The sequence below is a fragment of the Aquarana catesbeiana genome, linkage group LG09 (assembly GCF_042186555.1).
Source record: "Aquarana catesbeiana isolate 2022-GZ linkage group LG09, ASM4218655v1, whole genome shotgun sequence".
NCBI lineage: Eukaryota > Metazoa > Chordata > Amphibia > Anura > Ranidae > Aquarana > Aquarana catesbeiana.
The window spans coordinates 99,368,910-99,436,943 of NC_133332.1; the positions used below are offsets into that span (position 1 = coordinate 99,368,910).

At 42.7% G+C, this 68,034-nt stretch overlaps 1 protein-coding gene across 3 annotated transcripts; it reads left to right on the plus strand.

Annotated features, from left to right (window-relative positions):
* Positions 1-614: 614 nt before the first annotated feature.
* Positions 615-50,564, plus strand: LOC141107966 (uncharacterized). 3 transcript variants are annotated; one of them, XM_073599071.1, is made up of 8 exons: positions 615-687; positions 17,018-17,128; positions 19,590-19,649; positions 20,675-20,822; positions 24,341-24,439; positions 28,882-28,989; positions 36,186-36,281; positions 47,641-50,564. In XM_073599071.1, the coding sequence occupies exons 2-8, from the start codon at positions 17,051-17,053 to the stop codon at positions 48,507-48,509; spliced, it is 1,458 nt and encodes a 485-aa protein (XP_073455172.1). In that variant the 5' UTR covers positions 615-687; positions 17,018-17,050; the 3' UTR covers positions 48,510-50,564. The 3 variants fall into 3 exon arrangements, with proteins under 3 accessions (XP_073455172.1, XP_073455173.1, XP_073455174.1); XM_073599072.1 differs by having other exon boundaries at positions 36,189-36,281; XM_073599073.1 differs by lacking the exon at positions 24,341-24,439.
* The last annotated feature ends 17,470 nt before the right edge of the window (positions 50,565-68,034 follow it).

A 68,034-nucleotide genomic window follows, 5' to 3' on the forward strand; every position in this document is an offset into this window, starting at 1 on the left:
CACTGAAAGTGTAGTCGCTGTAAATCTGAGGGGTAGATCTGAAATATGGGGAAGCTCTGCTGATTTTATCATCCAATCATGTGCAAGCCAAAAAGCTGTTTTTCATTTTCCTTGCATGTCCCCCTCAGATCTACAGGGATTGCACTTCCAAGTGCACTTTCAGTGTAGTTTCAAGTGCACTTTGCACTTGTAGTTTGCACTTGTAGTGCAAAGTGGATTTGCCTTTCGTAAATAACCCCCATTATGCCAAATAGATGGTTGTTCGTTTTGATTTTTTTGATCGAATCGCGCAATGATCGCATAATAGCATTGAGGCATGTATTTCCATCATTACACGTAGTCTTTCATTTCCTTACCTGCCAAATATTCTGCTTACATGCTATATGACAAAGAAAATTAAATGCATGTTTATTCTTTATAGCAAAATAATATAAAAGACCTATCCAGTACAATAAATGGCTACAGAGTCATCAGCATGTGAAGTTACAAAGGATGCCTGATTCTGCTCCAAGCCATGATTGGTCCCCTCCTTGCTAAGAGACACACTGTTCAGGGGATACTGGGAATTGCAGTCCGGTTGGTGCATCTCTGACCTAGCTACAGGAGCCTAGACTACTACACATCCCAGAATCCCAGGGAACATTGCACACAACATCACTTCCTTTTAAAACCCTATTTGACTGCAAGGTATGGGCTGAACTGCTTTGTTAGAAGAGCCTTATGTACTGTATAGTTTATGTATTTGTATGTGTGCTCCTACAAAGTAATGCATCAAATATTGTGCTTAGACATCTGATGTTCCAAATATTGCTCACTAGTACTTTTCAGGGACAATCTAGCAGCTTTCATTCCTGCATGCACTGCATCATGCTACCTAGAAGTTTTTTTTATTCCATTCTTTAATATTCTTGTCATAGCCATAACCTTTATTAGAACCTTGAATGAATTTAACGTAATGAATACGTCATTTTAATTAAATTGCCAAAAATAAAAGGAGAAATTTGTGTTTCTGTAAATCTTTAGCGAGCATACAGGGTGTTTAAATTGTATTTTGTGTTCTTTTTAACATGTTGAGTTATCCAGTACTGTGTTTTACTGTGTTTTATGTTGTGCATTTGTAGTGTTGCGAAAATGTTTTTTTTTTTTTTTTTTTTGCGATACATAGATATTTTTATATTACAGGACAATTAAAATAATAAAATACAGATAGATTGCTTTAAAGCACATGTTGCGCATTTGTAATTGCCCCTCACTGTAATATAATTGTTTTTTTTTTACACCAAATATATGTATTTTCAACATGTTACAGGTGATATGAAGAAGCCTAAAAAAAAAAAAAATTTTAATACATGTAATTATCATATAATCATAACCAGAATGTACCAGGATATCTAGCGCAGTGTTATTTTATCATTCCAGCCACGCACACATTTGTATCATTATTTTTATACTTTCTCATAATTCTTATTTCCAATACGTACGTAATATTTTTTATTATAAAGAAATTATTCTTTCAATGGGAAGGGGGAGGGAGTTGAAATGGGGGCAAGACGTAAAAAGTATGTATTTTTTGTTTATAGTTTATAAGTCATCAACCTCAATTCAGACACAATATATTTTATATATATATATATATATATATATATATATATATATATATATATATATATATATATATTTTTTTTTTTTTTTTTTTCTTAACTTGATCTTAAAGATTATTTTTTTCCTTCCTTTTAAAGATGTTATACTTACCTGCCCTGTGCAATGATCATGCACAGAGCGATCCCTTACCTCCTCTTTGGGATTTACCTCACCCATGCTGTCTTCTCCCTCTTCCAAGTCCCCCCTCAGCAAGCCTGAGCCTGCATGCGTTCCTAAGCCAGGCTGTGTGCATACATAGATACACACAGCATAGGCAAACCACGTCCTCGTCCCCTCCTCAAAGGAGTTTCACTGACAGCAACAGGATCCTATAGCTCCTGCTGATGCCTGTGAGACCAGAAAGAGAGGAGAGCAGGGCTGCAGCCAGTACAACGCTGAAGCAGTGAGAGGTATCAGGTGGGTGTTTCTTTTTTTTGGGGGGGGGGGGGGGGCAGTTAGTTGTGTATTTTTGACCTTAATGCAGGGAATGCATTGAAGTGCAAAAGCGTTTAGAACCACTTTAAATGTCATTTGGCCCAGAAATCTATAAATGTAATATATTTGGAATTAAAGTGTATGTTAACCCAACTTTTATTTGTTCTTTTCTGGTCCGGTAAACATACCATTGTATGATTTTGTTTTGTAAGTGCAAATAAAAAAAACAAAAAAAAAACATGTTGATCGTATTACAAATTCAGAGCTTCCCTATGTTCTGTGCTCACTGCCTGTGTTATCTCAAATATGTTGTTATCTTGAGACAACAAGGGATTTGGTACCCATGCTTTTGGAGCTAAAGACAGTGGCAGTGTTTGAGTGGATTATCAAAAGAAAACTGGGCAGGGCTGACACCACCAATCCACAAATGCTGTGTGTTGTCAGCCCACAATAGGAAATGAAGAGCTGAGTGCGTTTTTGGCAGATCTTGTTTTTTTCTGTATTTGCAGGGTCTTTAAAAAGATAAAATGTGAAGAAATGTTCATGTATTGCAGAGATGTACTGCATCAGTGGATATAAAAACAGTGGAGATAAAAAGTCTACACACCCCTGTTAAAATGTCAGGTTTCTGTGATGTAAAAAAAATGAGACAAAGATAAATCATTTCAGAACTTTTTTCCACCTTTAATGTGATCTATAAACTGTACAACTCGATTGAAAAACAAACTTAAATCTTTTGGGGGGGGGGGGGGAGTAAAAATAAAATAATGTGGTTGCATAAGTGTGCACACTCTCTTATAACTGGAGATGTTGCGGTGTTTAGAATTAAGCAATCCCATTCAAACTCATGTTAAATAGGAGTCAGTACACACCTGCCATCATTTAAAGTGCCTCTGATTAACCCCAAATAAAGTTCAGCTGTTCTAGTAGGTCTTTCCTGACATTTTCTTAGTCGCATCCTACAGCAAAAGCCGTGGTCCGCAAAGAGCTTCCAAAGCATCAGAGGGATCTCATTGTTAAAAGGTATCAGTCAGGAGAAGGGTACTAAAGAATTTCCAAGGCATTAGATATACCATGGAACACAATGAAGACAGTCATAAAGTGGAGAAAATATGGCACAACAGAGACATTACCAAGAACTGGACGTCCCTCCAAAATTGATGAAAAGACGAGAAGAAAACAATCTCCCATGTTCTTCATATGTCTGGGCTATGGGGCAGAGTGGCAAGACGGAAGCGTTTTCTTACGAAGAAAAACATCCAAGCCTGACTAAATTTTGCAAAAACACATCTGAAGTCTCCCAAAAACATGTGGGAAAATGTGTTAAGGTCTGATGAAACCACGGTTGAACTTTTTGGTCATAATTCCAAATGTTTGGCGCAAAAACAACACTGCACATCACCAAAAGAACACCATACCCACAGTGAAGCATGGTGGTGGCAGCATCATGCTTTGGGACTGTTTTTCTTCAGCTGGATCAGGGGCCTTAGTCAAGGTAGAGGGAATTATGAACAGTTCCAAATACCAGTCAATATTGGCACAAAACCTTCAGGCTTCTGCTAGAAAGCTGAACATGAAGAGGAACTTCATCTTTCAGCATGACAACGAACTGACTGAAGTATACATCCAAATCAACATAGGAATGTTCTTCGTCAGAAGAAGATTAATGTTTTGAAATGGCCCAGCCCAGACCTGAATCCGATTGAGAATCTGTGGGGTGATCCAGACATCCCAACCTGCAAAAACTCATTTCAGGGATGTGGGCGTGGCTTAAACCATGCTACATATTGGGCGTGGCTTAAATGGGTGTGGTTTAATAGAGCCTGAGATGACTTACATAGTGCAGAATGTAGTAATGTTAAATAGAGAATATACAGTGCGGAGTGTATGGCAGTGGGTAGTATGTGCATGTGTGGAGTGTACAGCGGTGAGTAGTATGTGCAGGATGGTGTCAGTAAGGCAGTGGATGGTGTCAGTAGTTCTTTATTTTTATTAATATTTTTTTACAATTGTATTTTTTCAATTATTTTACAATTTACTTCTTTATTTTTTGTTTTTCACAATGATTGAGGTGGGGTAGTAGACGGTGTCAGTAGTTTTTTTTTTTTTTATTTTCTCTATTTTTTTTACAATTTTGTTGTTCATTATTTTCTTTAAAAAAATGTTTTAAATATTTTTTTCACAGTGCTTCTGGGGAAGGGGTGGAGAGTATGTGGCGGTGATGGTGGCAGTAGGGCAGTGGATGTTGTTTTTTTACAATTTAATCTTTTATTTTTTTGTTCACAATGCTTTTTGGGGGGAGGGGGTTGGGGCAGTGGACAGTGTTGGTAGGGCAGGGGGGTGGTGTCAGTAGTTTTTTTATTTTATATATTTTTTTATAATTTAATTTTTTTCTAATATTTGTTTACAATTTAATTTATTATAAAGATTTTTTTTTTTTTTTTAAATCAACCCTGTTGGGAGAGGGGCTTTGGTGAGATATCAGGTGTCTAAAGACCCCTGACATCTCCTCTTTGAGACAGGGAAAGGAACTGAGGACACAGATGCCCCAGTCCCTTTTTCAGCATTGAAGATGAATGGACAGAAGACAGTGGCTCCTGTCCATTCATAAACTGAGCAGAGTAACACACAGGTTACACTGCTCAGTAATCACAGGACACAGAAGCGATCTCACTCACTGTGTCCAATTCAGAAAAGAAAGGGGTCGGTAAATGACTGGTCCCTTCCTCCGCTCTCCATCCTGACAGATCCCCACAGCTGGCGGGAGAGGAGAGGAGGGAAGCCGGCTGTGGGGGGAGGAGGGGGGGCAAAGGAGGAGGACAGGGACCCAGAGAAGAAAGGGGGGAGAAGGACACGGAGGGGAGCTGAAGAAGAACGGGGGGAGAAGGACACGGAGGGGAGCTGGAGAAGAACGGGGGGAGAAGGACACGGAGGGGGGCTGGAGGCGGAGGATACAGGGAGCATGTTGGGGATGATCGGTGCAGCAGGAATGACAGCTGTGAACACCGATCTCCCTGTATAGCTTTTTAGCTGACACCCGCGGGAGGGAGAGAAGGAGAAGCGACTGTCAGCTATACAGGGAGATCGGTGTTCACAGCTGTCTCTCCTGCTACACCGATCATCCTGACTGTGAACCAGGGGACCATCTACACACCCCTGTTAAAATGTCAGGTTTCTGTGATGTAAAAAATGAGACAAAGATAAATAATTTCAGAACTTTTTCCACCTTTAATGTGACCTAGAAGCTGGGATATTGGGCAGCACTTGCGGGTGTCCGGGAGCCGCCCCTGAAATGCGGGAGGCCCCCGCACCTCGCGGGAGACTTGGGATGTCTGGGTGATCTGAAGAGGACTGTGCACAGGAGATGCCTTCGCAATCTGACAGATTTTGAGTGTTCAGATGTTCAAGTCCAGTTCAAGTCCAGATGTGCCATGCTGATAGACTCATACCCAAAAAGACTGAGTGCTGTAATAAAATCAAAAGGTGCTTCAACAAAGTATTAGTTTAACCACTTGCCGACCATCCGCCGTCATTATACTGCGGCAGGTCGGCATGATCCCGCGAGCCATCTCAGCTATACGTCAGCTCTTTTAAGCGGGATAGCAGGCGCACGCGTGCCACCGCACTGCGGGGGTGCCGATGCTCGTGACCGGCAGTTGCGAGCGATCGCGGGCACGAGAGGCAGAAGAGGTACATGTGTGTGTGTAAACACACAAATCCCTGTTCTGTTCTGAGAAGAGATGCAGATTGTGAGTTCCTAATAGCTAGAAACCATGATCTGTCATCTCCTATAGTCAGTCCCCCTCTCCCTACAGTTAGAACACACAGTCTGGGAACACAGTTAACTCCTTGATCGCCCCCTAGTGTTTAACCCTTCCCTGTCAGTGACATTTATACAGTAATCAGTACATTTTTATAGCACTGATCGCTGTATAATTGTCAATCGTCTCAAAAATGTGTCAAATGTGTCCGCCATAATGTTGCAGTGATGATAAAAATCGCCGCCATTACTAGTAAAAAAAAATAAAATAATAAAAATGCCATAAATCTATCCGCTATTTTGTAGAAGCTATACCTTTTGCGCAGACCAATCAATATACGCTTATTGCAATTTTTATTACCAAAAATATGTAGAGGAATACATATTGGCCTAAACTGAGAAAAAAATTGCTTTTTTTAAAAAACAAATTGGGGATATTTATTATAACAAAAAGTACAAAATATTGTGTTTTTTTCAAAATTGTCACTCTTTTTTTGTTTATAGCGCAAAAAATAAAAACCGCAGAGATGATCAAATACCACCAAAAGAAAGCTCTATTTGTGGGGGGAAAAAAAGGACATCAATTTTGTTAAGGTACAACATCGCACGACCGCGCAATTGTCAGCTAAAGTGACGCAGGGCCGTATCGCAAAAAGTGCTGTGGTCATTGAGCAGCAAAATCTTCCGGGGCTGAAGTGGTTAGGGGTGTGCACACTTATGCAACCATATTATTTTAGTTTTTTTTAATTTTTACTTCCCTCCACCTAAAAGATTTCAGTTTGTTTTTCAATTGAGTTCTACAATTTATAGGTCACATTAAAGGTGGAAAAAGTTCTGAAATGATTTAGCTTTGTCTCATTTTTTACAGAAACCTGACATTTTAACAGGGGTGTGTAGACTTTTTATATCCACTGTATGTACATTCTCGGATGCTAGGAGGTTCATTTTGTTTCTAGTATCTCAGGATAAGCTTAGCAGCTGCCAGGAAATAAGTAGTTAGATTATATTAGGCTGGAATGGGAATGTAAATTCATACAAAAATTCAAAACGCTGGACTGTGATTGAAATAGTGACAGGAATGTTATGTACGACTATAAGGGTCCTTTCACACAGGCTTTCTGGTCAGGTTCGCCTGTCAATGTTTCTGATTGGACCCTCCAGTCTCCCCTATGGAGTGGAAGAGGTCAGTGGACACATGTCCTCCGACACCTGCTGCCATTCGATCCGATCCTGCCCACAAAATCCAGACGGATGGCGGTACTATTTTCCACCTGTCTGGCAGATTGGATAGAATCGCATGAAAACGGGCAGGTGGTCTGTTTCCACCCGATTTCCCCATAGAGAAGAGCAGGACTGTGTCTGTGCCTGCTCAGCACAGCAGAGCGGACAGGACCTGTCATCTGCCTGCTCAGCGGGGATCAGCGGAGCGATCCCCAGCTGAGCAAGCGGAATCTGCAAGATGGAGGTGCCCCTGTAAAAGGGGCCTGAATGTACATTTCTGACCTCTGACAGTAAAGACTAAGGACATTGCAAAAGGTCTTTCGGTTTTACTGAAGTGTGCCTGGAGTTCTTACCCCAATAAGACTCTTATATTGACACTGAACTGGTTAAAAAAAAAATCTATTCACGTTAGAGCTGCACGATTCTGGATAAAATGAGAATCACTATTTTTTTGCTTAGAATAAAGATCACGATTCTCGTGGCGTAACATCATCTTTCACATTATACAAAAAAAAAAAATTGAGCTAACTTTACTGTTTATTATTATTTATTTATTTTATTAATTGAAGTTTATTTTTTCTAGGGCTGCAGCTAACGATTATTTTCATAATTGATTAGTTGGCCGATTATTGTTTCGATTAATCGGATAATAACCTTAAAAAAAATGTGGTGTATAATTTAGTTATTATGTAAACTTTAAATTAAAAGGCAATTTATCCTTAAATATCTCTATGCAGTGGTAACCATAAATAACCAACTATATGGTTAGGGAGCAAAATCTCTAATCCACTCTGAGAATAATGTCGTGTACACACGAGCGGACTTTCGACAGACTGAACTCCGAAGGACTTTTTGACGGACTTTCGGTGGAGTTCTGATGCAATGGACTTACACACGATCACACCAAAGTCGGACTGATTCGAACGTGATGACGTACGACCGGACTAGAATGAGGAAGTTCATAGCCAGTAGCCAATAGCTGCCCTTGTGTCGTTGTTCGTCCGTCGGACTAGTATACAGACGAATGGGGTTTTTCCGACCGGACTCGAGTCCGTCGGAAAGATTTGAAACATGTTCTATTTCTAAAGTCGACAGCAAAGGTCTGATGAAGCCCACACACGATCGAATTCTCCGGTCGGATTCGTTCCGTCGGACCTTTGCTGTCGAAAAGTCCGGTCGTGTGTACACAGCATTACAGACAGAAGAGATATATTGTATATTAGAGGTCGACCGATATGGGTTTTTCTCTGGCCGATGCCGATATTTAGAAATCGCGATGGCCGATATATGATGCCGATTTTTTTGGGCCGATATATTAGGCGATTTTTTTTTTTTTCCCTTCATCTCATAAAATCTAACAGTTAGACCCCTTTCACACTGGGGCGTTTTTCAGGCGCTTTTGGGCTAAAAATAGCGCCTGTAAAGTGCCTGTAAAACGTCTCCACTGCAGTCTCAGTGTGAAAGCTCGAGTGCTTTCACACTGAGGCGATGCGCTGGCAGGATGTTAAAAAAAAGTCCTGCAAGCAGCATCTTTGGAGCGGTGTATACCCCTCCTCCACCAATCCTGCCCATTGAAATGAATGTGCACTGCTGCCGAAGCACCTGCAAAGCGTTTCGGCAGCAGCGCTTCATGGGTGCATTTAACCCCTTCCTCGGCCGCTAGCTGGGTTATAAGCGCCACGCTAGCAGCCGAATAGCGCCGCTAAAATGATGGTAAAGCGCCGCTAAAACTAACAGCGTTTTACCGTCAACGCATGCCCGCTGCAGTGTGATAGCAACCTTAAGTAATAAGTGATACAGAAATTTTTTTACATTTAAACATTTATTAAACAAAACAAACCTCCAATCAGTTCACTTGTATGTATAATTTAGATAAAAAAAAATAACTATATCTTAAATATTAAATACACAAAAACAGGTAATCAAAACTTTTGGACGAAAAAAAATGGGCTAACTTTACTGCTTATTTTTTTTTTTTTTTTATTTCATTAGTGTATTTTTTTTTTTTTTTTAATGTGTTTGAAAGACCGCTGCGCAAATACCGTGTGACATAAAATATTGCAACAACCGCTATTTTATTCCCTAGGGTCTCTGCTAAAAAAAATATACATATAATGTTTGGGGGTTCTAAGTGATTTTCTATCAGAAAATACAGGATTTTTACTTGTAAGCAACAAATGTCAGAAAAGATTTATTCTTTAAATATTTAAACTGAGAGCTTCTACACAAGGAGTTCAGCTCATTGATAAAAGAACCTGAAGAGATACAATGTATCTTCTAATCAGACTTGGCAGGCTGCCCAGGGAGGAGAGAAGTCTTTTCACAGATAACTGAAGGCAACTTGCATTGACTTCTATTACAGAAGTCATTTGCAAGTTATAATCGGCTTTTTTTATCAGCACAATCGGCTGATGCCGATTAAGTAAAAAAAGCTAAATATCGGCCGATCTATCAGCCGGCTGATCTATCAGCCGGCCGATATATCGGTCGACCTCTATTGTATATACTATTAGAGGTGAAATTTGGTAAATATCTTCAGACTCAGAGATCAAATTTTTTATTTAAAGAGAAAAAAAAATCAAGACTGTTTTGCAGATTTTCAGAGAGAACATAATATACCGTATATACTCGAGTATAAGCCGAGTTTTTCAGCACCTTTTTTTGTGCTGAAAAAGCCCCCCTCGGCTTATACCCGCGTCTCCCTTCCTCACTGTGCCCATCTGCAGCCTCATGCACCTGATCTCCCGGCGCTGTGACATGTAGTCTAGTCGGCGGCCGTCCAGTGTAACAAAGCCCCGCCTTCTCCTCGTCCTTGTCCGTGATAGGCGGAACACTGACTCACTGCTGGGAAACTGAATCAGTGTTCCGTCACAGACGAGGAGGAGGCGGGGCTTTGTTACACTGGACGGCTGCCATTAAAAAAAGAAAACAAATAAAATTAGACATGCTATCTGCCAATAGAACTTAACCAAAAAGTGCATTCTATGTATCCGAAAATATAACAAATCATTATTCAACCAAAAAAAAAAAAAAAATTAGTAAGTGGGGAAGGGGTGAAAATCCCCTTGTTGGGGGTCTTGGGGCTGGTATTGCCATTGATCGCCATGCTGCTGTGGTGGGTGGGGTGGCTGAGGTGGGTGTGTTGGCTGCGGAGGTTGTGTATGTGGACCCACAAAATCACACAGGTGGGTGGTGGTATAGATATTGCCCGTCGCCCCCCTGTTGAGGAGCTGCAGGACGAGCTCCTCGCACCTTCTCCTCTGGTCACCGGCCACCCCCCTTAACCTATTGGCTGTCACCACGCCAAATCCCTCGCACTCATCTGGGTCAGTACAGATGGCAGTAGTGGCCTGGCTGAGAAAGGAAGCTATGGCCTCGTCCAGATTTCTGCACTTCCTGGCCCTTTTAGCAGGAGGGCGTAGGGGAGGGATCTGGGACTCCGTCTGGCTGCTGGCCACGGGCTCCTCCGGACTGACACTTTCCTGTGTATAAAAATGAAACTTAATTTGATTTTTTTTTTAGGGTTTGGTCATCAATCACACACAATTTTGATCTCCTCACTGTTGCAAATTGAATGTGGACAGATAGGTAAACGTAAGGTCCTGGAGACTTCTCCCCGTTGCCAAGTACTGGACATTTCCAAAAAATCATCCGGATTATTCTCCTGGAGCTCCCACAGCAAAGGCATATGACATAAGTGGTCACGATTAAAGCGAGTTCCACACAAAAATGGAACTTCCGCTTTTTGGAACCCTTCCCCCCTCCGGTGTCACATTTGGCACCTTTCAGGGGGGAGGGGGGGTGCAGATACCTGTCTAAGACAGGTATTTGCACCCACTTCCTGGCATAGACTCCCACAGGAGTCTACGCCTCTTCCCGTCCCTCCGCACTGTCTCCTGGGAAACACACAGGTCCCAGGAGAAAGCGGGGACCAGTTACGACGCACAGCGCGTCTCGCGCATGCGCAGTAGGGAACCGGGAAGTGAAGCTGCAATGCTTCGCTTCCTGATTCCCTCAACTGGGATGGCGGCGGCAGCTGCCCAGAGTCGAGCGAGTGATCCGCGGCGGCTGCCGACATCGCTGGACCTTGGGACAGGTAAGTGTACATTTATTAAAAGTCAGCAGCTGCAGTAATTGTTGCTGCTGGCTTTTAATATTTTTTTTTTTAGGTGGACTCCCGCTTTAAGCAACCAATTTTTGGTCCAAGAAATCCTCCTCCTCCTGTTCCTGGACTAGACTTGGGTCAAAGCAATAACTCCAAGGCCAATAATAGCACGTTCTCTCCTCTGATTCCACAACATGGCTGGTTGATGAACGGCCGTTCAGAAACGAACTGAAAAGCGTGAATCAACACTCACCTAACTTTTACTAACACGAAATTAGCAGAAGGAGCCCAAAGGGTGGCGCCTGACAACCAAACTTCTTTATCGGCTCGTAGAACGTCTGGTACGTCAATATGTTCGTGTTTGTTGGCCGACAATTGTGTACCATTTGTATGCAAGACAAGTTCCTGGCACACGCCCTTCGGACAAAAGTCTGATGCTTTGTCTGCAGAAAATTCGATTGTGTGTACGAGGCTTAAGGCTGTGTTCACACGGGGTTGATCCGTTGGATTGACTCTGCTAGCTCAGCAGGGGATTGCTCTGTTGATCCCCGCTGAGCAGGCAGATGACAGGTCCATTTCTGCTCACTGTGCAGGGATGAACCTGTCAAAGCCCTGCTGTTCTCTATGTCCGTTTTCATCCGATCTGATCCGCTGAACGGATGGCGAACGTATCACCATCCGTCTGTTTTGAGCGGATTTCGTGGGATCGGATGGCAGGAGGGTGTCAGCGGACACATAGAAGTCAATGGGTGGCATGCTCGTGTCTGCCTGAAAAACAAACAGGCAGATCCGAGCGGGCCGATTGTGTGAAAGGGGCCACAAAGAACTAAAAGATACATTGTATCTCTTCTCTATTTCTCAGTGCTGAGAAATGTTGACAAACATTTGTCGGCTTTTTTTTTTTTTTTTTGATAGCTCGGCTCTGCACTGTTTACATAGCTGATTAGGTTCGGGAGGGGGGTTGAATCCAGATCAGGATTTTTTAACGATTAATCATGCAGCTCTAATTCACGGATGTATTCCTTATTCAAAAAGTCCCTTCTTTTGCTCTCAGCCTCCTCCAAATCTACAGATTATTATTTTTTTTTGTTGCTGTGATCTGACCTCCTGTTGGAGGATGGTTTGTTATCCATGGTTCCACTGTATGTAGGAATGTAGCCACCCTCTCTTGTTCATGCCTGAGATGGACTAGAGACTATGGACTATGGGATTTGTAGTGTGCATAGGGCAGTGCACATGACCACAAATGAGGAGGAAAAGGAGAGGCCTGGGAGCACATGGAGGTTATTACAAGGAGGTACAAAAACACATTAAGAAATTATTTCACGAAAAAAAAAATGATCACATGGCTATTAAAGTGGAGGTCCAGCCTGTATTAAAAAAAAAATTAAAAGCCAGCAGCTGCAAATACTGTAGCTGCTGACTTTTAATATAAGGACACTTACCTGTCCAGGTATCCCGTGATTTCGGCACCCCTAGCCAATTCGTTCATCATCTTTGGGTGCAGGCGCCGGCATCCTTACTAAGGGAAACAGGAAATGAAGCCATGTGGCTTCACAGACTGTTTCCTACTGAGCATGTGCGAATTGCCCTGTACTCTCTGAATGGTCCTGCTGTCTTCTGGGAAATGTGTGTTTCCCAGAAGTCAGCAGGGAGAAGGAGGAGGGGCTGGAAATTCTATGAATCGCCGGGAGCGAAGTGCGCCGATCTTACCTTGAAGTGGGAGTGGGTACCTGGTTTTGACAGGTATCCGCTCCCTCCCAAAAAGTGGCAAATATAGCAGTGGAGGGGGGCGAATAAGCAGAGCTTCCACTTTTGGGTGGAGCTCCGCTTTAAGTAGTGGATGTGTATGGATTTTTTTTTTTTGGAGACTAAGGATATTGTTTAGTGTCAATTTCAGTTTTGATTATTATAAATATATCTTAAATATTTACAATAGCCATTACTATTGAAGTATGTCGGGGAAAAATAGTTGTATTATATTAGTGGTTGTATTTCATTGCTTGTCTGGTATAAGATCATTTCCAAAGGACTTTGAAGTGAGGAGTGTGCCTTGACTTTTTATCCCCAGGTCAGTTACCCCAATCACACTCCTAAGTTCTGATCTTTCTTCATAGCCTGACTGTTAAGCCGTTACTCTGCATGAGTGTCAAGAAATTAGTTGTATTTGTAAAAAAAGTCATGTTTTATTGCTCCTCCTTGTAGCTCTGTGTATAAATATCTGGGTTTCAGAACCATTTTCCAGAATTGTACAAAGCCCGAAAAAGGCATCTAAGGGGTTCTTGAAAGCTTTTATCTTTACTGTGATACTAAACAATGTCCTTATTCTCTAAAAATAGTCCATACACATTCACAACTTAATGGCCCTGTAGTTTATTTTTTATGAAATCTTTACTGTTTTTTTTGCCTCCATGAGCTCCCAAACCTCTCCTTTTCCCCCTTCATTTCTGTTTGCTTCAAACAAGCAGTGCACTTTAGTTGGGGGTCATTTGTACTGCTCTGTACACACTACAAATCCCAAAGTCCATAGCCCATCTCGGGACCATGTAGAATGAACGTAGCCACCCTTAAACAGGAAGTCAGATGACAGCAACAACAAAAAAAATGGAATTAGGAGGAAGCTGAGAGCATAAGAAGGTTTTTGATTTAAGAAAACTAGAATAGAATTTTCTATTTTGAAACCAGAGTTTAGTGTCACTTTAATGACTTAAAGGGAACCCCAATTTCATGGGAAATAAATATAACAAATAAAAAAAAATATATAATATGGCATATACAATTGTTACTCAAGTTTTTTTGTAATTGGATGTTATTAAAAATTACCTTTCCAAACCAAAAACCGTCAGCCGTGACTAGACAACAGTTCAAACTTCTGCAGGTCACTACCGCTGCCAAACAAACTATAGTCATGGCATGGAAACCCCCTTACCTTAGCATTGCGGAAACTAAGAATAGAATTACTAGAGCCATGATCCATGCCAAGGTCGAAGCAATTCTGATCGATAAGGTCAAGAAATATGAAAATCTATGGAAATCCTGGGTAGAGCTCTACCTTCCAGCTGATTTTGATGCTTCCCTACTATCCCCCCGATTGTTCTCATTATTACAAGCCAGAACCCTCATTTCAGGGCTCCCCTTACTCCACCCTCCCTTCAGGATTGGCCTATCACCTCCCTTATCTCACTGACAAACTCTTTCCTCTTCCCCTCATACCCCCCTTTCTCTCTTCTAACCTCCGGACCTTTACTATTCTGTTCATAGTAGGGACCTACCCCACTAGTATAGGCTCGCTAGCTCATCTAAGTCTGCTTGGCCGCCATCTGCAACCACTCCTAAAAGCCACTGTCCCTCCACAGGGTGAAAAACCGCCTTCCCATCTTTATTGTTTCTAGCATGGAGCCCCCAATCTCTTCCCCTCCTACCCCCCTTTTTCCTTAGCACCACACTGGGTTTGCAGAGAACCCCAAACCACCGGAAGTTACACGGGGTTCCCATCACCTCTCTTATTTACCATCGTGCTATGTTGTTCACTTTTTCCTCACCGCAACTGTATGTTATAGGATGTTTTAAAGAGCTGCACGATTCTGGAAAAAATTAGAATCACAATTTTTTTGCTTAAAATAAAGATTTGGATTCTCTCACGATTCTCAGCGTAACATCATCTATTACATTATACAAACAAATTGGGCTAACTTTACTGTTTCGTTTTTTAAAATTCATTGAAGTGTATTTTTTTCAAAAAAATTGCGTTTGAAAGACTGCTGCACAAATACAGTGTGACATAAAATATTGCAACAACCGCCATTTTATTCTCTAGGGTCTGTGCTAAAAAAATATATATAATGTTTGGGGGTTCTAAGTAATTTTCTAGCAAAAAATACTGATTATTAAATGTAAGCAACAAGTGTCAGAAAAAGGCCTAGTCTTTAAGTGGTTAAACTGACCTCATTTACAGACCAAAGTTCATCCCTTTGATCTAAAAGAACCAAATTATACATTGTTTCTTTTTATCTCAGCACTGAGCAATGTTGTGATAAACTTTGCTGGCTTTTTTTTTCTTTGACAGCTGTAAGCAGAGAACGGCTCTGCACTTGTTACATTACATGAATCGTGGAAATGCCGGTGTTCTGACATATAGTGTCCTCCTATCAGATAGTGTCCGCCCCGTACTGCGCAGGCGCAGCGCCTGCGCAGTACGGAGCAGCAGGAGATGCCGAAAATGTCCGAAGTTGATCAGCTGACCATCAGCTGTACACGGCGCTCGGGCACCTGTTAGCGATGGCTGTGTAAGAGGGCCCCTCGCGGGCTCGCTTCGCTCGCCACGCTTCGGGCACGGCCTCGCTGCCCTCGGCAACTATTTATTCTAACTCTATGTCCACTTGGATAGTAGGGAATGATCCTGGACATAGGGTAAGAATAAATGCGCAGGCGCCGTGTACAGCTGACGATCAGCTGTTGAACTTCGGAGACTTTCGGCGTCTCGTTTGTCCTCCGTACTGCGCCTGCGCAGTACAGGGCGGACACTTCTGGATAGGGGACTGTATTCGACAAGACACCGGATTAAGATCATGAGGGGGGTTGAATCGAGATTGTGATTTCTTAACTATTAACTGTGCAGCTCTAATGTTTAATGATCCCTTTTTCAGCTTCACCTTTCAAGCCTGCATTCTATAAGGGCTGCGTTCCTATCTTCATATTGTGTTATTGTATGCTCTGTTTCACCATTTTTATTGTTGAGACTCTTCCCTTTTGTTCTTGGTCTTTGTAAACCAATTCTATTCTTCAATAAAATGTCTGAACAAGTAAAAATGACCTTTTCTTTTCAATCTGCAGCTCTGTAATTTTCTGTAACTTGCAATACAATATGGCTACCTGGAAGTGTTCTGTACACAGATAGTGTATGGAACGCCCCCCCCCCCCAAGAAACATCATTTCCTGCTTTGTGATTGGCTCACAGATTTTCCCAGAAGTCTGCAGTGAGATACAAGTCAGATTTTGGGCATCCCCTGAAACAAAATTTTTTTGTGTGACACTCCCAAAGGGAAATCATGTCTAATGCAGACCCTGTCACTTTCCCCATTAGAGCCCTGCAGGTGCAGCAGCTGATTGATAAGTACAAAACCACTCCCATACATAGTCACTAAGCACATGGACGCATGGACAAAAAAACAATTATTCCTTCAGAGCAACAAAACATAGGAATCTGCTAGAAAGTTTCCCAGAGGGGAATGTTTTTTTTCTCAATAAAAGAGGAGTTATGCCCTGTACACACGGTCGGACTTTGTTCGGACATTCCGACAACAAAATCCATGGATTTTTTCCGATGGATGTTGGCTCAAACTTGTCTTGCATACACACGGTCACACAAAGTTGTCGGAAAATTCGATCGTTTTAAACGCGGTGACGTAAAACATGTACATCGGGACTATAAACGGGGCAGTGGCCAATAGCTTTCATCTCTTTATTTATTCTGAGCATGTGTGGCACTTTGTGCATCGGATTTGTGTACACACGATCGGAATTTCCGACAACGGATTTTGTTGTCGGAAAATTTTATCTCCTGCTCTCAAACTTTGTGTGTCGGAAAATCCGATGGAAAATGTCCGATGGAGCCCACACACGGTCGGAATATCCGACAACACGCTCCGATCGGACATTTTCCATCGGAAAATCCGACCGTGTGTACGGGGCATAACTCTTTAAGGTAGCCAGGGAAGGGTATCACCTTAAAGCCAAACCTAATGCCTGAATTTACTGAATGCAATTTACTGAATGTCAGTAAAATGATTTGTGTGTGTGCCCTGTATCTGAGTGAAGGTCTGGCTTCACCTAACGCTCTCACATTTTTCGTTTAGAATTCTGTGCTTGCAGCATTTACTTACAGCAAAATGAAAAAGGAAAAGAGGCGCCTGACTGAGAGAATCCTGAACCATGCCCTGGGGATAATCTACTTGCTTACAGGAGAGGTAAATACATACAGCTCTCATCAAGGCCACCAAATATTTCCATGAATCATTGATAGAAATCAATAGTACTAATAGGAAAGAGAGATACAGTAGCTCACATAAGTGAGTACACCCTTCACATTTTTGTAAATATTTTATTATATCTTTTTATATGACAACACTGAGGAAATGACACTTTGCTACAATGTAAAGTACTGAGTGTACAGCTTGTATAACAGTGTAAATTTGCTGTCCCCTCAAAATAACTCAACACACAGACATTAATGTCTAAACCGCTGGCAACAAAAGTGAGTACACCCCTAAGTAAAAATGTCCAAATTGGACCCAATTAGTTATTTTCCCTCCCCGGTGTCATGTGACTTGATAGTGTTGCAAGGTCAAAGGTGTGAATGGGGAGCAGGTGTGTTAAATTAGGTGTTATCGCTCTCGCACTCTCATACTGGTCACTGGAAGTTCAACATGGCACCTCATGGCAAAGAACTCTCTGAGGATCTGAAAAAAAGAATTTTTGCTCTACATAAAGATGGCCTAGGCTATAAGAAGATTGCCAAGACCCTGAAACTGAGCTGCAGCACAGTGGCCAAGACCATACAGCAGTTTAACAGGACAGGTTCCACTCAGAACAGGTCTCGCCATGGTCGACCAAAGAAGTTGAGTGCACGTGCTCAGCGTCATATCCAGAGGTTGTCTTTGGGAAATAGACGTATGAGTGCTGCCAGCATTGCTGCAGAGGTTGAAGGGGTGGGGGGTCAGCCTGTCAGTGCTCAGACCATACGCCGCACACTGCATCAAATTGGTCTGTATGGCTGTCGTCCCAGAAGGAAATCTCTTCTAAAGATGATGCACATGAAAGCCTGCAAACAGTTTGCTGAAGACAAGCAAACTAAGGACATGGATTATTGGAACCATGTCCTGTGGTCTGATGAGACCAAGATAAACTTATTTGGTTTAGATGGTGTCAAGCGTGTGTGGCGGCAACCAGGTGAGGAGTACAAAGACAAGTGTGTCTTGCCTACAGTAAAGCATGGTGGTAGGAGAGTCATGGTCTGGGGCTGCATGAGTGCTGCCGACACTGGGGAGCTACAGTTCATTGAGGGAACCATGAATGCCAACATGTACTGTGACATGCTGAAGCAGAGCATGATCCCTTCCCTTCAGAGACTGAGCCGCAGGGCAGTATTCCAACATGATAACGACCCCAAACACACCTCCAAGACCACCACTGCCTTGCTAAAGAAGCTGAGGGTAAAGGTGATGGACTGGCCAAGCATGTCTTGAGACCTAAACCCCATTGAGCATCTGTGGGGCATCCTCAAACGGAAGGTGGAGGAGCGCAAAGTCTCTAACATCCACCAGCTCTGTGATGTCATCATGGAGGAGTGGAAGAGGACTCCAGTGGCAACCTGTGAAGCTCTGGTGAACTCCATGCCCAAGAGGGTTAAGGCAGTGCTGGAAAATAAATGGTGGCCAAACAAAATATTGACACTTTTGGCCCAATTTGGACATTTTCACTTAGGGGTGTACTCACTTTTGTTGTCAGCGGTTTAGACATTAATGGCTGTGTGTTCAGTTATTTTGAGGGGACAGCAAATGTACACTGTTATACAAGCTGTACACTCACTACTTTACATTGTAGCAAAGTGTCATTTCTTCAGTGTTGTCACATGAAAAGATATAATAAAATATTTACAAAAATGTGAGGGGTGTACTGACTTTTATGAGATACTGTATATGTGTGTAAATTAATATTTAAATACAGCACCATCAAAGCATTGCTTAGAATATTGAGACAATCAACAGAAAGGAAACTTAAACTAAACCAGCTTGGGACAAAAAAAAAAGGTGAAATAAAAAACAAAACAAAAAAAGGAAGACTCCATGGACCATTAGATCTTTTTCTGCAGTCACACTTCTATGTTTCTATGTTAGAGCTCCCTCTAGTGGTAATCTTAATTTCCCTATTTTTATAGGGAAGATATTTAATATTTTATTCAATGAAAAACATATACAAACAAATTCACACTGACTGACAGCCTTGTTTTTCCCCCAAACGAAAAAAACGGTATATTTGACTTTGTTACCTTAGGTAATGACCATATTATCACCCATGCAGCACTAGGGTCGTTGGTTCAAAGCCCTGAACACATTATTGTTCAATTTATTGTCACCCAAGGCAAAACCTTTATATATATATATATATATATATATATATATATATATATATATATATATATATATATATATATATATATATATATATATATATATATATATACTGTATATGTGTGCCACCCATTGCTGTGTTCTCCTGTTTGTACAAACTTTGATCTGCAAGCTTCATAGTGCAGGGAGCATGTTGGAAAATCTGTCAAATGAATTATGAAGCTTTCTTCATTTTATAATGTGCAACTAAGTAAAATGATTGGTAACATCTGGCAAAATATTGTTTGCTGTTCTTTAGGAATATGTCATAGTGAAGAAGAATTCTCCTCATAGTGCCACCCACCTGTTGTCTGGAGAGGTGAGTACTGCCAGAATATAAGATTTTATATGGTGCAGACATCACTTTGTCACTGTTCACTATAGGACAAGAGTAATGGCTTTGTCAATGGTAATGATTGTGAAGGTGTGTAATGCCACGTACACGCGATCGGAAATGCGGCCAGCAAAACTCCGATGAGAGCTTTTTGTTGGAAAATGCGACCGTGTGTATGCTCCATCGGTCTTTTGCTGGCGGAATTCCAGCCAGCAAAAGATTGTGAGCATGTTCTATTTTTCAGTGGGGAAAAGTTCCTATCCGAAAATGCGTTCGCCTGTATGCAATTTGGACACGCAAAAAATCACGCATGCTCGGAAACAATTTGACGCATGCTCGGAAGCATTGAACTTCATTCGCTCATTGTAGTGTTGTACGTCTCTGCGTTCTTGATGGTCGAAAGTTTCAGAGAACTTTTGTGTGACCGTGTGTATGCAAGGAAAGCTTGAGCGGAAATTCCATGGGAAAAAACATCCAAGTTTTCTCTGACGGAATTTCTGATCATGTGTATGGGGCATTAGACTCCTTACCACAACTCTTTAGGGTTGAAGCATTTTATATAGTTGAAGTTAGAAAGGGGTCCTTTATTTCTACAATTTGAGAGTTCCTTATCTTTTCTCTTTAAGACCAGTAGAGGATAGGGTATTGGGGATTCTTAATCTAGATCTCTGCTGTGAACATGTGGCAGTCACTACCAACTTTGGTTTGATACCCATAACTTTGTTGATTTGCTTTTGGGGGAAAAATAGGTCCACCAACTGTCAATTTAGTGTTGGTGTCAGTTTGTATCTATGACATTACATTTTTCCATTTTGAAATGGCCCATCACTTTTTGTACCAGTGACAGTGGTCCCCAGGACAAATAGGGAGGATAAATCTTCCCATCAGGGAGACATTACCATAAACTTCTGACAAATGCTCTAATCCTCCCCTGCTTAGAGAAAAAGTTTTGGGTAGAGATGCAATGGTCAAGGATCCTTTTTAAGAGACTTTCATTTTTTGTATTTCAGGTGCCTATAAAATGTGGGGATGTCTCAATCTATTTTTCCATGGATGAGTGGGACTTTATAGAGGAACATAAACAACTTTACCATGAGGTTACACTGCAGAACCCAAAGACAGTTCATCCTTCTGAAATCCTAGCAACTATCAGCCAAGGTGGGTTAGGCCCCTTTCACACATGCGAACCGTTCGTTTTGTCAGTTCAAAGAAAAAACGGATGAAGTTTACATCCATTTTTCATTCGTTTTTTAAGATTTTTTTACAAATTTGTCTGTTTACATCCGGTTTTTATCTGATCTGTTTTTTCTTAAAATGAGAAGAAAAATAGGACTTTGATCTGTTTCAAAAACTGGATGTCGATGGAAGCGGATGTAAACAGATGTAAATGAATGATCATCCGTTTACATCAGTTTTTTCTATAGAGATGCATTGATGTCCGTTTTTATCCATCATTGGATGGATGAAAAACAGACAAACGGTCCGCATGTCTGAAAGGGGCCCTGAAGTCAAAGAAGGTTTAAGCCTCTTGCACACAGGTGTGGAATTTTACATAGGATCTTGCTGGCAGAAAACTGGCTGCAGAACCCTGTGTAAAAAGCGGTCCATAGTGCATCTCAGCTCATTCTGACATACAAGTGTATATGTCCATTTGAGTTAAGGTGCAAAATATTTGCAAAGTCATTCATACTGAATGGTGAGGTCATTCTGTGCCTGCTCCACCGCAGCTCCCCGCTTATTGTTTATGCTTCTATCTCTTCCCTGGTCCTGAATATTTAGAGGTGGCACCACACATGCCCGTGCCCATTTACTTAAAGTGTTTCTAAACCCACAACAGTCTGTATATGCAGTAAATCATGCTTGTTATACTCGCTGTTGAACCTAAGAGGTTAATCCTCTGCATTGTGTAAAAAGGCTGTTTGATCCTGTCTCCTCTGATCCTCCCCTTCTTCCACTGTCCCCAAACCATCTCCTGATAGAATAGAGCCTTGGGTGCACTCTGCACATGCTCAGTATTGCTAGAACTTTTTTTTTCCCTTGGGAGAGTGCATGTGATCAGCATAGGGCCAATCAGCATTGTCCAGAGGGTCAGGGGTCCTGCAGCCTCAAAGGACAATCAGGGGAGAATGACAACTCATTCAAGCTTTAACCAGACACTGACAGAAGTCACAAAACTGCTATATACTTCTGATGAGAAAAGGTATTTAGCAGTATTTAGCTGTGTACTGCGGGAGACCAGATATAGTGAATGCAGGGTCCTGGGTTTAGTAACACTTTAATGAGCATGTAATGGTATTTTATATGGGGACACTTGTAAATGTTTGTGCATGCGTATCACATGAAATACAGTCAAAATCAAACCATGAACGCCGATTGTTCTTGTTTGATTCACACAGACATAATGTGACTGTGTTCAGATCCATATAATACTGTAAAGATCTCAATGCAGTATGGATCTAAATGTAGCATATTATAAGCCCTAAATCAATTCACCAGTAGATTGATTTTTTCCTATTATGCTGCTCTGGGATGGGCATAGCTGAGGCAATGCAGGAAAAAGGCCCTTCTTTAGTTAAAAAAAGTGATCTTGAGTTTGTTTAAAGGGCCTCTTCATGCAGCGACCTGTGTTTTTTCTGCAGAAGAACAACGCAAACTACTGCTAAGGAATATAGTACACAGTTGTTTTCTATGTGCTCTGGTCCCACTAAAACTAAGCAGAAAGGTGTGGAGTGGTGAGGTGTGCAAAAATGCAGCATGTTTGCATTTTCTGCATCTCATCAGAGCTAACCTAAAGTCTCCACCTGTCCATCCATTTCTATGCACCATGTCTTAAAGTAGAACTACACTGAATCTGAGCACCACAAACCAAAAACACTTTTTCATTATTTTTTAATACTCACCCATCCATCTGCGTCTCTATGCTTTATTTTGTTGAGAAATCACTTTGATGTTTCATATAGCATTTATTTCCTGGAATCCATCTGCCCTTAGCTCAGGCTTGCAGACAGGAGGGTGTGCTTAGCTGAGAAAACCTCTCCTTCCCTTTCTGAAGACTCCTGAGATGTATGACATTATTTGCCTAGGCCTGGAAACCAGAAAGTAATTGAAGAAATTAAAAAAAAAAGAAAAAAAAGTGTAAAACAAGTAAATATAATGTACTTTCCTATCTGTTTACTAATGCTAGCATCATAAATATTAAAAACAGTCAATGTTGATTGTGAGAGTGAAGTTCTGCTTTAACCACTTGCCGACCACCTCACCTACATGTACGGCGGCAGCCTGACCTCTCTGCACTGGAACACGTATCTGATACGTGATTTGGTACTTCCGGGTAGCCCAAGCTGACCACAACACAAGCTGATCAACAGGTGCCGGTCAATGATTGACTGCAAGCACCTGCTGATCGGCTCCATCATTCAGGGAAAGAGAGCTCTGTGTAGTAAACAACACAGAGCTCCAAATAGTGACAGTAGATCTTGCTGTTTTTTTAATTCCCTGCAAAGTATGGGGAAAAAAAAGCAGCAAAATCGCTTAGTAAAAGCACCACATAACACACACTTTACACATAGTTAGGCACATATTTAACCCCTTGATCGCCTCAAGATGTTAACCCAGGGGTCTTCAAACTACGGCCCAGTTGTTCAAGAACTACAATTCCCATCATGCCTAGCCATGTCTGTGAATGTTAGAGTTTTACAATGCCTCATGGGATGTGTAGTTCCGCAACAGCTGGAGGGCCGTAGTTTGAGGATCCCTGTGTTAACCCCTTCCCAGCCATTGTCATTAGTACTGTCATTGTTTAGTATTAGCACGGATCACTGTATTAGTGCCACTATTGATGTCAGTGTCAGTTAGTGTACCCACCAGCCAGCGATAGCTATTGTCAGATTGCCCACTATACTATCACAGCCCCACTATAAGTTGCTGATTACCGCCATTACTAGTATAAAAAAAAAAATCCAAATTCCAGTATCTATACCAGTCGCTATAACTTTCACGCAAACCAATAATATACGTTTATTGGGATTTTTTTTTACCAAAGACATAAAGCAGAATACATTTTGGCCTAAATTCATGAAGAAATTAGATTTTTTACATTTTTAGTGGAAATTTTAAAAAAGTAAAAAAAAAAAATTGTCTTTTTTAAATTTATATAGCAAAAATTAAAAAAAAAACAGTGGTGATCAAATACCACCAAAAGAAAGCTCTATTTGTGTTAAAAAAAAATGACAAAAATGTCATTTGTGTATAGTGCTGCATGACCGCACAATTTTTAGCTAAAGTAGCAAAAAATGCTCTGGTCATGAAGGAGGTAAAATCTCCCAGAGGTCAAGTGGTTAAACATCCCTGCAGACCCAGATTCTCACTGCGGACCCTCAAACATCTGGTCTTGTAAAGAGTAAACTTTTGTTTTTTCCCTCAGTGACTGGATATGTCATGTGTACACAGGATGACATCATTTACATTTTAGTAAATACTGTAAGGCTCAGGTTCACCTAACTTCAATGGTTCGGGTACTTTGAAGTATATTTGAATGACAGCGGCAGGGCACAGGATCATGGAAACTCAGTCAGGTTTACTCTAATGTCTGAAATAATTAGAGAACTTATTTTAGAGATATTATTTTTTTATCATGGATGTACATTTGTGAATAAGTATTTTGTTAATATTACCAGAATGTCATGAGAATGATGACCCTCTATGTATGAAGGACATAATGGGTGGAGGATTAAGGAATGTTCAACAAGTAGAAATTCTTTCGGGCAACTGTGCAGGTCAGTAATGTTCATTTGATTTGTAAATTAGATACAGTATCTCACAAAAGTGAGTACACCCCTCTTATTTTTGTAAATATTTTATTATATCTTTTCATGTGACAACACTGAAAAAATTACACTTTGCTACAATGTAAAGTAGTGAGTGTACAGCTTGTATAACAGTGTGACTTTGCTGTCCCCTCCAAATAACTCAACACACAGCCATTAATGTCTAAACCGCTGGCAACAAAAGTGAGTACACCCCTAAGTGAAAATGTCCAGATTGGGCCCAAGGTGTCAATATTTTGTGTGGCCACCATTATTTTCCAGCACTACCTTAACCCTCTTGGGCATGGAGTCACCAAAGCTTCACAGGTTGCCACTGGAGTCCTCTTCCACTCCTTCATGACAACATCACGGAGCTGGTGGATGTTAGAGACCTTGCGCTCCTCCACCTTCCGTTTGAGGATGCCCCACAGATGCTCAATAGATTTTAGGTCTTGGGACATGCTTGGCCAGTCCATCACCTTTACCCTCAGCTTCTTTAGCAAGGCAGTGGTCATCTTGGAGGTGTGTTTGGGGCCGTTATGTTGGAATACTGCCCTGCGGCCCAGTCTGAGAAGGGAGGGGATCATGCTCTGCTTCAGTATGTCACAGTACATGTTGGCATTCATGGTTCCCTCAATGAACTGTAGCTTCCAAGTGCCGGCAGCACTCATGCAGCCCCAGACCATGACAATCCCACCACCATGCTTGACTGTAGGCAAGACACACTTGTGTTTGTACTCCTCACCTGGTTGTTGACCACACATGCTTGACACCATCTGAACCAAATAAGTTTATCTTCTCATCAGACCACAGGACATGGTTCCAATAATCCATGTCCTTAGTCTGCTTGTCTTCAGCAAACTGTTTGCGGGCTTTCTTGTGCATCATCTTTAGAAGAGGCTTCCTTCTGGGACGACAGCCATGCTGACCAATTTGATGCAGTGTGCGGCGTATGGTCTGAACCCTGACAGGCTGACCCCCCACCCCATCAACCTCTGCAGCAATGCTGGCATCACTCTTAAGTCTATTTCCCAAAGACAACGTCTGGATATGACCCTGGGCACGTGCGCTCAACTTCTTTGGTCAACATGTCCTTAGTCTGCTTGTCTTCAGCAAACTGTTTGCGTGCTTTCATGTGCATCATCTTTATAAGAGGCTTCCTTCTGGGATGACAGCCATGCTGATCAATTTGATGCAGTGTGAGGCATATGGTCTGAGCACTGACAGGCTGACCCCCCACCCCTTCAACCTCTGTAGCAATGCTGGCAGCACTCATACGTCTATTTCCCAAAGACAACCTCTGGATATGACGCTGAGAACGTGCACTCAACTTCTTTGGTTGACCATGGTGAGGCCTGTTCTGAGTGGAACCTGTCCTGATAAACCACTGTATGGTCTAGACCACTGTACTGCAGCTCAGTTTCAGAATCTTGGCAATCTTCTTATAGCCTAGGCCATCTTTATGTAGAGCAACAATTCTTTTTTTCAGATCCTCAGAGAGTTCTTTGCCATGAGGTGCCATGTTGAACTTCCAGTGACCAGTATGAGAGAATGAGAGCGATAACACCAAATTTAACACACCTGCTCCCAATTCACACCTGAGACCTTGTAACACTAATAAGTCACATGACACTGGGGAGGGAAAATGGCTAATTGGGCCCAATTTTGACATTTTCACTTAGGGGTGAACTCACTTTTGTTGCCAGCAGTTTAGACATCAATGGTTGTGTGTTGAGTTGTTGAGTTATTTTGAGGGGGCAGCAAATTGACCCTGTTATACAAGCTGTACACTGACTACATTACATTGTAGCAAAGTGTAATTTCTTCAGTGTTGTCACATTAAAAAGATATAATAAAATATTTACAAAAATGTGAGGGGTGTACTCACTTTTGTGAGATACTGTACATACCACACAACTAGTATTAAAGCCAAAGTCCACGTTTCCTTTCACTTTAAAGAGGTGTTCCGCCCCCTCACGAACAAAATTTAAAGTCAGCAGCTACAAAGTCAGATGCTAACTTTTATTATTAGGACACTTACCTGTCCAGGGTTCCCGCAATGTCGGCACCCCAGCTGATTTTTGGATCGGTTCTCAGGTGCTGCCGCTGCCATTCATGTTAGGGGAGACCGGCAGTGAAGCCTGTCGCCCGGAAGTGAGGAAGGGGGACCTGTCAAACCGGTACCCGTTTCCCTGTCCCCCTGAAAGGTGCAAAACGTGGCACTGGGTGGGGGCGGGGAAGCATATAAGCAGGGGTTCCACTTCTGGGCGGAACTCCGCTTTAAGGCCTTGTTCACACATGTGCGAATTGGATGTGGTTCTTCACATCCAATTCATATAACATGCGAGTGTGACAGGCTCTGAATGGAGCCAGTTCACACAGGTCCGGGACGGTCGTGGTCCGCATTCCAAAAGGGTCCTATGTGTGTTTGGGTCTGGTTCAGGTGCAAATTCAGGCAAAAATTCAGTCCTGATTCGCACCTGAACCGGTGAACAGGACTGCGCCGGACCCCATGCTAGGAACCGCGGCCACACATATGTGAACATGGCCTAAATCATTTGTTTGGTCCAAGCTGACCCAAAGTTATTATGCTGCTGTCAGCACTGTATTATACGGAATAAGCATTAGCTACATACAGTATGCATCGTTTTGTTTTGGCAGCATCATGAGTGACTTCACATCTGCTGCCAGAAAAGTCGATGAGAAGAAGCCTTGTATTTTTATCCATCCACGTCTCCACCTCAGCCAATCAGAGGAAGCTTTCTGCCACTGCACACCAATGGGGATGAGAGTATTTATTCCTGCCATGGCATGAAAATAGGGAGATGATATTTTTTGCTGGCCCTGCACACAAATAGTGAGGACATATTTATTGCTGCCACGGCACATCATTGGGAAGTGGAATGATATTTATTGTAGCCCTTGCACACCAGTCGGAGGGAGTATTTACTTCTGCCACTGACTCCAGTGAAGGGGGGTATTTATAGCTGCCACTGACCACCAATGAAGGGGATATTAATAGCTGTCACTGCACACCAATGGGGAGGGGAATATTTAAAGCAGAACTAAACCCATCAATGTAACAGTTTAAAAAAACAGTTACATTCTCAGTCCATGTCATGAATGTAACTGTCACATTGGTTGTGCTCTCAGCCAAACTGTCAAACCAACAAATAGCTGCTGTCATAACTGATCACATGTGCAGCATCGTGGCAGTTGAAGATCAAACAGGGATCAAGATGGCAGATTCTTTGAGTGAAATGGATAGGAGGGTCAACTTCCGCTTTAATGCTGCCACTAACTCCAGTGAAGAGGGGTGGGTTAATTATTGTTGTCACTGGATACCAATAAATGGGAGATATTGATTGCGGACACTGACACTGAACACCAATAAGGGTGGAATATTTATTGCTGGCAGTGCCACTGACACCAATAAAGGGGGTTTACTATTGCTTTTACTGCCACTGACACCATTGAAAGGGGATGTTAATATTGCTGCCACTTTTAGCAATAAAGGAAGAGGGTTTAAAGAGGAGCTCCAGGCTCCTGCAGAAAAAAAATGAAAAGTCTGCAGCTACAAATACTGTAGCTGCTGACCTTTTAATATTAGGACACTTACCTGTCCAGGAATCCAGCGATGTCTTCACCCCAGCCCATTTTTCAATCAGCTGTCAGGTGCTGCCACCGCCATCTTCACTAAGGGAAACTGTCAGTGGAGCTGTGCAGCTTCATAGCCGGTTCCCTACTGTGTATGCGTGAAGCGCGCTCTAATTGGGCTGGCTGCAGGGGAAGGAGGAGGGGGGGGCCAAACTTCCAGCTGAGTTTGCCGTGCCAAACTCAAGCAGAAGTGGGAGCGGGCACCTGTCAAAACCAAGTACCCACTCCCCCCTCCCCTCCACAAGGTGTTAAATGTGGCAGCGGAGAGGGGGTGGGAGGCAGATAAGTGGAGCTTCCCCTTTTGGGTGGAACTCCGCTTTAATATTGCTGATGCTATTGAAGAGGGCGTACTATTGCTGTCTTTGCTCTGAGCTGAACCCCACTACCCAGAAACCCTTGCATGGTCATGTCTGTGGCAGTCTGTAGATTCTATACAGGCTGGTGTGAGAGAGGGGTGCAGTGGCAGTATGAAGGTGAGCAGCAGGGCCCCTGAGAATGAAGCTTCCTAGAAGGGGGATATAACTGTCTTTTCTTGGTTTTAAGATATGTTTGGCCTTTGATTGATATTTGTGAATTAGAAATTGTACATGTCTGCAGTATTAGCACTGGACTCTTCTGTTACTGAATAGTTGTGTGGTTATTAAACACTGCACAGTAAATTGTGGGTCTGGGGACATTTATACAATGTGTTGTATGAAAACATTTTGTATTAGGATTTGTATGACAGATAAAGTTGAATTTATTTACTTTACCAGACAATTTTATGGACGAGCAGGAGAGTGCCTTAAACAATGAAAAAGACGACTGCGAAACAAATGAAAACGACATTCTTCAGGTGGAAATTGACTCACAAACATATTCTGGTAAGACCTGAACTGACCAATCACAGCAATGTGTTCTAAGATTAAAACCTAATTTACCTAAAGTTTAACTTCAGTCAAAATGTTTTTTTTTAAATTTGGATAGAGTGATGAATAGATTTTTTTTTAGTGCTGTCCGATGCCTCATTTCCCCCCCACTTCTTCTCCGATGATAACACTGTCACCTGAAGAGGAAGTGAGGATAAAATCCCAACAGCAACAACATATTTTTGGATTCAGAATCTTGCCTTATTCTAAAGTAGAGCAGTAAAACTGCACAGGGGTTCAAATTCTTCCCCACTCTTTCCAAAACAAATCTAAAACATTTTGGCTGGTGGTACACTGAATTAATTAAAAAAAAAAAAAAATTACTTTAAAAAGTAAAAAGTACACAGGCGGCAGTAAAAACAGGCAGTTGATCCACGTTTTTACTGCAGCTCAAATGCCCACCTACAAGTGGACGTGGTACCGCTCTGGTGCTTTGCAGCAACTTTAACACTACATTTAGCATTTGACAGGTGGCAATGCCTGTCAAACTCTCCGATGTAAGTGAATGGGGCCATGCCGCAACTGCAAGCATGCAAACTCTTGGCTCACAGTTGCCTGCACATTCCCACAATGCAAAATTTCTGTTCAGCAATTAAATAATAATAATAAAAAAGGCATTAAAAAAAAAACAGTTATTAAGAGATGTCAGAATCACCTCCCGAATGCCTGCAAACCTCCTTTCATCACCCTCTGAGAAGCAATCCACTGTGAAATGCTTTTCAGGAGTGAAAACACTAATGCTAGTTTGAAAGGAACCTCAAGTAAAACAAAACAAATAACCAGTTTTAATTAAATGCTAAAATGTATCTATAGCCAATTGGATTGAATGGGGAAAGGTTAGAACTTCTGTCAGGTTTTACATATGTCAGAGGCTAAGTTGGAGAGATTCCTTCACTTCCTGTCTGTTAAAAATGCTGTTTCTCGGACAGGAAGTGAAGGGAACTTTCTGTAACAGAGACAGAAGTAAACATGCTTTAAGTTAAAGCAGAGGTCTGCCCATCTCTACAAAAATTAAAAGCCAGCATCTACACATACTGCAGCTGCTGACTTTTAGGCCACTTACCTGTCCTAGAGTCCAGCGATGTCGGCACCACAGCTGATGTTTCCATCAGCTGTCGGGTGCTGCCACCGCCACTGCGGGTAAGGGAACCCGGCAGTGTAGCATTACGGCTTCACGCTGGGTCGCTACTGCGCATTCGTGAGGCACCGCTGCGCTCTCCTAGTAGCCCGGGGCGGGGGAGGAGCAGGAGGGAGCCGAGCTGTGACGTAATTCGCCGCGGCCCGGACTCCCGGAAGTAGGGACAGGATGCTTGTCAAAGACAGGTATGCGATCCCCCCCCCCCGAAAGGTGTCAAATGTGGCACCGGGGGGGAGACAAATGAGTGTAAGTTCCACTTTTGGGTGGAACTCCGCTTTAAGTAGGGGTATGCTAGAACCCCTGTCAGTTTTTAAACAAGCTAGACTGTTACAGAAAGGAAAAAAGCATGTGTACAAGAAGGCGCCTTTTCCTATTTTAACAAAAAACTTAAATAAAAGTTGCGGGTATCTATTAATTACAATGTAGTCTAGGTATGTTCATTGTTACTTTGTAGTTCATCTTCATTAAACTTTATACCTGTTGATGTACTGTATGCCCCATGCGCAGGAGAACATGTTAGGCTGGTGAGCATGTGTCAAATAATTTAACCATAACTCTATGACTAATTTGCATAAATAAAAAATGTTTCTATTTTTACTGAAATACTGTGTGAGGCTTTTATATTGGCATACTGTTTAATAAAAACCCAATCAGGGATTGTACACTGCTCAAAAAAATTAAAGGAACACTTTGTAAACACAGTAGATCTTAATGGGGAAAAATATCATGCTGGATATCTATACTGATACGGACTGGGTAATGTGTTAGAAACAAAAGGATGCCACATTGTTTGATGTATCGTATATACTCGAGTATAAGCCGACCCGAATATAAGCCTAATTTTACCACAAAATACTGGCAAAACTTATTGACTCGAGTATAAGCCTAGGGTGGGAAATGCAGCAGAGGGGGCAGCAAAGAGCCCGATGTCAGCTCAATAAAAACTCACACACATTCCAAAAGCCAGCGCAGTCACGGAGCTCTCCTGCACCCGCCCCTGCCTTCTCCCACCCCCCCTGACAGCCGGGCCCTTCTGCCTCACTCAAGCATAAGCCGAGGGGGGCTATTTCAGCATAAAAAATGTGCTGAAAAACTCGGCTTATACACGGTAAATGAAAATTATCAACCTACCGAGGGCTGGCTTCAAATACACCCGAAAATCAAAGCGAAAAAATTATGTAGCAGGTTAGTCCATTTTGCTAAAATTTAATTGCAGCAACGGGTGCATGCTTGACAACATTGGGGCATGCTCCTAATGAGGCTATGGATGGTATCCTGGGGTAGATCTGGACCAGCGCATCACTGAGCTCCTGAACAGACTGAGGTGCAACCTGGCGGCATTGGATGGACCAACACATAATGTCCCAGAGGTGCTCTATTGGATTTAGGTCAGGCGAGCGTGGGGGGGGGTCATTCAATGGTATCAAGTCCTTTATCCTCCAGGAACTGGCTGCATACTCTCACCACATGAGGCCGGGCATTGTCGTGCACCAGGAGGTACCCAGGACCCACTGCAACAGGGTAGGGTCTGACAATGGGTCCAAGCAGGGCCAGATTAAGAGCATCATGGAGCATCATACCATTGAATGTAAATTTCAATCTGGTAGGTTGGCAACACTTACTATATTAGCAAGCTTTGTACATTTTTTTTTTTTTTTTTACCTTTAGGAAGGATGCAGACTCACCATAAGTACAGATAGATTTGTTCTTAAAAAAGGTAAATTTCCTACCAGGTTGAAATTTACTGACACAACACTCACAATTTACTGGCACAGCCAACTTTTTACTGGCATTTCCAAAAGTATCAAAATTACAGTTTTAAGTGCAAATTTCAGTATTTAGGCTACAAACAAGTACAATGTGCAATTAGCAATGTGATTTAAGGTAGATATTAACCACTTAAGGACAGAGCCTCGTTTTGAGATTTGAAGTTTAAAACAGTTTTTTTTTTATATAGAAAATTACTTAGAACTCCAAACATTATATATATATATTTTTTTCTCTAACACCCTAGAGAATAAAATAGTGGTCGTCGCAATACTTTGTCATACCGTATTTGTGCAGCGGTCTTACAAGCGCATTTTTTTTTTTAAATATACACTTTTTTGAATTAAAGCCCAATTTTTTTTTTATTGTGAAAGATGATGTTACGCCGAGTAAATTCATACCCAACATGTCACGCTTCAAAATTGCGCACGCACGTGGAATGGCGACAAACTTTTACCCTTAAAAATCTCCATAGACAATGTTTACAAAATTCTACAGGTTGCATGTTTTGAGTTACAGAGGAGGTCTAGGGCTAGAATTATTGCTCTCGCGATTGCGGCGATACCTCACATGTGTGATCTGAACACCTTTTACAATTTGCGGGCGCTACCCACGTATGCATTCACTTTTTTTTTTCTTATTTATTTTACTTTTTATTCTTTACTTTTACACTGTTCCTTAAAAAAAAAATTGTGTCACTTTTATTCCTATCACAAGGAATGTAAACATCCCTTGTAATAGAAAAAAAGCATGGCAGGACCTCTTCAATATGAGCTAACAAAAAAATTATTTTTAAGAGCTATGGGCGGAAGTGATGTTTTGACGTCGCTTCCGCCCTGCAATGGTATGGAGCCGGGTGGGGGTCATCTTTCCCTCACTCACCTCTATACCACACAGGAAGAAGGAGCCGAGCTTTGGTAAGCTGCAGAGGGCACCGGAGCGCGGCGGGAGGCTCTCTTGCCACCGATAAAAGTGTTCACGCAGTGTATACGCCACTGAGACCACTTTTATCTGAAAGCCGACTGCCCGCTGAAGATGTGGATACCAGGGTTATGACAGCTAGCTGCTGCCATAACAATGATATTCCACTTCAAACAGCCGACGTATAACGATGGCGGGCGGTCGCCAAGTGGTTAAGGCAAGAAACTGATTTCTTATTTTATTTTCAATATAGTAAGTCGTTTAGGGTCAGGACTCAGGAGGGCAAGATATTAGAATGGGCAGGCACCACTTGGCTCCCTTGCACTGCACCATAACATCACACAACACACTTGGGCACCACCTCTGCCAGACCCACTCCCCGCCGGTGCCGCCCATATGCAATGTAGCAGGCACTCGAAAGGTCTTGGCCAGCTCTGGACCAAGTCTGCGCATGCACAGTTATGAGTGTCACAGCCATATTTTTTACTGGCAACCTTTTCTTGTCACTGGCATTTAGTGGCAGGAGAAAAATGCCAGTTTGGGAAAGTGACAACAATCAGCATTTGTGGCTCACCATCATGTACTGTAGAATGCTCTTGCTCATAGGATAGATAGATTTGTTGATTGCATGAGAAGTAGATTGGGCACCGCATCCTCTCCCATCACTTGTGGGGCGCCGCTCTGCTTGTGTGTCCTCCCCCACACGCACTGCCGAGATACAGGGGACGAAGCTAGTGTAATTCACTGATGGTACCCTTGGCCAATCAGAGTGTGTGGATCCTTCCTCATACTCCCTCCACCAGCAAAAGACAAGTGTGAGTGCCCAGCAAGTGAGACTGTCACTGTAGAAGCAGGAATTAGGAGGAAATGGGCATTTTGTGGAAGCTCTGGGAAAGGAAGAGTCAGCCGCTATGTTGTGCTACACTACACTGTGTGCAACTCAGCTGGCGCCCCGCAATTTACATAACAATACCGCCAGCTGCCCGCGAATTACATAACAATACCACCAGCCCCGGGCGAGTTACATAACAATGCCACCTCTAGCCCGCGATTTACATAACAATACAGCCCACAATTTACATATTAATCATGTACACACACAGAGCAAACAGCATTAATGACTCACTGGGCTTGGGGCCTGGAGCTACAGCTCCAATAGCCCCTATGTTAATCCGGCCCTGGGTCCAGTTTCATCCCAATACCCAAATGCAGTCATGGTGCCATTTTCTAGTCTGTAGAGGTCTGTGTGTCCCTCCATGGACCAGACCATCACTGACCCACCACCAAACTGATGTTACAGGCAGCATAATGTTCTCCACAGCTTCTTCAGACCCTTTCATGTCTGTCACATGTGCTCAGGGTGAACCTGTTCTCATCTGTGAAAAGCACAGGGCACCAGTGACGGATCTGCCAATGCTGGTGTTCAATGGCATATGCCAATCGATCTCCATGGTGCCAGGCAGTGAGCACAGGGCCCAATAGAGCCACCCTCATAAAGTCTGTTTCTCATTGTATGGTCAGAGACATTGACACCAGTGGCCTGCTGGAGGTCGTTTTATAGAGCTCTGGCAGTGCTCACCCTGTTCCTCCCTGCACAAAGAAGCAGATACTGGTCCTACTAATGGGTTAAGGACCTTCTATGGCCCCCGTCCAACTTTCCCAGAGTAACTGCCTGTCTCCTGGAATCTCCTCCAGGCTCTTGAGACTGTGCTGGGAGATACAGCAAACCTTCTGGCAATGTCATGAATTGATGTGCCACCCTGGAGGAGTTGGACTGCCTGTGCAACCTCTATAGGGTCCAGGTATCGCCTCATGCTACCAGTAGTGACACTGACCCCAGTCAAATGCAAAACTAGTGAAAAACCAGTCAGAAAAGGTGAATAGGAAAAACACATCAGTGGCCTCCACCTGTGTTTAAAAAAAAAAAAAAAAAAAAAACATTCCTGTTTTGGAGGTCATCTCATTGTTGCCCATATAGTGCACCTGTTGTTAATTTAATTTTAACACCAGAGCAGTTGAAACTGATTAACAACCCCCTCTGTTATTTAACTGACCAGATCAAAATCTTAGGAGTCTAATTGACTTGATGCTATACTCTGATTAAAAAGTGTTGCTTTAATTTTTTCGAGCAGTGTATGTGCCACTACGAGAAATTGAAATTCCTCAAGTCTTTGATCAAAGGTGTATGGACATCTCAAAAAGACACTTATTTTCACTAAGGTGACAAGCTTGTCTGTACCTGTTAAAATATTGTATTTGTATTTTGGAAAAAGGTATCTTCAGCCTAGGTTCACAATGACAGCGGGAAGGAAATTGTGCGAGTTCAGCTGAACTCGCACAATTTCATTCCTGCATGTCAGTCCCGACTTTGGGGGCAGTTTCAGAGACATCTTTGTGGGTATCTGCACAGATGTCTATTGAAATCGCACCCCAAAGTCTCCAAAAGTAGTACAGAAACTACTTTTGGGAATCGGTGCAGCGCTGCAAATGCGGCGTCGCACCGATTCATATGGTGCCATTGCTGGAAATAGCCGCCGATTTGGCATGCAATTTGACATGTCAAATTGCATGCCAAATCGCTGCAATATGAACCAGGGCTTACCAACAGAATTTTTTCAAACAGAAAACAGCTGATTTAACAATAGTGAAAACAGTCCCTGCTGCTATAGTACCAAAGAGAGTGTTTAACAGTATATGCTATGAGCTGCCATTTATAAATGGCACTGGTTGGCTAACACGGTACAATACTCTTCTACAGCTGTTTTTTATTACTATAATTGTATCAGACAATTCCATATTAAACAGATGACCAATACCTTTAGAGCCCATTCACACAGGGACGACTTGTCAGGCGACCTAGTCGCCTGACAAGTCGCCTCCCGTTCTGTGCTATGGAACCGTTCTAGAAAAAGGTTCCTGTACGACTTCGGGGGCGACTTGGGGCGACTTGCATAGACTTCTATACAGAAGTCGTTTTGCAAGTCGCCCGGGCAGTCGTTTGCAGGTCGCCTCGCTGAGGCGACCTGCAAGTCATGTTGCCCCTGTGTGAATGGGGTCTTAGACTGCAGTGGCATCTGTAGTTCCATCTGCAAACCGAAGTCGTATTTTTCCAAAGAAGCCTCCAGCCTGTATGTGATTACTATGCCATAGCTGACAAAGTTATCACATGATTGGGAACCCCTGGTTCTCAGTGATTGGCAGTGGGGACTGGAACTGTCAGTGAAAGCCAAGATTGAGAGAGTGGATATTAATGCTGGTTTGACAAAACAGAAGTGTGAGCTTAAAAACTACATAACACTTTTATGTTTTATATTTTATATGACAGAAGATTATTACCCTAACCATATATCTGACAACGAGCAAACTGAGGATCTATATGCCAGGAGCTGTGAGCAGGAAACACATGGTGATGCTTGGACAGGTAAGAAAGTGTTCCTGGACTGAATTCCTTTGCAATATCACACAGACTGATTCATGATAGAATGTTGATAGAAGGTTGAAATACACTATATTGCCAAAAGTATTGTGACGCCTGCCTTTACACAAACATGAACTTTAATTGCACCCAAGTCTTAGTCCGTAGGGTTCAATATTGAGTTGGCCCACCATTTGCAGCTATAACAGCTTCAATTCTTCTGGGAAGGCTGTCCACAATGTTTAGGAGTGTGTCTATGGGAATGTTTTACCATTCTTACAGAAGCGTATTTGTGAGGTCAGGCAATGTATTTGGATGAGAAGACCTGGCTCGCAGTCTCCGCTCTAATTCCTCCCAAAAGTGTTCTATGGGGTTAAGGTCAGGACTCTGCGCAGGCCAGTCAAGTTCCTCCACCCCAAACTCACTCATCCATGTCTTTATGGACCTTGTTTTGTGCAATGGTCAAAATCATTTGGTGGAGGGGGGTTATGGTGTGGTGTTGTTTTTTAGGGGTTGGGCTTGGCCCCCTAGTTCCAGTGAAGAGAAATAAGCATACCAAGACATTTTGGACAATTTCATGCTCCCAACTTTGTGGGAACGGTTTGGGGATGGCCCCTTCATGACTGCACACCAGTGCACGAAGCAAGATCCATAAAGACATGGATGGGCGAGTTTGGGGTGGAGGAACTTGACTGACCTCAACCCTATTGAACACCTTTGGGATGAGTTTGAGTGGAGACTAAGAGCCAGGCCTTCTCATCCAACATCAGTACCTGACGCCACAAATGCGCTTCTGGAAGAATGGTCAAACATTCCCATAGACACACTCCTAAATCTTGTGGACAGCCTTCCCAGAGGAGTTGAAGCTGTTATAGCTCCAAAGGGTGGACCAACTCAATATTGAACCCTACAGACTAAGACTGGGACTCCATTAAAGTTCATGTGTGTGTGAAGGCAGGTGTTAACCACTTGCCGACCGCCTAACGCACATATACGGCGGCAGAATGGCACGGGCAGGCAGAATCACGTACCTGTACGTGATCTGCCTCCCGCGGGCGGGGGGTCCGATCGGACCCCCCCGGTGCCAGCGGCGGTCGGCATTTGACTGGGAGCGTCGGGAGGCAAAGGGGGAGACCATCCGATCGTGGCCCCCCCTCGCGATCGCTCCCAGCCAATCGGAATCCTCCCCTGCCTGTGTGTAGTTTCACACAGGCAGAGGATGTGATGTCATCTCTCCTCGGCTCGGCAGTTTCTGTCCCAGCGCCGAGGAGAGAAGACATGTGAGTGCACAACACACACACACACACACACAGTAGAACATGCCAGGCATACTTTACACCCCCGATCCCCCCCCGATCGCCCCCTGATCCCCCCCCAATCACCCCCCCCCCCCGTCACAAACTGACAGCAAGCAGTATTTTTTTTTTTTTTTTTTTCTGATTACTGCATTGGTGTCAGTTTGTGACAGTTACAGTGTTAGGGCAATGAGTATTACCCCCCTTTAGGTCTAGGATACCCCCTAACCCCCCCTAATAAAGTTTTAACCCCTTGATCACCCCCTGTCACCAGTGTCGCTAAGCGATCATTTTTCTGATCGCTGTATTAGTGTCGCTGGTGACGCTAGTTAGGGAGGTAAATATTTAGGTTCGCCGTCAGCGTTTTATAGCGACAGGGACCCCCATATACTATCTAATAAATGTTTTAACCCCTTGATTGCCCCCTAGTTAACCCTTTCACCACTGATCACCGTATAACTGTTACGGGTGACGCTGGTTAGTTCGTTTATTTTTTATAGTGTCAGGGCACCCGCCGTTTATTACCTAATAAAGGTTTAGCCCCCTGATCGCCCGGCGGTGATATGCGTCGCCCCAGGCAGCGTCAGATTAGCGCCAGTACCGCTAACACCCACGCACGCAGCATACGCCTCCCTTAGTGGTATAGTATCTGTACGGATCAATATCTGATCCGATCAGATCTATACTAGCGTCCCCAGCAGTTTAGGGTTCCCAAAAACGCAGTGTTAGCGGGATCAGCCCAGATACCCGCTAGCACCTGCGTTTTTCCCCTCCGCCCGGCCCAGCCCAAGTGCAGTATCGATCGATCACTGTCACTTACAAAACACTAAACGCATAACTGCAGCGTTCACAGAGTCAGGCCTGATCCCTGCGATCGCTAACAGTTTTCTTGGTAGCGTTTTGGTGAACTGGCAAGCACCAGCCCCAGGCAGCGTCAGGTTAGCGCCAGTACCGCTAACACCCACGCACGCACCGTACACCTCCCTTAGTGGTATAGTATCTGATCGGATCAATATCTGATCTGATCAGATCTATACTAGCGTCCCCAGCAGTTTAGGGTTCCCAAAAACGCAGTGTTAGCGGGATCAGCCCAGATACCTGCTAGCACCTGCGTTTTGCCCCTCCGCCCAGCCCAGCCCACCCCAGCCCACCCAAGTGCAGTATCGATCGATCACTGACACTTACAAAACACTAAACGCATAACTGCAGCGTTCGCAGAGTCAGGCCTGATCCCTGCGATCGCTAACAGTTTTTTTGGTAGCGTTTTGGTGAACTGGCAAGCACCAGCGGCCTAGTACACCCCGGTCGTAGTCAAACCCGCACTGCAGTAACACTTGGTGACGTGGCGAGTCCCATAAGTGCAGTTCAAGCTGGTGAGGTGGCAAGCACAAGTAGTGTCCCGCTGCCACCAAAAAGACAAACACAGGCCCGTCGTGCCCATAGTGCCCTTCCTGCTGCATTCGCCAATCCTAATTGGGAACCCACCGCTTCTGCAGCGCCCGTACTTCCCCCATTCACATCCCCAACCAAATGCAGTCGGCTGCATGAGAGGCATTTTCTTTATGTCCTCCCGAGTACCCCTACCCAACGAACCCCCAAAAAAGATGTCGTGTCTGCAGCAAGCGCGAATATAGGCGTGACACCCTCTATTATTGTCCCTCCTGTCCTGACAATCCTGGTCTTTGCATTGGTGAATGTTTTGAACGCTACCATTCACTAGTTGAGTATTAGCGTAGGGTACAGCATTGCACAGACTAGGCACACTTTCACAGGGTCTCCCAAGATGCCATCGCATTTTGAGAGACCCGAACCTGGAACCGGTTACAGTTATAAAAGTTAGTTACAAAAAAAAAGTGTAAAAAAAAAAAAAAACACAAACAAAAATATAAAATAAAAAAAAAATAGTTGTCGTTTTATTGTTCTCTCTCTCTCTATTCTCTCTCTATTGTTCTGCTCTTTTTTACTGTATTCTATTCTGCAATGTTTTATTGTTATCATGTTTTATCATGTTTGCTTTTCAGGTATGCAATTTTTTATACTTTACCGTTTACTGTGCTTTATTGTTAACCATTTTTTTGTCTTCAGGTACGCCATTCACGACTTTGAGTGGTTATACCAGAATGATGCTTGCAGGTTTAGGTATCATCTTGGTATCATTCTTTTCAGCCAGCGATCGGCTTTCATGTAAAAGCAATCCTAGCAGCTAATTAGCCTCTAGACTGCTTTTACAAGCAATGGGAGGGAATGCCCCCCCCCCCAACGTCTTCCGTGTTTTTCTCTGGCTCTCCTGTCTCAACAGGGAACCTGAGAATCTAGCCGGTGATTCAGCCAGCTGACCATAGAGCTGATCAGAGACCAGAATGGCTCCAAACATCTCTATGGCCTAAGTAACCGGAAGCTACGAGCATTTTATGACTTAGATTTCGCCGGATGTAAACAGCGCCATTGGGAAATTGGGAAAGCATTTTATCACACCGATCTTGGTGTGGTCAGATGCTTTGAGGGCAGAGGATAAATCTAGGGTCTAATAGACCCCAATTTTTGCAAAAAAGAGTACCTGTCACTACCTATTGCTATGATAGAGGATATTTACATTCCCTGAGATAACAATAAAAATGATTTAAAAAAAAAAAATGAAAGGAACAGTTTAAAAATAAGATAAAAAAAAAATAATAATAAAGAAAAAAAAAAAAAAAAAAAGCACCCCTGTCCCCCCTGCTCTCGCGCTAAGGCGAACGCAAGCGTCGGTCTGGCGTCAAATGTAAACACCATGCATGTGAGGTATCACCGCGAAGGTCAGATCGAGGGCAGTAATTTTAGCAGTAGACCTCCTCTGTAAATCTAAAGTGGTAACCTGTAAAGGCTTTTAAAGGCTTTTAAAAATGTATTTAGTTTGTCGCCACTGCACGTTTGTGCGCAATTTTAAAGCATGTCATGTTTGGTATCCATGTACTCGGCCTAAGATCATCTTTTTCATCAAACATTTGGGCAATATAGTGTGTTTTAGTGCATTAAAATTTAAAAAAGTGTGTTTTTTCCCCAAAAAATGCGTTTGAAAAATCGCTGCGCAAATACTGTGTGAAAAAAAAAAATGAAACACCCACCATTTTAATCTGTAGGGCATTTGCTTTAAAAAAATATATAATGTTTGGGGGTTCAAAGTAAAATTATTTTTTTATGTAATCAAAAAGTGTCAGAAAGAGCTTTGTCTTCAAGTGGTTAGAAGAGTGGGTGATGTGTGACATAAGCTTCTAGATGTTGTGCATAAAATGCCAGGACAGTTCAAAACCCCCCCAAATGACCCCATTTTGGAAAGTAGACACCCCAAGCTATTTGCTGAGAGGCATGTCGAGTCCATGGAATATTTTATATTGTGACACAAGTTGCGGGAAAGAGACAATTTTTTATTTTTTTTATTTTTTTTTGCGCAAAGTTGTCACTAAATGATATATTGCTCAAACATGCCATGGGAATATGTGAAATTACACCCCAAAATACATTCTGTTGCTTCTCCTGAGTACGAGGATACCACATGTGTGAGACTTTTTGGGAGCCTAGCCGCGTACGGGACCCCGAAAACCAAGCGCCGCCTTCAGGCTTTCTAAGGCCGTAAATTTTTGATTTCACTCTTCACTGCCTATCACAGTCTCGGAGGCCATGGAATGCCCAGGTGGCAAAAAACCCCCCCAAATGACCCCATTTTGGAAAGAAGACACCCCAAGCTATTTGATGAGAGGTATAGTGAGTATTTTGCAGACCTCACTTTTTGTCACAAAGTTTTGAAAATTGAAAAAAGAAAAAAAAAATGTTTTTTTCTCGTCTTTCTTTATTTTCAAAAACAAATGAGAGCTGCAAAATACTCACCATGCCTCTCAGCAAATAGCTTGGGGTGTCTACTTTCCAAAATGGGGTCATTTGGGGGGGGTTTGTGCCACCTGGGCATTCCATGGCCTCCGAAACTGTGATAGGTAGTGAGGAGTAAAATCAAAAATGTACGCCCTTAGAAATCCTGAAGGCAGTGATTGGTTTTCGGGGCCCCGTACACGGCTAGGCTCCCAAGAAGTCCCACACATGTGGTATCCCCGTACTCAGGAGAAGCAGCTAAATGTATTTTGGGGTGCAATTCCACATATGCCCATGGCCTGTGTGAGCAATATATCATTTAGTGACAACTTTGTGCAAAAAAAAAAAAAAAAAATTTGTCACATTCCCGCAACTTGTGTCAAAATATAAAACATTCCATGGACTCAACATGCCTCAAAGCAAATAGCTTGGGGTGTCTACTTTCCAAAATGGGGTCATTTGGGGGGGTTTTATGCCATCTGGGCATTTTATGGCCTTCAAAACTGTGATAGGTAGTGAGGAGTAAAATCAAAAATGTACGCCCTTAGAAATCCTGAAGGCAGTGATTGGTTTTCGGGGCCCCGTACGCGGCTAGGCTCCCAAAAAGTCCCACACATGTGGTATCCCCATACTCAGGAGAAGCAGCTAAATGTATTTTGGGGTGCAATTCCACATATGCCCATGGCCTGTGTGAGCAATATATCATTTAGTGACAACTTTTTGTAATTTTTTTTTTTGTCATTATTCAATCACTTGGGACAAAAAAAATGAATAATCAATGGGCTCAACATGCCTCTCAGCAAATTCCTTGGGGTGTCTACTTTCCAAAATGGGGTCATTTGTGGGGGTTTTGTACTGCCCTGCCATTTTAGCACCTCAAGAAACGACATAGGCAGTCATAAATTAAAGGCTGTGTAAATTCCAGAAAATGTACCCTAGTTTGTAGGCGCTATAACTTTTGCGCAAACCAATAAATATACACTTATTGACATTTTTTCTACCAAAGACATGTGGCCGAATACATTTTGGCCTAAATGTATGACTAAAATTGAGTTTATTGGATTTTTTTAGAACAAAAAGTAGAAAATATCATTTTTTTTCAAAATTTTCGGTCTTTTTCCGTGTATAGCGCAAAAAATAAAAACGGCAGAGGTGATCAAATACCATCAAAAGAAAGCTCTATTTGTGGGAAGAAAAGGACGCAAATTTCGTTTGGGTACAGCATTGCATGACCGCGCAATTAGCAGTTAAAGCGACGCAGTGCCGAATTGTAAAAAGTGCTCTGGTCAGGAAGGGGGTAAAACCTTCCGGGGCTGAAGTGGTTAATGACCCATTAAGCTGAAGTCCAGGCAATTTTTTTTTTTCATAAAGTGGGGCTCCTTTTCCCCCGTGGTCCAGCGGTCTTGTATGGTGTACTGTTTCTGTCGTCATCACCCCCATAGACCAGCTCTGGATGTGAAGACTCCAAGAACAGTCTACTGCTGGATGTGGGGGAGGTCCCTTTTTTTACAGAGGATCGAAGGATCGGGTGATTAAAGGCTCTGTTTTTAACCCTAGACAAAACAAGCAGTTAACCCATGCAGTGTGGACACAGCCCCATTGCATGGGGGAAAAAAATGTTTGCCTGGAGTTCGGCTTAAATTTTTATCAATTTTAAATTTTTATTTTTATCTACTTATAAAGGGTTCACACAACATTCACATAACTTTCACCCAGGATTCACACATTTCTATAGTTGGTTTCATTTTGAAAATGTATGAATCCTGGATAAAAGTTATATGAATCTTTTGTGAAAACATTTATAAATAGACTCCTAAGGCCCCTTTCACACTGGGGCGGTTTGCAGGCGCTAAAAATAACGCCTGCAAACCGACCTGAAACTGCTGCTGCTGTGTCTCCAGTGTAAAAGCCTGAGGGTTTTCACACTGGAGCGGTGCGCTAGCAAGAGGGAAAAAAAAACTCCTGCAAACAGCATCTTTGGAGCGGCGAAGGAACGATGTATATAAACCGCTCCTGCCCATTTAAATCAATGGGGCAGCGCGGCTATACCGCTGGCATAGCGCTGCTGTAGCGGCGCTTTGCGGACGGTTTTAACCCTTTTTTGGCCGCTAGCGGGGGTTAAAACCGCCCGGGTGAATACCGCCGCTAAACCGCCGCTAAACTACCGCCGACGCCCCCACCGCCCCAGTGTGAAAGGGGCCTTAGTGTAACAGTAAATCAGCATCTTTGCAAAATTATTATTATTTTTTTTTCATTTATTGTCCACTCATAATATAAAAACATTAATATATATATTAATGATGTGTGTTTGCAAACAGCTCTCTTTTACTTATTGAGTATTATAAGCACTATTTTGTTAGAGCTGGTTCACAGAAGTGTGGTGCATTTTAGGAGCGTTGCATCTTAGCTGCGTTTTACATGTGTTTTAAATACATTACCATTGAATGTACAATATATAACGTGCCATATAACTTGCTTTTTCATGTAAGCATTTCAAAGGTGCAGCTAGCAGGATTTTTCTTAAGAGAGATTTAGGATTAGAAAAAGATAAACAATCATACTTACCTACATGGCTGCAGCACCAATCCCAGCTGCAGCTGTCCCCCGCCGCCTCCAAGTGATCAAACACCACTGATTGCTCAGCTCTCAGTCTTCACCCTGCAGAGAGCTGGTGACTGTCAATCAGCGGCTCTCTGCTCTGCCCCTCCAGCGCTCACTGGAACGCAGGGCTGTGCAGGGAGCAGGAAAAGTTAGCTTAGGCTCTAAGCAGCTCACTGAGAGGCTGAGCCAGCTGCCGGTCCAGGCTTCTGGATGGATCCTGACCATATGGTCAGGATATTTTCAGAGCCTGGACTGGGTCTGTCTGCTGTCAGCTGAAAATGGGTCACAGGAGTGAAGACCTGAGTGCACTCCTGTATCCAGGGCCAGGACCAGCATAAGGCAGCCCAGGCAGCCGCCTGAGGGTGCCAGGAGAGGGGTGGGGGACGCTAAAGCCGGGGCTTCTCCTAAGAAATATTTATGCTGGTACTGCCCCCGCTCCCACATTTTCCTTGCTCATCAGCGTACAGTGACAGGCAGCACAGCTCTGGGCACACATTTCCATCTGCTCTCCCAGCCCCTCCTCCTCCTTCTCTCACAGTCAGTTGCAGGAGATGATGGCTCTAAGTTTCTCCCCTTCCAGCACTATAATCAATCCCCTGCCATGGACTCCCACCTCCAGTCCAGCACATACACGATCGCTGCTGACCTGGAGGTGATTCAGATGAGAGGGAGCCCGGGAGACCAGGGGGAGGAGCCGCGTGAGAGCAGGGGGTGGGGCCAACTGGAATGGCAGAGATGGAGATCCTCTGTGGAAGGTAGGAGGGCAAGGATTATGTGCTTTTTATGTGAGACTGTGTGTACTTTTATTATGCAGCCCACTGCATGTACATGGGGACCCTCTGTAGGGTGAATACATGAGGAAAAGTGGACAGAGAAGGAGAGATAGAGCAAGGCAAAAAGAAAGAAGGGGACACGGGGACAGTTAGAGAAGCTGCACAGAGACAGAGCATAGGAGATGGGGACAGAACAGAAGACACACGGGGGGGAATGACTCTGCTTTGCTCAATGTGGGCTGATCCCCCACTGAGCAGGGTGGGATGGAGCCCGCTCTGCTGTATGGATGGTCAGATGTCAAACTTTGCGGTCCGTTTACACCAACTGCGATCTGACCCAATCCAAGGGAGGGGAACAGATCCCCTTCCATTTGTTTTTAGTAGACTGGATTGGATTGGAGATACCCGTAAGAAAATAAAGGGTCCAATTGGGTCCGCCTAAAAAAACAGACAAGTGGATCCAATTGGACTGCTCATGTAAAAGTGCCTAAAGTGCAATGTGATAGATAAGGAGAATAATTAATACTGTATATGTACATCCAAAGTGCTAGTGCAGTAAATACATTTCATACAAAAAGTCCAATAAAATTGCGTCATGATAAACTTGTGCAGATCCACTGCAAGGCGTTTGCACCGATTTCAGTGTAACATCTCCAAGACAGAGCACATACCATCTGCTTATCAAAAAATGTGTCCTCTTAAAATGATGAGGTCATGCGCTTGTCGCTTGTCCACTTTACTCAAAAAACAACAATGCAGGTATGATGGCTTTCCCCCAAAAGTGCCTTTCACCACTCCGTCCAGTCCAGTACCCACCACAGGAAACCCTGTATATGCAAACAATAAAGCAGGCTATAGTGCATTACCAAGCCAATTAAACAATTTGTCTCTTTATCCTAGTAAAGTACATTACTTTAATAAAGCAGCACAGTATATCCTGGTAATGTACTATAGTTTGCTTTATACTTTGCATATGCAGGGTTTCCTGTGGTTGGTACTGGACTGGACAGAGTGGTGATGTTACGCTTGTGTTTTGGTGATGTTTATCACGGCACAATTTTATTGGATTTTTTATATGAAATTTCTGTTTTGTGCATATTATTTATTGCACTAGCACTTTGGAATGTACAGGTATTAATTATCCTTGATATTATTATTATTATTATTATTTAAGGTACTTATATAGCGCCGTCAATTTACACAGCGCTTTACATATACATTGTACATTCACATTGGTCCCTACCCTCAAGGAGTTTACAATCTAAGGTCCCTAACTCACATTCATACATACTAGGGCCAATTTAGACAGAAGCCAATTAACCTACCAGCATGTGTTTGGAGTGTGGGAGGAAACCGGAGTACCCGGAGGAAACCCACGCAGGCACAGGGAGAACATGCAAACTCCAGGCAGGTAGTGTCGCGGGTAGGATTCGAACCAGATATCTATCACATTGCACTTGTGGTTCACACTTATATGATGGATGTTTTTTCTTTGTTTCATTGAGTTCCATCCTCCCAGCAGAGCTGCTGTCTGGGGCCGGGGTGGTGGAAGGATGGGGGGCACCAAAATGCACCTTCACCTATGTACACAAAAATCCTGGCACCGGCTCTGCCTGTATCCATAGGAGAAGTATAGCCAAAAAGCTTTGGCTATCAGGTGTGAATGGAGCCTTATGGTATTGCTTTCTGGTGCAGCCAGTACATCAGCTTGAGCTGTGCAGGAATGGGGAAATAATTTTTAATTTTTTTTCTGTATTATACAGTAATTTTTTTGTTAGTGTTTTCAAGCTACAACTTTTGACTGACAAATATTACATTTAACATATCTGTACTTTTAAAACATAAAGAAGTGATTAAAGTGGCGCCAATAGACACCCAAAATTAGCGTTTGTATATTCAAAATCAAAAATATGCAGCTGCCCCTTGAAGTGGTGTGGCCACTCTCATAAGTGTAAAATAATTAAAAGTAAGGCGGTGGCATGCTCAATAATAAATGATAAATTATTTAAATTAATAAATGATAAATTAGTACATATAGGCAAATTAAAAAACCCATAAGCAAAAACAAAAACTGAATAAACCATAATAAGTCCCATCAAAATAAATCAAAAAGTCTTTTGAAAGAAATCCAATCACCGTGATGAAAGTATGTGTGCACTAGCCATCATTTGACATCACATCCAGTTTGTCCTTCGGTTTAGTTTCCGGTGCATTTGGAACGCACGCCGGCTCGAAGCGAGTGGCGGGGATTACATTGAAGGCTGTCTGTGTTGGTGCTGACTATAGCACCAATAAATGTAAGTGCGAATTTTGCTACCTATTGTATTAAGTTAAAGCTATATTAAAATACTACACTATGATACTTTTCATCTTCTCTGGCTGTTTTTCTGTGATATGAGAGTGAGCTGGAGAGTCAGGGTTGGTGAACCCTTTGTGCCACTAGGAGATCTCTTAGCCCCAGGCCATTGTTGGTGAAGTAGGAGTTGATATAATCTAAAGGTTGGTTTTACATTGATGGTTGGTGAGCGTGCATTTTACACACATGGTTGGTGGAGCACTACAAGAAGGAGCTGATGTAAAGCACATATACTTTCATCACAGTGATTGGATTTCTTTCGAAGGACTTTTTTTATTTAATTTGATGGGACATAATATGGTTTATTCAATTTTGTTTTTGCTTAAGGGTTTTTTTATATTGCCTATATGTACTAATATATCGTTTATTTTTGAGCACGTTAGTGCCTTACGTTTGATTATTTTACATATCTGCATTTTTCATATGTATCCCTTGAATATTTGTCTTGTCCATTCAGTTCTTTCTCAGTATTCATGCAATCTCTTTTTTGTTTTCAGTGCACCCTACATTCACTGAAAGTTTCATAGACAGGACTATTCCTGAAGAGTCCTACAGTGTGAACTGCTCCCCAAATGGTTTGGCAGAGGATGACCTTAGCTTTTTCCATGGGCTTCAAGAAGAAAATTCACCTGAAAAGTCACCTTCTTATGAGATAGGCAATCTCACGTTTACTTCTGTGTCTGAAGAATGCGAACAAGGATCACTGCTTCTGAATGAGGGCTTTACCAATATAAATCATGAAGAACCAAAGAGAGATAAGCAGTCAGAAACCAGGAAGATTGGAAAGAATTCTGAAAGAGTTAGCAGATCGTATTCTCAAACCAGTAATCAAACCTTGCATGTCGAGGAAAAACCCCATCACTGTGATGAGTGTGGAAAATACTTTGATTATAAATCTAATCTCATCCGACACCAGAGAACTCATACAGGGGAAAAACCATATGGCTGTGATGAGTGTGATAAGCGCTATGCCACCAAATCACATCTGACTATCCACAAGAGAACTCATCTGAGCGGAAAACCACATCGGTGTGACCAGTGCGGAAAACACTTTACATACAAGTCTCAGATTACCATGCATCAAAGGACTCATACAGGAGAAAAACCTCATACCTGCAGCCTATGTGGGAAGAACTTTGCCTACAAATCGTATCTGATTATTCATCAGAGGATCCACTCAGGTGAGCGACCCCACATGTGTCCGCAATGTGGGAAATGCTTCACAGACAAGTCAAACCTACGCAAGCACCAGAACACTCACACAGAGAACAAGCCTTATGTCTGCAGAGAGTGTGGCAAGCACTTCAACTCTAAGTACAGTTATACTACACATCAGAGGACACACCAGAGAGGAAAGTGCAAATAACACTGCTAATATAGTGTGACCAGTTACTTACAAAGGGGAGGCTGCCATTGTAGAGGCTAACTTCATTTTTAGATGGCCTTCCACACTACAAAAAAAACAACGTCATCTGACAGACTTGAGCCTTATTTCTGACAACTGGAACTTGAACCTTAGATGTGTTAACATCAGATAGAAAATGAGGACTTTCAAGGTCAGAAATGCCCATTATTACATCACAGATTTAATGACAACTCAGCACAACTGAGCACTAATTTCTTTTACATTTTGTCCCACCAGTCACTGGGGGAGAAGTACATGGTGGTTTTCAGCTGTGCAAAACTCACATTTTTCTTGCCTGTTATTTTTGGTGGGAAAATTGCTTGTCTTTAACTGACCTAGGGTCTATCACTTTTGGACAAATAAATGTAAAAATTTTAATGCTGGTCATTCCAAACTAGAAAACAGCAGACATTTTCTAGGAGCCAGGGCATGTGTATTACCACGGGCAAAAGCAAATGCTCAACAAATACAGGCAGCAGCTGTTTTTTGGGCACATTGGCTAATCAAGTTTCTGAGATGTAGGTGGAAAAGCCAAACAGTAGTTAAACAGCTTCCAAAACTTTACTGTGGAATATTTTTTTTTTTAGATATTCTCGATTTGCTTTGAAGTCCATCACAAGAGGTGGCTGAGATGATCGGAATGTCTTCTGCAGATAAGGACTCCCTTGAGAACTCCCACTGGAGCAGTAACAGATACATCCAGTTGTAAGAAGGCCCAACACAGACCAAAAGAGCATGTTGGATGTACTGTACTCCCAGCTAAAACCGTGATTAAGTAAAAGGAAGTCTGGCATGATGACCCATTCAGTATTTCTGAATTACTATGATCAGAATACTAATACTGACAATGTCCTTAAAACAACTTTTGACAGCACTAAAAGAACCTGTATGTGGGAGTTCACAATCTTTTTGTTGAGATTAATCTGACATTTGAAATATAATTGTTGCTAAACTCTTCTGTACCTTGTAAATGGATAATATACAAGGTTTCCAAAGCCTGTGGGTCACAACAATAGCTTATCAGTGGACAATATTGGGAAGTTAGACTTTTACAATTTACAGATTCATTATCTTTTGATTTGGTGCCATATTTTTACAAATGTTCCAAGTTTCTAGACTCTCCAGCTAGAAAATGACCCATCATTATTTTTATTGCATCTATAATTCACCTGGTGTATCAGTACCTTTTAGAAATGTCACAGAGGCTTTTAGGAATTGATAGCCTATATCAGCCTTTGGTTCAGCCTTCAAAATTATGGTCTTCATTATGATCGGTGAAAGTAGTCACAGACAAATTCACCAAGTTTGGTGTCAACTTGTCTCTAAAGAGTTTGTTTTTATTAATGTTGTTTTTTTAGGAAAGTCAAAATGTCTCTGTGTCACATGCTGGAAAGTATAGATTAAAATATCAGAAAGATACAGAAGCTGCTTCAACTGTACATACAGTCTGTAGGTTATAGTGAATGTTGACATCTTCTGGTGCATAAGCAGGATAGAAGAAAAATGATAATAAAATACACAGTACCAGGAAACTTGCATAAATGGTACCTCTCTCAGCTCATTTTATGTATTGTTGCTTTTATTGTCTATGGCCTGTCTACTTTCTTAAAAAAATAGTGGATTGTGGATTTATGTGGCTGCTATATTCTATATAAAATCTACCTAATGAAAATCTTTATATATATTTCTGGTTGCTTTTGTGACCATTAAGGTTTAACTCCAGCTAAGGTATTTTTGTTTTTGAGTGAAGAAGGGTTGGAACCTCTTTTTCTCAAATGATAACAATCACCGAGGGAGTCTTCTTCAGTTCTTTACACACTTAAAGTGAACTTAAAGCATTTCTAAACCCAAACAAAAATGATATATATTGCAACTTACCCTGGCTGCATTAGTTTTTGTACATGCTTTCTTTTCTGTTATTTTCACCTGGTGATTCTGCCAGCAACACACTTCTTGTACTAGGGTGACAGGTCTAACTTATTGTACAGTATCTATGGAGGAATAGCGTTTGTGTGTGGGGGGGGAGGTGTATTTTGGCAAGACCAATAACACTGAAGAGTATACAGAAACTTACAAGCTCACCAGATTTCTGTCAGGGTCAACATTTTTGCACATATCAAATAAATATAAAAAATGCTTAAAGTGGTATATTTGACCGACCAAAATGGAGCAAAGAGAAGTTCATTGCACTTGTTTACATACTGTACATTTTACCAAGAGATACATTTCATGGCTGAAATTGTTGGCACCCCAGAAATTTTTCCAGAAAATCAAGTATTTCTCACAGAAAAGTATTGCAGTAACACGTTTTGCTATACACATGTTTATTCCCTTTGTGTGTATTGGAACAAAACAAAAAAAAGGGAGGAAAAAAAGCAAATTGAACATAATGTCACACAAAATTCCAAAAATGGGCTGGTCAAAATTCTTGGCACCCTTTCAAAATTGTGGATAAATAAGATTGTTTCAAGCATGTGATGCTCCTTTAAACTCACCTGGGGCAAGTAACAGGTGTGGGCAATATAAAAATCACACCTGAAAGCAGATAAAAAGGAGAGAAGTTCACTTAGTTCATTTTGTGTCTGTGTGTGCCACACTAAGCATGGACAACAGAAAGAGGAGAAGTGAACTGTCTGAGGACTTGAGAACCAAAATTGTGGAAAAATATCAACAATCTCAAGGTACAAGTCCATCACCAGAGATCTAGATTTATCTTTGTCCACAGTGCGCAACATTATCAAGAAGTTTGCAACCCATGGCACTGTAGCTAATCTCAGTTCAGATCCATCCAAAACATTTTATTGATGCAGATATGATACACCTTAGTCTGTGGGAAGGTATTGATTGCTACGCTGCAAGCGGAGCACACATACCAGTCACACAAGCAAAGCATGGATTGGATGGGATTTCCTCTGTATGCTTAGGATAATGCTTGCAGCAGCCACAGCATAAACCCCGACTAGCAGGGTGCAGGCAGAAGACCAGTTGGTTACTCAAAGGACAGTAGCTACAGTGACCAGTCTCCACTAAATACCTTTAAAGGCATGGCAAGTACACAGAAATACCTACTAATCTCCCAGAAATGCTCTAAGCTCCTGAGCTGTCTGACAACACACAGCATTTTTGCTTAGCTACTCAAACCCACCCACTCTCACCTCCACAACATAGACACTGATGATACCATAGTCCAGTGATGGGGAACCTTGGTGCTCAACTACACTGCAGAGCGCATGAGCATCATGGGAAATGTAGTTCCAAAACATCTGGGGTGCCAAGGTTCGCCATCACTGCCATAGTCCCAGGATAAGAACTAGAAGGGCTAATTACTCTGCTTGAGAAAACATAGGAAAAGTGCAGAAGACAGTTCTGAATTTCTGAATCAACAGGACTTATCAAAAAAGATATAGCAAAACACTTTCAATGGTATATTTAACAGGCCAAAGGGAAGCAAATAATAGAAGTTTGATGTTATGGTTTGTATGCATTTTAAGGCATTAACCACCTCTCAAAAAGATCACAGCCTTCTTGGCAAAACAATTTTCTTATTTTACGCACAGAAGGCTGAGACCATAAGGTCGATTTACTAAGCTGGTGCAATCAGAATCGACTACTGATCTGCCAGAAATGCTCTAAGCTCCTGAGCTGTCTGACAACACACAACATTTTTGTTGAGTGAATGGTGTCAGTCCCGTCCAGTTTTCTTTTGCTTAGCTACTCAAACCCACCCACTCTCTCACCTCCGCAACATAGACACTGATGATACCATAGTCCCAGGATAAGAACTAGAAGGGCTAATTACGCTCCTTGAGAAAACATAGGAAAAGTGCAGAGGACAGTTCTGAATTTCTTACATGATCCACAGGACTTATCAAAAAGATATAGCAAAACACTTTCAATGGTATATTTAACAGGCCAAAGGATAGAAAAAAATAGAAGTTCGATGTTATGGTTTGTATACCCTTTAAGGCATTAACCACCTCTCAAAAAGATCACAGTTTTCTTGGCAATACAATTTTTTTTACTTTACGCATAGAAGGCTGAGACCATAAAGTCGATTTACTAAACTGGAGCACTCAGAATTGAGTTGAGCTGTGCATGGTAGCCAATCAGCTTCTAACCTCAGCTTGTTCAATTAAGCTTTGGCAATAAAACCTGGAAGATGATTGGTTTCTATGCAGAAGAGAGCCTGATTTTGCACTCTCCAGCTTTAGTAAATAAACCCCCATCAATGTTCTAGAAGCATCCAGGCTAAGCATCTATTTCCTGGGTTGAAATCCTTTCCCCATATATCACAATCATAAATTCTGGTTACTGTGCAGCAGTTCGTTCTACGAATTTCTTGTACAGACCAGTCACTTTGTGACTCCCTATAAAATTACAGTCAGAGTTATCAAAGGGGTATGGGAAACTACATTGCCAACCTCACTACAGTAGGCTGTTGAACTAATTTTCCAAGACTTCAGATCTCAGTCTTGACACAGTCACTTGCATGGTGATCAAAGACTGCTCTCTAATGACTAATGCAGGCCATACACAGGGCAAATTTCCATACAGAAATGGTATTGTTTTGGCCCCCTGCTGGGAGAAGACAGTAATTATTACTGAACCGGCCGAAATTTGAATTGTTTATGACCGGTCTAAAGATACAGTTTGTCTGAAAACTAAAGTGATTGTTAAGCTTCTTATTTTTTATTAAAATAACAAACACGCTATACCTACTTTCTCTGTGCAATGTTTTGCACAGAGCAGCCCTGATATTTCCAAAGGCAGGCCAAATATTTCTCCAAGCCTTGTCAGGATGGCCTATTGGCCTGAAACACCAGACTCATGAGCTGCCTCTTTAACAATGTATAAGTGTTCTGGTCTCCCAATGGAGGCGTGGGTTCAAATTCCACTTCTGACAATCGGTTTTCACATTTAGGTTGTACTAGAATGACAACATCCATTGTGGATTAATGCTACCATGTCACCGACAGCAAAAACCCCACAGACACAAGTTTTCACAAATTTTTGTGAAAACTCTGCTAGGCCATCCTCTTAAGGATTCCTGCTACCATGTCACCGATAACAAAAAAATCCAAAGAGTTTGCAGATACTACATAAAGATCAAATTGAAAACTCTGCTAGACCATGCTGGTAAATCTTTCATTTAAGTTAAATGGAGCAAGAATTTGCAATTAAAGGTTACAGGAACTGAAAAGCAGCATAGAAAACGACCACAAATGGACTCAAACCCTCAATCTTTACATTGGGTGGCTGTTCTGGTCTCCAAATGGAGGCTTGGGTTCAAATCCCACTTCTGACATTCAGTTTTCACTGATCACAAAAAGATCCAGAGAGTTTTCAGATACTACATAAAGATCAAATTGTTGTGAAAAATCTGCTAGGCCATGCTGTTAAATCTATCATTTAAGTTAAACAGAGTAATAATTTGCAAGTAAAGGTCAAAGGAACTGCAAAAAAAACAACCACAAAGGGACTCAAACCCTCAATCTTCTGATCTGAATTCAGACGCCTTATCCATTAGGCCACTCGGTCTGCCACAGGCCACCTTTTTGGTTTGTGGTGTGCAGATCAGCCAAACACTTGAAGATAACCTCAGACATCTTCATCTACTTGCTTTGCTCAAGCCAATTTGGTAGAAAGGATCTGCAAAGTATGACTTGGTGCCAAGGTCATGCTTTAAGAAGTACATTTGTAAAAGGGCCTAGGTGCAGAGCGTTACTACAGCTCTTTGACAATTGTGATAAATCAATAAAGTCCAACGAGTAGAGTATATTTCCAGAGGCAGCCAGAACTCACTGAGTGTCTTGTCAGGATGGCCAAGTGGTCTATATCGCCAGTCTCAAGCGTTATCTCTTCACATTGTGTGGGTGTTCTGGTCTCCAAATCGAGGCATGGGTTCAAATCCCTCTTCTGACATTCAGTTTTCACATTTAGGTTCAACAGAATGACCACATTCATTGAGGATTCCTGCTACCATGTCACTGATCACAAAAAAAATCCAAAGACTTTGCAGATTCTATATAAAGATCAAATTGTTGTGAAAACACTGCTAGGCCATGCTGTTAAATCTATCATTTAAGTTAAACAGAGCAAGAATTTGCAATTAAAGCTCACAGGAACTTAAAGGCAGCTTAAAAAAAGGCCACAAATGGACTCAAACCCTCAATTTTTACATTGGGTGGGTGTTCTGGTCTCTAAATGGAGACGTGGGTTCAAATCCCACTTCTGACAATCAGTTTTCACATTTAGGTTGAACAGAAAGACCACATCCTTTGTGGATTCCTACTACCATGTCATCGATCACAAAAAAATCCAGATAGTTTTCAGATACTACATAAAGATCAAAGTGTTGTGAAAACTCTGCTAGCCCATGCTGTTAAATCTATAATTTAAGTTAAATAGAGTAAGAATTTGCAAGTAGTAGAGGTTATAGAAACTGGAAAGCAGCAAAGAAAATGACCACGAAGTAACTCAAACCCTCAATCTTCATTGGGTGGGTGTTCTGGTCTCAAAATGGAGGCGTGGGTTCAAATCCCACTTCTGACATTCAGTTTTCACTGATCACAAAAAAATCCAGAGAGTTTTCAGATACTACATAAAGATCAAATTGATGCCAAGGTCATGCTTTAAATACATTTGTAAAAGGGCCTAGGTGCAGAGCGTTAATACAGCTCTTTGACAATTGTAATAAATCAATAGAGTCCAACGAGTAGAGTATATTTCCAGAGGCAGCCAGAATTGAGTGAGTGTCTTGTCAGGGTGGCCGAGTGGTCTAAGGCACCAGACTCAAGAGTGATTTTTTCACATTGTGTGGGTGTTCTGGTCTTCAATCAGTTTACACATTTAGGTTGAACAGAAAGCCCACATCCTCCTGCTACCATGTCACCGATCACAAAAAAATCCAAAGAGTTTGCAGATACTACATAAAGATCAAATTGTTGTGAAAACTCTGCTAGGCCATGCTGTTAAATCTATAATTTAAGTTAACGGAGTAAGACTTCACAAGTAAAGCTCACAGGAACTGGAAAGCAGCATAGAAAATGACCACGAAGCGACTCAAACCCTCAATCTTCTGATCTGAAGTCAAGACACCTTATCCATTAGGCCACGCAGTCTGCCACAGGCCACTTTTTTGGTTTGTGGTGTGCGGATCAGCCAAACACTTGAAGATGACCTCAGAGATCTTCATCTATAATGTTTATATATATATATATATATTATATATAATATATACAGAAATACACTTCTCTTTATGGGAGAACTAAGGGGACTCCTATAACACAGGTGGACACTAATTAGGGGTATTGGCAGGGGGATGGGGTGCTCCAGCCCAAGGGATCTGGTCAGGACCCCCATTATTACCCCTAATTTGTTTCCACATGTGTTATAGGAGGAGGCCTCTTAGTTCTTCCATAAAGAGGAGTGTATTTCTCCATGGTTGGGAAGCAGGATCTTTCATTCTATGAATAGTGTAGGACCTACTGATAATGGGGTACTTTGACACAGTAGTGGGCTTAAGCACCATACGTTGTGACCAAGTTCCCACATTTTTGCCTATTTTCTGGTGTTTTAAATAGCCTTGCAGGATTTAAATGTCATTTTTGTGTGTGTGCTCTGTAATCTTCTGTTCTCATAATTTCATTCAAGCACGCATGCGTGCATCAATGCAAATCCGTACGTGCTCCTGCGCATTCCAGCGGCCATGCAAGATACCGACAGGAATGCCAGGCCTTTTGTGAACAATGCCCTAACAGTATGCTATTGAGCCACAGCATGCAGAGGAGGTGGTGGACTGGCTTACTAAACCATCCTCATCCTCTATCACCCAAGCTGAGACTAGTGCACAGTACACTGCAGCTGCCAGAGCGGTTTATTTTGCCTCCTTGTCCACAGCTACTCCTGCCATAGCCCTAGCATCATGCATGGAAAAGTCAACTGAATTACTTGAACACAGCGTCAGCCACTTGCTTCTTAACAATGCACAGGCATTACTTGATTCAGATGTTGGTTGTGAGATTGAGGAAGGGAGTATCATGAGCCTACAGAGAGGGGAGAACACTGATAAACAACAAATTGGCAGTCATATTCCCCCAGCCACAGCGTATTGCCAGGTTGGCTCCAGTGATGATGAGGATGGAGGGGATGATGATGATGAGGTCACTGACATGACTTGGGAGCAGAGGAGAGAAGTGAGGGGGATGCACAACCCTGAAGAGGCAGGATGTCATCCAGAGGCAGCCATCATGGAACAGTAGAGAGAAGTCATCCTATGCAATGAGATTGTGGAGGTGTTATCTCCTGGCCCACTTCCCACAGCTCAGTTGTGTGGGCCTATTTTTAGCACATGTGCAGCTGATCACGCTGTTGCAATTTGCAATCTCTAAATAAAAAAGGGGGGTCCTGTGAGCCACCACTACTAGATGCTTAAATAGAATAAAGCAGCAAACCAGCTGCTAGCATGAAACACGTCTCACAAATCGTGCCAAAGCAAATGTACAAATAGATTACGCTGCGCTGGAAGAAATATATCATATTAAATGTGATGCACACTCTATCAGTGTAGGTGCCAAAGTGAATACATTAATACATAAATAAATATGAAGTATATCCGGTGTGATCAATAAAATAGTAAGTAAATAGGCAGATATAAACATAAATTATAACATATAAGTAGATTACACAACTCACTTCAAAGTGCTCATGTGCATAGATGTGTATATAAATAAAAAAATGTAAAAATATGAACTAAAGTGCACTTGTGCATATGTGTGATTTCCAATTGTGCTACGGATGACCGTGCCAAACCAGTCCATACAAAATAAATTATAAATCAAGGTGCTCCTATGCATATATGTGACTTTCAGCAGCGTCACTGGTAATTGTGGTGGTAAAGTTCATAAATTCAAACGGCCCAGTAGGTGATCCAAAACATGCCAAGGTGTTATCACTCAGGTGCTCCCCTTAGGTAGTGAACGCTCACCTTAGAGAGTGTGACTTTGCAACTAAGCTCAGCCAAATCACACGTTTGAACCACTTCTGGGCTCTTTTAATGGTACCGGGATCCTGGACTCCTCAGTGTGTCCCTCCGAGATATATGTAATAGGAAAACTTGATGGTATAAAACTTTATTGCACTATCAAGTTTTCTTATTACATTACATTGACACACTGCCCCAGCTGCTGCATCAAAATAGAAAAAAAATACACTCCCTGCCACCCACATGCTTAAGTCTAAATTCCAGCTTCTCCAAATTGCTGGCTTTACGACTCCTGCCTTTTCGTCTGCTGGATTCCCTTCTGTGAATGTGCAGAATGTACTGTACCACAATGGCACATTCCCAGTCAGTATTTATTTGCACGTAAGGTCATTCCAGCTCTGTACCATAGTGTGGAAGGCAATATTTTGACATCGTTGGGCAAGGCAGTCAGCAGCAAGGTCCACCTTACTGCTGACACGTGGTCCAGCAAGCATGGTCAGGGACAATATATTCATTCACAGCACACTCCGTAACCCTGTTTGCAACTAGGAAGGATGCAGGATGGAGCTCAGTGCTGGAGCTTGTTTTCCTGCCATGTCTCCATACAGCTGGTGGTGATGATGCAAGATCTATCAGCTTCACCCACTCCTCCTTCTCCATGCCCTCCTCTGCTGAATTACCCTATGAAGCACCAGTACCCCCTAAGCATTCAAGGGGCTATTCAACGAGTCAGGCTAACAGATGTCATGTAGTGCTTCAGCTGGTCAGTCTAGGGCCAGATGTGGTTGGCGCCATGGAAGCTTGAGCCAGAAATGGTGGTGTGCGATAATGGCACTAACCCTCTGTCCGCCCTTCGACAAGGAAAGTTGACATGTCCTCAATTTGGTGGTGCAGCGTTTCTGAAACAGGTACCCAGGTTTGCAAGATCTTCTAAGACAGGCCAGAAGAGTCTGTAACCATTTCAGGCGGTCATACACAGCCAGTGTTCGGCTGGCTGAAATTCAGCAGAATTTCCACCTGCCCAAAAACCACCTGATTTGTGACATCCCCACCAGATGGAACTCAACTTTTGAAATGCTGCAGCAACTGCACATGCAACAGAGGGCCATCAACAAGTATCTGTGTGAGTATGGCACAATGACAGGCTCATAGGAGCTCTGCTTTTTTACCCCATGCCAATGGCTGCTGATAAAGTATGCATGCACTGTATTGTCACCATTTGTGGAGACGACAAGGATGGTGAGCCATGACAATGCATGCATCAGTAATACTATCCTTCTTGTGTTCCTGTTGGAGCTTGCTCTGCGTGGCATTAAAGACAGGGCACTCCAGCCAGTGCAGCTGGAGGAAGAGGACTTCCTTACCTCTCAAGGCCCGCTTTATGCAGACACCATTCTTGCGATACCACGGAACACACAAGAGGAGAGGGAGGAGGATGAGGAAGATTCTGGCAGTTTTGGTGGCATTGAAGCAGAGGAAGACATATGTCAAACCTTAAGAGATGGTTTTCAGTCCCCAGAAACCTTGGGAGTAGTACGTGGCTGGGAGGAGGCAGTTCTAGATGGGCTCCCTTATTCTTCAAAGCCTGCAAAAGGACCCAAGAATTTGTGGCATCAAGAAGACGGATCATTATTGGTTGGCAACCCTCCTTGACCACCGCTACAAGGGGAAAGTCTCGGAACTCATCCTGCCCTCGCAGAGGGAGCATATGGTGAAATATCTTGAGGACACATTTAAGAAGAGTTTATGTAACACCTTTCCAGACTCTGGTAGGTTACAGTCTCATGGAAAATGTAGTTTTGAGGCTTCTGTTGATCAAAGGAGGAGAGGTGGATTAGTGATGTTTTTTTTTTTTTTTAATTCTCTTTATTGATTTTTAATAGATTTACAAAAACAGAGCCTTGGAGCATTCCCCGGCTGCCTAAAACAATGCTGTTAGCGACAGAAAAACAAAACAAAAAAGAGAAAAAAAACTAGATATCACTGCTCAGCCACTCCATTCAGAGATATTATGAAAGGAGAATGTGCAACTCGTCTTCAATAGAGGTGAGGTTTCCCAAGAGGAAACTCTGGTACTAGGCCTAGGGTACTAAGGGTTCAACTAAGAGTGATGTATTTTAAAAAAATATCTGTTCTTGGCCCAGGGCTGTTAGCTTCCACATCCCATCGGCAGCGTTTACATAATGTGGTGGAAAATTATCTAGGGGCGAAAACACATACAGAGAGCTTTCCAGTAGATCAGGGGTGCCCAAACTTTTGAGGAGCGAGGGCCACTTTATCGACTTGGTAACTGGTCGCGGGCCACAATGAGCGTAAAGGGGGGATGGCAGGTCTGTGTCCACTCTGCATATGTAGAGCAGACACGGATGCAACCCACTCTACCCTAAGGGCCCTCCGATCCGCCCAGACAGAAGGGGACAGATCCCCTTCTATTTTTTTTCTAAGGAGATCGGATGGCAGATAGGCGGGTGTAAATGGACACGAGTCCATTTACATCTGCCGCTCTATAGAAGTGAATGGAGAGTCCGTTTGAGTCCACCTGAAAAACAGACAGGCGGACCCGATCGGACAGGTCATGTGAAAGGGGCCTAAGGCTGCTTTCAAACTGATGCACAGCGGTTTACCTGCTCCTCAACTGACCTCAAACTTCACTTCTTCCTCAGGATTCCTGCAGCTGGCTGGTACTGCTGGCTGGTACTGACGGTGGGTACTGTTGACAGGTGCTGGTACTGTTGGCTGGTACTGGTACTGCTGGCTGGTACTGGTACTGCTGACTGGTACTGCTGGCGGGTACTGGTACTGCTGGCTGGTACTGCTGGCGGATACTGGTACTGCTGGCTGGTACTGATACTGGTGGCTGGTACTGGTACTCCTGGCGGGTACTGCAGGCTGGTACTGGTACTGCTGGTTTATACTGCTGGCTGGTACGGATGGTGGGTACTGGTACTGCTGGCAGATACTTCTGGCTGGTACTGGTACTGCTGGTTTATACTGCTGGCTGGTACTGATGACTGGTACTGATGGTGGGTACTGGTACTGCTGGCGGGTACTGGTACTGATGACTGGTACTACTGGCTGGTACTGGTACTACTGGTTGGTACTGGTACTGCTGGCTGGTACTGGTACTGCTCGTTGGTACTGGTACTGTTGGTTGGTACTGCTGGCTGGTACTGGTACTGTTGGTTGGTATTGGTACTGCTGGCTGGTACTGATACTGGTGGCTGGTACTGATAATGGTGGCTGGTACTGGTGGCTGCAGTCCCAGATCGCGGGTTCCTGTGTCCCGACCCATCCCTGAGCATAATTGTGACAGAAGCTTGCAGCTGCAGTAGAGAGCAGAGGCGATGCTTCCTGTCACATGCAGAGTACATTTGGTATCACTCCGCCTGTGAAGGAGCCGGCGCTATACAGGAAGCATCGGCTCTGCTTCCTCTAGCGGCGGCTCCATTCTTCGCACTAATGCTCGGAGATGGCGGGTCGGGAACAGGCGATCTGGGCTTGCCGACCCGCCATCTCAGAGCAGGACATGGCGGGCCACATCAGAGGGCGTCGTGGGCCACATGTGGCCTGCGGGCCAGAGGTTGGGCACCCCTACATTAGATGATCCACTGGGTTACTTGGTCATAAGAATAGACCACTGGCCATAAATTACCCAGTATGCAAATGAGCTGCTGGGCTGCCCTTCATCCAGCGTGCTTTCTGAATGAGCATTCAGTGCTGCTGGAGGTTTTGTGACAGATAAAAGAGCGTGTCTGTCCACAGACTCCATTGACCAGTTGACAATTGTCAAAATGAATCAGTCCTGGATTAGCAGCAGCTATCTTGATGCCGATGTCGCTGCTTAAATGTTTTTGGGATCTGGAATCTCTGCAAGACTTCTTAGCTTTTTTTTTGGTATAGGTTTTATGGGCGCAATTAACACCCAAGGACCAATTTTTCCACAACTGTTTGACAAGTGCATATACAGTGGGGACGGAAAGTATTCAAACATCCTTAAATTTTTTCTCATTTGCTCATTTGCACTGTGAGCTGTAAGGTCTTATATAGACAGGTGTGTGGCTTTCCTAATCAAGTCCAATCAGTATAATCAAACACAGCTGGACTCAAATGAAGGTGTAGAACCATCTCAAGGATGATCAGAAGAAATGGACAGCACCTGAGTCACAGCAAAGGATCTGAATATTTAGGACCATGTGCTATTTCAGTTTTTCTTTTTTTAATAAATCTGCAAAAATGTCAACATTTCTGTGTTTTCCTGTCAATATGGGGTGCTGTGTGTACATTAACCACTTCAGCCCCGGAAGGTTTTACACCCTTCCTGACCAGAGCACTTTTTACAATTCGGCACTGCGTCGCTTTAACTGCTAATTGCGCGGTCATGCAATGCTGTACCCAAAACGAAATTTGCGTCCTTTTCTTCCCACAAATAGAGCTTTCTTTTGATGGTATTTGATCACCTCTGCCGTTTTTATTTTTTGCGCTATACACGGAAAAAGACCGAAAATTTTGAAAAAAAATGATATTTTCTACTTTTTGTTCTAAAAAAAATCCAATAAACTCAATTTTAGTCATACATTTAGGCCAAAATGTATTTGGCCACATGTCTTTGGTAGAAAAAATGTCAATAAGTGTATATTTATTGGTTTGCGCAAAAGTTATAGCGCCTACAAACTAGGGTACATTTTCTGGAATTTACACAGCCTTTAATTTATGACTGCCTATGTCGTTTCTTGAGGTGCTAAAATGGCAGGGCAGTACAAAACCCCCACAAATGACCCCATTTTGGAAAGTAGACACCCCAAGGAATTTGCTGAGAGGCATGTTGAGCCCATTGAATATTCATTTTTTTTGTCCCAAGTGATTGAATAATGACAAAAAAAAAAAAAAAAAATTACAAAAAGTTGTCACTAAATGATATATTGCTCACACAGGCCATGGGCATATGTGGAATTGCACCCCAAAATACATTTAGCTGCTTCTCCTGAGTATGGGGATACCACATGTGTGGGACTTTTTGGGAGCCTAGCCGCGTACGGGGCCCCCGAAAACCAATCACTGCCTTCAGGATTTCTAAGGGCGTACATTTTTGATTTTACTCCTCACTACCTATCACAGTTTTGAAGGCCATAAAATGCCCAGATGGCATAAAACCCCCCCAAATTACCCCATTTTGGAAAGTAGACACCCCAAGCTATTTGCTTTGAGGCATGTTGAGTCCATGGAATGTTTTATATTTTGACACAAGTTGCGGGAAAGTGACAAATTTTTTTTTTTTTTGCACAAAGTTGTCACTAAATGATATATTGCTCACACAGGCCATGGGCATATGTGGAATTGCACCCCAAAATACATTTAGCTGCTTCTCCTGAGTATGGGGATACCACATGTGTGGGACTTTTTGGGAGCCTAGCCGCGTACGGGGCCCCGAAAACCAATCAGTGCCTTCAGGATTTCTAAGGGCGTACATTTTTGATTTTACTCCTCACTACCTATCACAGTTTCGGAGGCCATGGAATGCCCAGGTGGCACAAACCCCCCCCAAATGACCCCATTTTGGAAAGTAGACACCCCAAGCTATTTGCTGTGAGGCATGGTGAGTATTTTGCAGCTCTCATTTGTTTTTTAAAATAAAGAAAGACGAGAAAAAAAATTTTTTTTTTTCTTTTTTCAATTTTCAAAACTTTGTGACAAAAAGTGAGGTCTGCAAAATACTCACTATACCTCTCATCAAATAGCTTGGGTGTCTACTTTCCAAAATGGGGTCATTTGGGGGGGGGTTTTGCCACCTGGGCATTCCATGGCCTCCGAGACTGTGATAGGTAGTGAAGAGTGAAATCAAAAATTTACGGCCTTAGAAAGCCTGAAGGCGGTGCTTGGTTTTCGGGGTCCCGTACGTGGCTAGGCTCCCAAAAAGTCTCACACATGTGGTATCCCCGTACTCAGGAGAAGCAACAGAATGTATTTTGGGGTGTAATTTCACATATTCCCATGGCATGTTTGAGCAATATATCATTTAGTGACAACTTTGCGCAAAAAAAAATAAAAAAAATAAAAAATTGTCTCTTTCCCGCAACTTGTGTCACAATATAAAATATTCCATGGACTCGACATGCCTCTCAGCAAATAGCTTGGGGTGTCTACTTTCCAAAATGGGGTCATTTGGGGGGGTTTTGAACTGTCCTGGCATTTTATGCACAACATCTAGAAGCTTATGTCACACATCACACACTCTTCTAACCACTTGAAGACAAAGCCCTTTCTGACACTTTTTGATTACATAAAAAAATAATTTTTTTTTGCAAGAAAATTACTTTGAACCCCCAAACATTATATATTTTTTTAAAGCAAATGCCCTACAGATTAAAATGGTGGGTGTTTCATTTTTTTTTTTCACACAGTATTTGCGCAGCGATTTTTCAAACGCATTTTTTGGGGAAAAAACACACTTTTTTAAATTTTAATGCACTAAAACACACTATATTGCCCAAATGTTTGATGAAATAAAAAAGATGATCTTAGGCCGAGTACATGGATACCAAACATGACATGCTTTAAAATTGCGCACAAACGTGCAGTGGCGACAAACTAAATACATTTTTAAAAGCCTTTAAAAGCCTTTACAGGTTACCACTTTAGATTTACAGAGGAGGTCTACTGCTAAAATTACTGCCCTCAATCTGACGTTCGCGGTGATACCTCACATGCATGGTGCAATTGCTGTTTACATTTGACGCCAGACCGACGCTTGCGTTCGCCTTAGCGCGAGAGCAGGGGGGACAGGGGTGCTTTTTTTTTTTTTTTCTTTATTATTATTATTTTTTTATCTTATTTTTAAACTGTTCCTTTCATTTTTTTTTTTTTTTTAAATCATTTTTATTGTTATCTCAGGGAATGTAAATATCCCCTATCATAGCAATAGGTAGTGACAGGTACTCTTTTTTGCAAAAATTGGGGTCTATTAGACCCTAGATTTCTCCTCTGCCCTCAAAGCATCTGACCACACCAAGATCGGTGTGATAAAATGCTTTCCCAATTTCCCAATGGCGCTGTTTACATCCGGCGAAATCTAAGTCATAAAATGCTCGTAGCTTCCGGTTTCTTAGGCCATAGAGATGTTTGGAGCCACTCTGGTCTCTGATCAGCTCTATGGTCAGCTGGCTGAATCACCGGCTGCATTCTCAGGTTCCCTGTTGAGACAGGAGAGCCAGAGAAAAACACGGAAGACGTTGGGGGGGGGGTCATTCCCTCCCACTGCTTGTAAAAGCAGTCTAGAGGCTAATTAGCTGCTAGGATTGCTTTTACATGAAAGCCAATCGCTGGCTGAAAAGAATGATACCAAGATGATACCTAAACCTGCAGGCATCATTCTGGTATAACCACTCAAAGTCGTGAATGGCGTACCTGAAGACAAAAAAATGGTTAACAATAAAGCACAGTAAACGGTAAGGTATAAAAAATTGCATATCTGAAAAGCAAACATGATAAAACATAACAACAATAAAACATTGCAGAATAGAATACAGTAAAAAAGAGCAGAACAATAGAGAGAGAATAGAGAGAGAGAACAATAAAACGACAACTATTTTTTTTTTATTTTATATTTTTGTTTGTGTTTTTTTTTTTTTTTTTACACTTTTTTTTGTAACTAACTTTTATAACTGTAACCGGTTCCAGGTTCGGGTCTCTCAAAATGCGATGGCATCTTGGGAGACCCTGTGAAAGTGTGCCTAGTCTGTGCAATGCTGTACCCTACGCTAATACTCAACTAGTGAATGGTAGTGTTCAAAACATTCACCAATGCAAAGACCAGGATTGTCAGGACAGGAGGGACAATAATAGCGGTGTCACGCCTATATCCGCGCTTGCTGCAGACACGACATCTTTTTTGGGGGGGGGGTTCGTTGGGTAGGGGTACTCGGGAGGACATAAAGAAAATGCCTCTCATGCAGCCGACTGCATTTGGTTGGGGATGTGAATGGGGGAAGTACGGGCGCTGCAGAAGCGGTGGGTTCCCAATTAGGATTGGCGAATGCAGCAGGAAGGGCACTATGGACACGACGGGCCTGTGTTTGTCTTCTTGGTGGCAGCGGGACACTACTTGTGCTTGCCACCTCACCAGCTTGAACTGCATTTATGGGACTCGCCATGTCACCAAGTGTTACTACAGTGCTGGTTTGACTACGACCGGGGTGTACTAGGCTGCTGGTGCTTGCCAGTTCACCAAAACGCTCCCAAATAACTTAGCGATCGCAGGGATCAGGCCTGACTCTGCGAACGCTGCAGTTATGCGTTTAGTGTTTTGTAAGTGTCAGTGATCGATCGATACTGCACTTGGGTGGGCTGGGCCGGGCGGAGGGGCAAAACGCAGGTGCTAGCAGGTATCTGGGCTGATCCCGCTAACACTGCGTTTGTGGGAACCCTAAACTGCTGGGGACGCTAGTATAGATCTGATCAGATCAGATATTGATCCGATCAGATACTATACCACTAAGGGAGGTGTACGCTGCGTGCGTGGGTGTTAGCGGTACTGGCGCTAACCTGACGCTGCCTGGGGCTGGTGCTTGCCAGTTCACCAAAACGCTACCAAGAAAACTGTTAGCGATCGCAGGGATCAGGCCTGACTCTGTGAACGCTGCAGTTATGCGTTTAGTGTTTTGTAAGTGACAGTGATCGATCGATACTGCACTTGGGCTGGGCCGGGCGGAGGGGAAGAACGCAGGTGCTAGCGGGTATCTGGGCTGATCCCGCTAACACTGCGTTTTTGGGAACCCTAAACTGCTGGGGACACTAGTATAGATCTGATCAGATCAGATATTGATCCGTACAGATACTATACCACTAAGGGAGGCGTATGCTGCGTGCGTGGGTGTTAGCGGTACTGGCGCTAATCTGACGCTGCCTGGGGCGACGCATATCACCGCCGGGTGATCAGGGGGCTAAACCTTTATTAGGTAATAAACGGCGGGTCCCCTGACACTATAAAAAATAAACGAACTAACCAGCGTCACCCGTAACGGTTATACGGTGATCAGTGGTGAAAGGGTTAACTAGGGGGCAATCAAGGGGTTAAAACATTTATTAGGTAGTATATGGGGGTCCCTGTCACTATAAAACGCTGACGGCGAACCTAAATATTTACGTTCCTAACTAGCGTCACCAGCGACACTAATACAGCGATCAGAAAAATGATCGCTTAGTGACACTGGTGACAGGGGGTGATCAAGGGGTTAAAACTTTATTAGGGGGGGTTAGGGGGTTATCCTAGACCTAAAGGGGGGTAATATTCACTGCCCTAACACTGTAACTGTCACAAACTGACACCATGCAGTAATCAGAAAAAAAAAAAAAATACTGCTTGCTGTCAGTTTGTGACAGGGGGGGGTGATTGGGGGGGGATCGGGGGGCGATCGGGGGGGGATCGGGGGTGTAAAGTATGCCTGGCATGTTCTACTGTGTGTGTTTGTGTTGTGTGCACTTACATGTCTTCTCTCCTCGGCGCTGGAACGGAAACTGCCGAGCCGAGGAGAGATGACATCACATCCTCTGCCTGTGTGAAACTACACACAGGCAGGGGAGGATTCCGATTGGCTGGGAGCGATCGCGAGGGGGGGGCCACGATCGGATGGTCTCCCCCTCGCCTCCCGATGCTCCCAGTCAAATGCCGACCGCCGCTGGCACCGGGGGGGGTCGGATCGGACCCCCCGCCCGCGGGAGGCAGATCACGTACAGGTACGTGATTCTGCCTGCCCGTGCCATTCTGCCGACGTATATATACGTTAGGCGGTCGGCAAGTGGTTAATGAGGAAAAAAATTAACTTAAATGATTTTAGCAAATGGCTGCAATATAACAAAGAGTGAAAAATTTAAGGGGGTCTGAATACTTTCGTCCCCACTGTAATTTCATTTTTTTTACAGCAAGGCCAATTCTTGCTTTCATCAGGAATACTTCTAAAAGGTTACGGTGTGAAGGCACCAACAACAAAGTCCAATTTTTTCACACCTGTTGGACAGGTGCATATAATTTAATTTTTTTGCACAACTGTTTGCACAGGAGCACTTTAGTGATCAATTTATGAACTTTTGCATTTTTTGAATGTAATATATTTTGCACTTTTGCATAAGGATATTTTTGGATTGCATAATATTTTGATTGGATTTTCTGTTCACTTCAAAGGTTTTGCACATGTCATATATGGTATTTTGCACACAGTAATTTTATTTAGAGCTTCACTTTTAGGATATACATATTTGATTAACCTGGTATTTAGGTTTTAGTGCACAGCTGCTGTATTTACTTTTGATAACACACTAGCGTGGATTTTTTTCTATATAGTATTTGTTTGTATAAACTGTAACTTAACCTGTCCATATCTCTAGACCTACTGATTTTTTTTTAAGGGTGGTTTTAATAGGGCTCAATTGCCCACACTTTGAAAGGTTCATCCTAAATAAATGATTTGAATTTACTTTTATACTTCTTGCACATTTTACATGTACTGTATA

What these genes read in the sequence shown, in the direction of transcription:
- LOC141107966 (XM_073599071.1), top strand. Translation starts at nt 17,051, where the DNA reads ATGAAAAAGGAAAAGAGGCGCCTGACTGAGAGAATCCTGAACCATGCC. An exon ending in CCTAGCAACTATCAGCCAAG is followed by an intron (nt 20,823 to 24,340) that starts GTGGGTTAGGCC and finishes TAATATTACCAG; the next exon opens with AATGTCATGAGAATGATGAC. An exon ending in TGACTCACAAACATATTCTG is followed by an intron (nt 28,990 to 36,185) that starts GTAAGACCTGAA and finishes TTTATATGACAG; the next exon opens with AAGATTATTACCCTAACCAT.